At 41.5% G+C, this 71,738-nt stretch overlaps 4 protein-coding genes across 5 annotated transcripts; all 4 read right to left on the reverse strand.

The window, feature by feature from the left end:
- Nucleotides 1–7,769: 7,769 nt before the first annotated feature.
- Nucleotides 7,770–20,567, reverse strand: trim45 (tripartite motif containing 45). The gene is made up of 8 exons (XM_041950775.1): nt 19,933–20,567; nt 19,031–19,319; nt 18,539–18,684; nt 17,236–17,552; nt 12,940–13,069; nt 11,899–12,013; nt 11,344–11,470; nt 7,770–10,436 (listed from the first exon to the last, which is right to left on the reverse strand). The coding sequence occupies exons 1-8, from the start codon at nt 20,409–20,411 to the stop codon at nt 10,282–10,284; spliced, it is 1,758 nt and encodes a 585-aa protein (XP_041806709.1). The 5' UTR covers nt 20,412–20,567; the 3' UTR covers nt 7,770–10,281.
- A 713-nt stretch (nt 20,568–21,280) lies between these two features.
- Nucleotides 21,281–25,338, reverse strand: vtcn1 (V-set domain containing T cell activation inhibitor 1). 2 transcript variants are annotated; one of them, XM_041951283.1, is made up of 5 exons: nt 25,151–25,338; nt 24,380–24,444; nt 23,015–23,374; nt 22,445–22,696; nt 21,281–21,868 (listed from the first exon to the last, which is right to left on the reverse strand). In XM_041951283.1, exons 1-5 carry the CDS (start codon nt 25,180–25,182, stop codon nt 21,756–21,758), a joined length of 822 nt encoding a protein of 273 aa, XP_041807217.1. In that variant the 5' UTR covers nt 25,183–25,338; the 3' UTR covers nt 21,281–21,755. The 2 variants fall into 2 exon arrangements, with proteins under 2 accessions (XP_041807217.1, XP_041807218.1); XM_041951284.1 differs by lacking the exon at nt 24,380–24,444.
- Nucleotides 25,339–35,639: 10,301 nt separating this feature from the next.
- On the reverse strand, nt 35,640–38,696 carry LOC121616269 (CD209 antigen-like). The gene is made up of 5 exons (XM_041950985.1): nt 38,627–38,696; nt 38,439–38,540; nt 37,392–37,553; nt 36,370–36,509; nt 35,640–35,753 (listed from the first exon to the last, which is right to left on the reverse strand). Exons 1-5 carry the CDS (start codon nt 38,694–38,696, stop codon nt 35,640–35,642), a joined length of 588 nt encoding a protein of 195 aa, XP_041806919.1.
- Nucleotides 38,697–41,870: 3,174 nt separating this feature from the next.
- Nucleotides 41,871–45,794, reverse strand: LOC121616545 (C-type lectin domain family 4 member E-like). The gene is made up of 6 exons (XM_041951349.1): nt 45,671–45,794; nt 45,490–45,591; nt 44,999–45,163; nt 44,330–44,472; nt 43,543–43,652; nt 41,871–43,082 (listed from the first exon to the last, which is right to left on the reverse strand). Exons 1-6 carry the CDS (start codon nt 45,738–45,740, stop codon nt 42,926–42,928), a joined length of 747 nt encoding a protein of 248 aa, XP_041807283.1. The 5' UTR covers nt 45,741–45,794; the 3' UTR covers nt 41,871–42,925.
- Between the last annotated feature and the right edge of the window lie 25,944 nt (nt 45,795–71,738).

Genomic DNA, 71,738 nt, shown 5'->3' on the forward strand with positions numbered 1-71,738 from the left:
TGGTTCCACTCTAAAATCAGAAATGATAATACTACAACATTAACTTGAGGGGGAGGTAAAAACAAAACAAAGAAAATGCACATTTGCTGAAATGCTGCAGTTTTGTTAGCACAGAGCTCCAGAAAATTAGTGACTTAGTGAGTAAGGGAAACATCACCACCAACATACAACTGGAAAAGCACTCTGAGTGTCTAGACCGGTTATTCCATATATTACACTCTTTCTATGATATGCAAATCTGCAAGTGCAACCACTACAGGCCTATATGTTTGGATATTCCATATTTTATTGTTTATTGTTTAGTATAGTTTATTGCCTTAGTATATTTTCATTCTGGTATATTTTTAATTGCTTTTTTGAATATTTTTATTGCATGTTGGTTTATTTTATTGTAGTTATCTTAATTTTATTCTTTCTAATCTTTCTTATCTTTCTTATTATCTTGTTTCTAACATGGGGGTTGCAATGAAAATTTCCTTGACATGTAATGCTCAATGACAATAAAGACTCTTGAATCTTGAATCTTGAATATTTCCAAAACTATTACAATTTCACATTTGGATCTCAGATATAATTGGTTGTATGATATGTGTTCATGTAACCATAGCCACACTTTAGTCTGAGAAAAAGAAGCACTGTTACTATACAGCCACTTTCCTCACATGCTCCATAATGACTGCTTTCTGGATGAAGTTTACACAACTATAACTTGTAATGTTAACAAAACTAAATAATGATAATAATGATAAGTCCTTGGCCCACGCTGCACCCTTCCACCAAGTTTCATGAAAATGAGGCTGGCAGTTTTTCTGCAACCCTGCTGACAAACAGACAAACAGAGAGAGAGGAACCTAAAACACAACCTCCTGGGCGGAGGTAATAAAACTCCTCTAATGCAATCTGTGCAGATGACACGAGATGCAGAAACCTTGCTTGCAAACACACTTCACCCTGAGATAGAAAAGGAGAGAAAATTAAGGCGGCATGCGGAGAGCTGAGCTAAGGAAGCCAAAACATTTAAATGCGGCCTTAATCAGGAGGGTGAGAAAACAGCTGGGATGCATTTTACATACATTACAATATGTAACAGAGTAGTTGGAGTAGAGTGAATTCAAACAGCGACAGTGAGAGTGTGGCCCCCTCACCTTCACTGCTGCCACACAGGTTCAGCTGTGGCTCAGACTGAAGTTACACGTTTTATAGAAAGCAGTAGCTGTATGTAAGACACACTTGGTTACAGCCAGTGCTCATGTCATTGTCTGTCATATCAGGAGAGGCGTGCAGCATACTATAGGCTATTCTACCATTCAGTAACACAAACATCCTCTTCTCGAAGTTTGTATCCAACCTGTCTGTATTGAGCTTTGAGCTTTGAGCTGCATTACACTGATCAGTCTAACCATTAGACGTCTGCTACTCATCACATGCAACTGCTCTCGCTAGATTGTCACTATCCATTGTGTTTTTGAGTCTCATTAAAATGGTTCAGGTCTGTAGTTTTCTGCCTCCTGTTCTGCTGCTCCCACAGAGCGTGATCAATCATTTCTTGCTCAACTAGAGCTCTATTGGAAAACGATACATATCCATTTGAAAACACATCCTCAACCATAATATCATTAGCCGTTATCTTTCAAATATACAGGATCCACAGTGAGATAAGGTTATCATGCTGTCAGTGATTTATGGTTTTAGAGGCTGGCAAAGGTGGAATGACAAATTGCACTTAATCTCATTAGAATGAGTAGCTTTCTGTTTACTTCCACTTTTTTGGAGTTTTCACTTTGTGTTCAATGAAATATTTACTCACATTATTTTGGAGATTCTCCATTATTATTGCTGCAGATAGAAAATGGAATGGTCAAACTTATTCACCATTGCATCTTTAGACAAAAAGCCATGTATGCAGTTTCTACTATTACCCTGCTGTCTGGCTGAGTGTTGAGTAACTAATCACACAGGAAACATTGTTTATTACAGACTGAAAACTGTCATGAATTTGTGAGATGTTCGTATGGAGGCATTACAGTGTTGATATCCTCTTGGTGACATTGTGCACAGTCTGTTTAAGATTATTTTGGCTTAGCTCCTTCGTTCATTTCTGACTTTGTTTTTTACTCCATATTCTGTACCAGGACTCCTCAGGTCTGGAAACCTGGAAACTGAATGCTGCTAAATGTTTCATGGCTCAGGACAAAGGCGGATGATGACTGGAAGCTTCAGCACTGTGAAACCAGGTCAGTGCCACATTTCATAAAGCCTTATAAAAGCCCACCTGCACCGAATGGTGGTCTTAAAACTTTGTACTTACCTGGTTTAATGTTGTTTCTAGTTTTTTTTTTTTTGTTCATTCTTTTTGTCTGACTGTTCCTTATGATTATTTTGTTGCATTTTATTGTACCGTATGAGGCTCATTGTAAATGGGTAAGAAAGTTGTTACAGAACTGAAGTTTACTTTTAATCAATTGATGCAATTGTATCATTTGACACTCAAAATCCATACAAGAAATGATTCAAGGGCTTAAAAGCACAAACATTAAAATTACTAAATAATTCATAGAAAATCTCATCAATATCACTTATGCATTTCCAAAAAAGAAAAAGAGAGCAGCGTCCTCACAGCATCACTGTCAGAGGCTATATGTTTCTTTTCAACCTGCAGCATATGAGCAGTTTACCCTCAGCCACTTTTACAGCATTCTGTCAAATTGATTTGTCACAATCAGAATTTATAGTCATGGCCGAGGTGAGGGTTACGTCCGAGGTTGTATTTATTGGATTGCACTATGTTGCTGTTCCGTTATTCACTAAAAAACCCGTATTGATTCATGAAAAAAAAATATCACAAACAAAGACCACACTGATGAGATACAGATGTGGAATGGTTTGATAAGTGTTATGGATGGAAGACAGCAGAGACTGAATTCTTCAGTTTATTGAAGAAGTCAGTTTGTTAAAGTGACGTCATGTTAAAGGTCTTTTATTCAGTTCAGAAGATTCAGTCACTATCTGTTCAACTAGCATGGCTTCTTTATGTCGCCCTAATGTGCTCAGGTACGTCTCTCTCTGGCATGTTTTGATGATCAATTCTATCATTATTTCTAGAATCTGATTTCTGATGGAAGTATTTTGTACATCATTGTACCTGCTCTTTCTAAATCTTACAACATTTCACTGCTGTATATTTTTTAAAGCAAGTTAAAATCAGAAAAAAACTGATTTCTTGCAGAAAAATGATTTGTACCCATGGCTTGAATGCAAAAACCTACTGGAATACGTCAAAGGACAGTGTCGATGTCTATGCTGGACACTGTTATCCTGGTCTTTGAAAACATGTATTCCCACTGTGGACATGATCTGCTACCTGCAGAATACAAATTCACAAAATCAAGACAGAGTCTGAAGGGAGCAGCTTTAAATAAACTCTTCCCTCGACATAACATGACACACACTCACATGTCATACGCAGGATGACCAAGGTCTGAGTGCGTAAAGATTCTTCTTGCCCATACAGTCTATGAAGTGAGTGCTGTTAGACATGGAGGACCAGATCCACAGGCCCTGTTCACCTGAAGATGATATGAGGCTTCAGCAGACTGTGTTTGAAAATCATGTTGTATCCTCCAAAGCCATAGTTTTGGGTGTAATATCTTCTAAGTCTCCAAATCTTCTGAGGCATCTGGACTGGAGCGGATGGTGGTAATACACAGATTCAGCATTTATCTGAAAATGAGTAATGAGAACAGACGTAAGATTTCTGCACAACAGCAATTTAATAAGGCATGTGTCAAAAATATTGAACACCAAGCTGCCATACAAACAAAGTAAAATTGACAAATTGATTGGTAGAGCAGCCAAATAATTCCTAACTGATTGTCTCTTGTCTTTATTACTTGAATACTTTCTTTTCTTATATTAATTTCTGTTATTATTGTGCTTGTTTTGAATATCATTCACTGCTTTGAATTCTTTGTTTTGCTGCTGCAACATCCGATTTTAGCTCCAACCCACTGAACTCCCTCCTATTTCAGTTATCTAGACACTAACAAAATAAATGAAATGTTGAACATAATTTTATCTTTCCAACTTCTTGAAGCTTTTGATTACACTTCATGGATAGAAATGCAATAACGTTATTAAAGCGACGTGAATCCACTCACCACCACCACCACCACAGAGCCTCTGGAGGACTCAATGTAAAGTGCAAGTTAATCAGTGGCCATGGCTGAGTGAACACCACGTCTCCACACAACAACTAGATCAAATGGTATTTTTGGGTTGATATTATTGTGAAGCTTGATGTCCCTCCTGAGAGACAGGTGAAGTGTAAGATGTCTTTCACACACGTTTCATCAAACATTCATGTTAACAGATGAGGTTTTAAAAGCTACTTGAGGGCTAATGTTAGCGTGACTTCTGAATGGCTGCCAGTGTTGCATTAGCATGAACTGGGTCAAGTTGTTGACAGTCCTTGGCTGTTGTAGAGCCTGCTCTCAGGAGGCGGGGCTGAGTAGTGTAGTATACATTAACTGCATATTTGTCAGTCGAACAGTCCGCCATCTCTCCCTCCAGTGATCCACACCTTGGAGAGCATCTTTACTGATCTCATAGCTGTGATCTGTTAAAAATGGTGGATGTTCGATTTGAAAACCGAGGTCTTCATATTGTCAGCATCAGCAGCATCAGCACTGTGATCTTAGACAGCAGCAGCTCCAAACAGACAAGCTCCTTTGGCTTTTATCAACTCCATTGCTTTCCAATGGCAGCTGGTTAGGCTCCATTTAGAGCCCAGTAAGTATATTACTGTCATGACTGTGGCCTAACCTCTCTGTCTATAATCAGGTTACACAGTGTTCAACCTGAATGACCTGCAGTCTCCGGGCCTCTGCTCATCACACAGCCTTGGACTCAAACACAGGTATTTTTCTTTTTCGAAGCATTTCTGTCAGCAGCATCCGATGCGAGAGAACAGCAATAGGATGTCCTTTGTTATGTTTTGGTGAGCAAGTCTCAAGTGTTGGTGGGGTTTGCTTCATTTGTTACGTAACCTGCTCTGGAAACTAGATTCTGTGATGCCTATGAATTATTGACACCACACTAATTTTAACAAATCAAGATGAATTATTCACAACTCAACACACAGGGACTCTCCGACAGGGAATTCTCTAACACTGTGTTCATATTCTTAGAGCAGCTTATCCCTGAGTACATTTCACATGACCTTCAGCGTACAGTGTGTGTGTGTGTGTGTGTGTGTGTCTTCACGATGATAGAAGGCAGTGTATCTCTTGCAGCCCAGAGATGAAGTGTCTCTTAGAGAACCGTGTCAGGTGCTGTCACAACACTGGATTTGAGGTGACATGATGCTGTGGTAGGTTACCTGCACTTACCTGTGCAGTTTTTTACTCGTTCTGCTCTTCTCTTTACATGCATTGCGTCTTTGTCACAGTCTGAAAGTTACGCAAGTCATTTTTTTCACTTTATAACGAGATGACCAAGCTTTTGCTAACATTTTGACCTCATTTGGTCTATTTCAAGGAAAGTTTTACATACAGTATCAGCGACAGTGTTAAATATCTGCAATCAGTGACATCATCAACAAGGTAAAGGTGCACCTGACACATATTTCATATTTTGTCACTTGTATTTTCACCCTAACTCAAAATATCAAAACTGAGAGAGAAAAAACACATGCAGTCATCACTTTCCATCCTCTCACACACCTCAGTTCCTTGAATTTTACATAAGCCAAAAAATTTAATCCCCTGGAATTATATTGATCCCAGCCTGAGGTTTGCTTCATCCTACGAAAGGACGTTGAAAGAATCAGACTCTGAAGGTTTGGAGAAAGTCATCTGTGCTCATCACATGACACCTGGACCACTGCAGCATCGTGTTCACCTCCCTCAGCAGATCCTCTCCACCTCAGCTCCGGCCGGCCCTGAACTCTGTCTGTCTCTTTTCTTTCTCCTGTAAGGCAGCGCTGCAGAAATGATGTTTGCTTGCTTGCTAAGTTTTTAAAAATGAAGAAAAATAAATGAATAAATAACATTTTACATGTAGAATATCAAATTTCCAAATCATCCAAATGTGGATGTCCCTATATGTCAGAAAAACAAATGCCTCTATGCAATGTTTTCACATGTCAGCTAGTGTTGCACATGATAAATTCAAATGTGCTTCACATGGTTTGTATCTTGTTATCTTGGAACTTTCCATATCTCTAAGTGCAACAGACAAACCATAAAAAAAAACCATAAAAAGCAGCAAATGTAAAGGATTAAACATAAGAAAAGATGTCTCTCACCTGAGAGACAATATTGTATCTTCATCGTTGGTTCTCTCAATTACAAGGTACATTAGGTGAGAGCTCAATGGTGGGTGAAGGAGCTTTATTAGGTCTGGCATAAGTCCTTCTCCCTGGGGTTCACAGCCTCGGTGAGCATCCTGCCATTTACAGTGCACTGTCACTGTTCAGTTTGGTGTGTGTGTGTTAGCAGGCTTAGTTCCTACTGGATAGAGTTCATTGAAAGAGGGGAGGAATTGAAGAAGTGAGAAATCAATAATAAAGACAGGTTTTGAACCACTCCATCATCTTTAACCCACACCTGCCCTCACCTAATGGAAGTGTTTGAGTGTGTGTGTGTGTGTGTGTGTGAAGGTGTGTCTTTGGCCGCAGTGACCACTAATTTCCGGACACAGCCCCTTTCCCCCCGGCCTCAGCTGCCATTTGAATGCTCGTCAGTTAATCGCTCATTTCCAATTTGCTGTAGCTGAACAATTACTGTGTTTGATTAAGCAGTGTCACCGCTGACACTGCTGATGTAACTTCCTCTGTGATGGGCTTTAGTGGAACAGGTCCCCATTCATCAAACATTCATATTAGGAGAGTCAATCTAAAACCGCTTACGACATTTTTCATGATAATGCAGTATTCATCAGGAGCCTCTTAGCTGGGAATGGCTCCGGTAAAGACAGCTTTTGAGAACGCTGATTATGAATGATTTGTAGGAACAAGCGCGGAAAACTTCATGTCACGGGCACAGGGACATGATCGTTAGTTCTGGAAGAGCAGGCAGACAAAAGCAGCTCTCTCCTGTCACCTGGTGGTTTGGAGCGCAATGAACTGGAAAAAGCTCCTCTGAAGTCCTGAGGGTGTGCACAGCCCTGTCATTGTTGTCTGTCACCAAATTAGAGTTCAGGGTGTCATTTCTACCAGGGATGTGGGGGAAACCTTTTCAAAATTCCTCTTTTTGTTCCATTTAAATCTCTGCAAAGTTTAGATTTGCATATGTGGCACATTCTAAAAAATCATGATAGATGTAATTTCTTACTGACGGCACGGTCATACACATGGACACAAAGCGTTAGAATGGCCCTCTGTAAAAAAAAGATTGGCTTCAAACGATTAGAACTGAAAGGTTTATTTTGTATACACTTTTCTAAAATAATATGATTTTTAAAATGATTCATTTATAGAATTTCAGCTTCTCTCTGAAGAAATGTATGAATTTACAATGGTAGTTTTATGAAAGATGCTTCCAGCAGGACAAATGATTTTCACATGGGCTTCAGACCATGAGTGAAAGTGCTGTTTCCGTGAGGATATGATGCATGCACGTGGTTTTTGTCCTCATGTTGGTTGGATATTGCGAGACGCCAAACCTGATGTGACGATGAGAGAAAGATTTGTTTTTTGTTTGGCTGTCAGGCACCATTTAGTTTTAGAAAGTCTTACATGCAAATAAGCAAGATTCACCTCATACTGAGAAAGAAATGTGTTTATTTTGATTGTACAGGCGTACATGTTCCAGTATAAAGTTGTGAAGCAGAAAAAAGTACCGGGCACTACTCGGATAAATGTACACGATGGGACCAGCAGCAGCAACATACTCACAGTGTTAGAGAGGTTCCCTGCCATTCTGAAGCTCTTGGAGCCCAATCAAAGTGATTAGTCCTCATGTCGAGTCATTTGCATAGCTCTGTTCTCTGTTCATCTTTACAGTCAGTGAAAAAAACATCTATGTGCACTCACACTCAAGATACGTCATATTCAGAACACAGAAGAGAAGGCGTGAAGTGGCTCATTTTGAGTCCCACGTCTGTGGACTGAAGTCAGTGCTGCGATGCAGCCTCTGGAGAGGAACATCTTTGTATTCTAAGAGGAGGCTGACTGCACCTTCCAGGTCACAGTGTTTCCCAGATGAAGCCCTCTTCCCCTGAAGGCACGGTGGAGCTGGCTTGCTAATGAAGGAAAGACGCGATTCTGTGCAGATCTGATGAGCTTTCTCCTCATTAAAACAATAATAAGAACTCAGGATTTCTATGTTTCACAGCAGTCTGAGAATAATCCTGCGTGAAATGACACACTGGCACAGTGGACTCAGTGCTTCTGTCTCGATTCAGCTCTTATTCAGGATGAGCTGTTTGTCTGCACCTGTAATCAGGCATCAACCAAATCATTCAAAGTTATTAATACTTCTATATAACACAACGTCTTTCTAGTGGATATGCTGTGATTATTGTTCCAAAAAGTAATAATAATAATAATCATCATAGTACAGCAATCACTTGGCATCTATTGGGACAATCGACCCTTATTTGACCCAGTTTAACCTGTAGTAAGTATCATGAAATAACTAAGTAGTAAAGCCAATTTATTTCTTGATACTCAAAACAGATGTGCAGTCATGACTTGAGAATGACAGTAATTACTGTACTTTACCATCCAAAATACAGTCATCATTCATGAGAATGTAAATGTTACCTGCAGACTTGTCGGGGTCACAGCCCTTCTTCTGCCATCAGTGATCAGTGCAGATTAATAACAACCACTGCTCGTAGCTTTCAGCATCGTGATTGTTTCCAAGGCACCGTATTTCAAATTTTCTTTAGTTCAACTGTCTGGTGATTCTTGGTGTTCCCATATTAATTAGTTTTACATTTAAGATTAAAAAACACTGATTTCAGCACCTTTGAAATTGGCAGCAGCTTCAAGGGAAGAAAAAACTAAAAAAATCAGCTTGAGACCAGAGGAGGGCTGGCGAAGGAAAAGTGTAACGATGAGGAAGCAGAGCTATCTCTTCTCCAAGGTGCCCCTCAGCAAAGCTTTTAACACATTAGATGTAGGAGGAGACAGCGCTGCTGTGACTGGAGTATTTCATTTCCTCTCTTCTAGCCTGTCGTAGGTGACCAGAGCTTAGACTAAAAGGCACTTTGCAGCATAGATTCAGAGCTCAGAGCTTCAGCTCACGCTCTGTGTTTGTCTTATGAAAAGCAGATTCTTAAAAAAGTTGGGACGCTGTGTAAAAACAATAAAAACAGATTGCAAAACAGGTGTTTTTGGAGCATTTCACAACTTCTCCTGTCTTTGTTGCTCCTGTCCCAACTTGCAACTAGGCCTGGCAAAGGTGAGCATTCTCCAGACACAGTCATGTCCTGCCTCAGGCACGGGCTACATCCCGAGTCTCTTCAATTACAGCCATGCTTCCCTCACTTCCATCTCAGTCCGTCTCACCGAGGACGCATGAAGACACGCAAGGAAACCACGTGAGGAGAGACGAAATGAGACATCATTTCCTGAAGCGAAGTCTGTTTCTGACGACAGCTGCAGCTGGTCGCAGCCAGATCAGCTGTCCGTCAGCTTTAGAAGCTGTAAGGACCTTTGATGGATTTGTGTCTGCACACATGTGCTCAAACTAATAAAGGCACAGTTTGTCCCTCTGGAGCTCATTACCTGTTCAACAAACACCTGCATACTGTGAACTTTGTCCTGCTCAGAGGGAGAATGTGTTCATATAATTTGCATCTGTATTTATTGATATTTTGAACATGGAATCAGTGCCTAATAACCCAGAATATGATTATGGTGTCTTCTGAGCAATCATGTTTTAGGCCAAATGTTTTAGGGAAACTGAAATCATGTAACCTGAGCTCATCAGCCTCACGTGACTGAATGAAATGATGATAAATGATGTAAGTCTTTCTTGCTGACTGACAGACTCTCCTCCTTTCCCTCACTTTAACTGTATCCATAACAAAAGCTACCAGGGGAAAAGAAGAGATTGTGGAAGGAAAAATCAGTTTGTGCTCCTTTTGTTGTTTAGACCTATAATTAGAGACTTGGGATGTACCTGCTGTGTCTTCAGCACTTCGCTTTCCTTGCCTGACCTTATGAGGGATTTACAACGGCAACCTTGAGTTTACTCCCCCCGGCTGCTCTAACTTTTTGGGCGCTGCCATCCTGTATTGCATCATCTCGCCTGGTCTCGTCTCTGTGTCACCTCAGAGCTCCACGGTTCGCAGGTGGCCGCGGGAGGAAACTGCAGCCAACACGCTCGGAGGCAAACACTCAGACTGCTCCACGGTGCTGCCACAGCAGGACCAGTGGGGCTTCCCGGGGTGTCCTTTGTGACTGTGGCCGCAACCTTTAAATCCTCCTGCCATCAGAAAAGCGGGTAGGAAGACAGACAGACATGAGATCAGGCACAACTCTAGGTGTTCCTTCATCAAATTAACATTTTGATAGTTCATGCTTTCACGTTTTGCACTGTGTGTAGCATAATGACGTCATCAGCAGCTCACAATATGATAGACAGAAGCCTGAGCTTTCCACCGCTAAAAGACTGAATGTTCAGGCTGATCTGTTTTTTATTTTATACACACTGTATGGCTCCTATCCAGGGCACAGCACTGCACAGGTATGCACGCCGCATTTGTCACCCATTAGTGTCAGATTATCAAAAGAAATGTTCTAGTGGTGAACAGGTGGCAAAATGAAATGTGAACAGAGTCACTTCTACAGTCGAGAGATTACTCCTGAAGGGAAACATTTCCTTCAAATGTGTGTTGTATATCATCATGACTCTGTGGAGAACTCTGTAATCTAATCTACTAATCCATCCTTCCTTCTCCACTTATACCTCAAAATAAAATGTGTGATTTTGTGGCTTTAGAGTGAGAGAGAAATGTTGTTAGGCACGGTTTCTTTATGAGAAAACTGTGCCTCCTTTCCCAAAATACAACATGTCCTGTGGCAGCACGGTTCATAAATCATAGAAAAACTTGAGTGGTACGTTTTAAAAAAAGGTTTAACTGTTTCTTAAGCTCTGAAGTTTGCATAAATAAAATGAATGTAAATATGAGTGCACATGGACAGTAAGGAGATCACATCATTGAGTCCACTTTCCACTCAAAGGCACAGATGATAGTGCTGTCTAAGAGTCCTGGTTCCAAATTGTTCCTCTGTTCTCTCTCCATGTCCATCTTATAAACAAAATGCACCATTTTTGTTGGTTTTCTTCATTATGAAAAGCGAGTGACATGTTGATGATGTCTTCTGTGTACCTGGCATGGTTCCTGGGCAGCCACAGCGAGCCTCTTTGGCTCCTCCGCTGGAGCAGAAGGAACAACAGTGAAACGTCCCGCTGTGGCGCCTCAACTTCCTCTTCATGTTCAGAACGAACGGAGAGCCCTGCAGGGCGAGACGGGAAAGAGTCTGTGGGTCGGTACGCCTCCGTCAATGCAAGCCAAGAATAGATAGAAACATGAAGGAGAAAGCATTGTGATAACCGAGGATGTCAAACACTCTTTCACCTCCGTCCCAGCCGGTAAATGTATCATCGGAGCTGTGGGCCTGTTTAACTTGTTTTTGCCTGAAATGAACTTTGTCCACATTCATTAAATTTGTGCGGATGATGTTTGCAGCCCTGAGGTGGAACACTGTGAGCTGCTGGCAGCACCACAACTCTGTTCAACGTCATATTTAACTCTTCTACCATGCAATTCTCAGCTGCAACACATATCTAATAACAACTGTTTTGAGAAAAAAAAAGTGCTTTAAATAAATTCCTCAGCTTTCTCACATTTTGATGTGACAAACTCTGTGGGCTGGTTTTGTACCTTGACATGCTGGGCTTTGACACAAACCCACACTGAGTAGGCTCCGGGCTCTTTCGGCGTGTATGAAACACTGTAGGATCCGTCGCTGTTGTCGACCACCGTTGTCTCCACTGTGCTGAAGGAGAACAAAACAAATCATGGTGTTAATACAACAGAATATCACTGAGTTCTGATAGACAGAGACTAGAGTTAACCACATTGATTTCTTGCTTTTAAGCCCTCTCATCAAATTTCAGATCGATATACTCATGATGCCTGCACAGCAATTCAAACTCTGTTGTTTGACCGAGTGGGATTCTGCTCCACCACGTCATGCTGTTGAAAAGCCACATGCCGACTTATTCCACGCATCAACACGCCGTCGCCATCTCCAGCGCTGCTGATCAGTTTACTAGGAGGCTGTGTTGATGACTGAAGTGTAAAATTACAGACTGTGGGTGGACCACGCAGGCTGCTTTCACATGGCTGGTTAACAGACAGGCAGGCATTCATGTTGCAAGCTGTTGTGCATAAGAGATGATGGTAAGACTCAGATATTAATCACATACGAGTCTGTGACAGTGCCATGAACAAACGAGCAAAACTACTTCTTATGTTTGAAAATTGTTTCAGAGAAGCCAATCATGACGAACAGTTGTTTTGGGGATTTTGGAGAGGTCTGTCAAGGTGCTGCTCCTCCCACCGAAGCGCTAAAAATAGCCAGCACACAGGTGCAAAGTGCTCTGTGACCTGCTCGGAGCAGCTGGGTGGCAGACGCTGACGCCAAAACAGCAGCGTGTGTGCCGCTGGACTGTTAATGACACTCGTCTCGCTGAGAGGATAAAACCTCATTGTGCCCCATGAAAACGCCACCTCCCCAGCACAAAAATGTGAAAAAACAGAGGCATCATTACATCTGATCATTAGCACTCCAGGTTGTCCAGCTGCAGTAAATTTTTATCATCCACCCGGCCTGTTGCCTGCTCCCTCTCACTCTGTGAACCAGAAAGGTCTCAGGAACCTAAAACGTTGACACAGTCGGCCAGACTCTTTGACACTCACCACTTTTTCTTCTCCTTGTGGACGATGCTGACCAGGACGTGCTCTCCACCTTGTGCCATCTGCTCCCCGGCTGAGTCCCGGCATAACAGGGTGAAGTGGCCCTGCTGACCCTCCATGCCCCTCCGTAGACCTGTGACCAGGAGGTTAGAGGCCACAATTAACACACACACACACACACACACACACACACCAAACAACCCCCCGCTGGTTCTTCAGTCAGAAACACTCCTCCTGGACACATGGTGGCTGCAGCCAGTTGAAGTCTGCAGGCACAGCCGGGCGTCAGTACTGCTGAGCAGAGTTTTACACAGCCCCACATCATCATTCAGCGTTTATTAACCTGTTCTGCTCTGCGTTGGCTGGAGATATTCTGATATATTGTGTTAAAGCCAACACTATTTGTGTCGATAGCAGTGATTAATGCCGCTTTGCGTTTTCTTGTCAGACTCTATTAGCTGCTCGATGTGCATTCATCTGTTATCTTTCAGTGTTCAGTAGCTGCAGGGTGAGCTGTTTGGATGCTGCTGGAGTCGCTACTGCTGCTAATAAAACCTCCACCCACCACCTGCACTGATTCTGTTTCTACTCCGTCCATTACTACTACAATACTTCTACTGCTACAGATGCTACCCTTACTGTAACTGCTACTGCTAGCATCACTGCTACTATTGCCACATCTGCCAGTATGTGTTAAAAGAGACTTTCGAGATTGAGATGAGAAGATTTCTATCATTTTAATGTCTGCTTTACGTACAGAGCTGAGGTTGAATGTGTTTAGCCTAGGTTAGCACAAACACCAGAAGCAGCTAGCCTAGCTTAGCCCAAAGTTAGCAGATCTGCCTGAATAAGACACGCAAAGCTAACAGTTGAATGCAGATACTGTGGAGCAATGTCACTTTGTTTTATTTTACAATAATGGGCCAGTACAAAAGTCTCAGAGCCTCATCTTTCATGTCCTCTGCTGGCTAAATGTTCAGCGCATGCAGCCAAAGTTGTAGCTGGTGCTGTCACATATTGCTTTGAAACTCTTGTCCTTGCTATTGCACCTGTCTCTTCTCTTCCCATTGCAATCTTCGATGCAAAGTAAAATTACTTTAATTCCTAAAATGCTGAACTATTCCTCATTCGTCACTGTAGCTATAAGCTGTGTCATGAAGTGGATGTAGCCACTGAGACGTCATCCACTGAGCGCAGGACTGTTGTTTTGAAGCCTAGGGTTCAGCCTTTTAGCCATCACGTCTTGTTTTTTTTGTGTTTGCGTTTGTGAGGTGTTGGCCTCCCTCTTCTGTAATCTGACATGTCATGTTTTCTCAAATGTCGTCGTGTTTTGTGGAATGTCGTGTTTTCTGAAACGTGTTTTGTGAAATGCTGTTGTATTTTGACCCTCAGGGCCACTGTAATGTTATATTTACTATATAACAACCAATCAAGAAATAATCAACAGAAAATAAGAAACAATCTAAATCTGATGCTTATTATTTGCAGCCCTACATAAAATAATAAAAACTAAAGGTTATAGACTTCATGCATCAATACTTTAACACTGAGGAGGAGCCCATTGTCAATGCAGACTGGCATCGTCACTGAACAACAGAGGTGATTTTTATTAGCTGGCTGGTCAAAGCTCTTCTCAGGGCTTTGTGGGTGTGTACAGGCTGTGTTTGATTGACATTCCCACTTTTCTCCTGTTGAACCTGTTAGGATGGGCCACATGACACCTCTATCATTTAAATTGCTTTTATTCGACCTTCACCCACACACCACCTGAGCAACCTGAGACCTAGTAACTGGCAGCACCTGGGTGGGTGCGGAGGGCCTGTTAGATTTGGATTTAATAACTTTTAGTTATTAATGGAGACATTTCCTTTACATTCTGGTTACTTTTACTCATACAGGATTGAGTGCAGTAATTACCACTGCCATCACAACAAATCTCCTTCTATTACTGCAGTTTTTATCATTTGGACCATGAGTTCACTTCTGCTAATGGGGGTGAACTATCTGTGAATTTATATGTGTGCTTGCTAAGCCGAGTGCCCAGCAGCTGTCACCATTACTGATGCAGCTGTTCTGGCCCACATTTCACCTGTGCTATACAGCCTCGAGGTCTAAATCCACCACTTCAAACTCCCTTATCACACAGACAGGAGATAATCGTCCATAAGCCTCTGTGATTTCTGCTTTCTAACAGTCAACACAGAAATCTGGCCTTTATCTGCCCCCCTAAATGAAAGCATCACTGTGTGGCTGATGAAAGTTAGAGAGCTACAAACACCCTCAAGGTAGAAAAGCTGGTTTCACTGATGTGGCGATACTGTGGATTCATACGTAAAAAAGAAGCCCTGACAACATACATTAAGAAGCGAGCATGAAAGGGACATGTGGGTGAATGGAAAGGTCATCGCTTTATATGGCCCAGAAGCAAATCAAATGCACACAGTCTCAGGCAGACAAAAGCAAGCTCCCGAACAAATGCTTCACATTATACATGGGCTGACCTATGGGCAAACTTTACAGCAGCACACTGGTCTTTGACACCTATGGTGAGGACTCTGCATAGAAGTCCTTGTTTGCGGAGGTTTTCCATTTCCCACACAGGTAAACACTAAGTTAGGCTAAGCCTTTCATGGAGACCAGCTGCTACAAATCTCTGAGTGTGCCACTGTGTGTGCACGTACGGCTATCTCTGTGAGGACAGAGGGAGTTTTTGACCTTGACAGCGAGGACATTTTGGCTGGTTCTGACCTTCAAAAGGCTGTTTGAGGGTTAAGACTTGGTTTTTAGGGTTAGCTTAGAATTAGGTTTAGCTTAGGGTCGGGGCATTTAGTTGTGATGGTTAAGGTTAGGATAAGGTGCTACTATTGTGAGTGAATCCATAAGATCCAGATCATGTCTCAATGATAAACCAGTCAACCACTCTCCAGCTGATCCAGAACACTGTGGCACTTGTTCTGACCAGAACTAGGCAAAGAGATCATATTAGCCTCTCTGCACTGGCCTCCTGTAGAATCCAGAATAGAATTTAAAATCCTCCTCTTTACCTACGAAGCCCTAAATGGTCAGGAAACATCTTGTCTTAACCATGTCTTATCACCTCACTACAACTCTGTGCTACCAGAATGCAGGCTTACTGGTGGTTCCTGAAGTCTTCAAAACCAGAACGGGAGCCGGAGCCTTCAGCTATCAAGCTCCTCCCCAGTGAAACCATCTTCCAGTCCCGGTCCGGGGGGCAGATCCCCTTTCTACATTTAAGAGTGAGCCTAAAACTTTCCTTTTTGATAAAGCTTACAGTTAGGGCTGGCTCAAGCTTGCCTTGGACCAGCCCCTAGTTATGCTGCTGTGCAACTGTTGCTGTAATTGAAATAAAATTTTATTGAATTGAAAAACAAATTTAACAAACCTGTTATTTTTTAATAATCAACTTATGCCATCACAGTTTCCTACAGTACAACACTGCATCTTCAAATTGCCTGTTTGTTTAACCAACTGTTTTACAGTTATATGATAGAGGAGTATAGACTCACCTTAGAGAAACTGGATTTAGCAAATGTTTAAATATTAATCAATTACCAAAATTGCTGTCGATGACAGCTCTACTAACTAAAGTATTTCAGCACGATATTAACTCATTGTGTTATTGGTTTTCTCTACATTTGACTATGTTATATGAATGAGTGTCACCTTAGTGCAAACTTCTGTATGATTCATCTTATCTCACTGTTTTTGTGTACAATGACTGCACATAGAAGGAGTGGTGTAGGTGTAGGAGGTGTAGTGTAGCTGGTCATGTTGCCCACTGAGGAAGTGAGTGTGTGTGGGTGTGTGTGTGTTTGTTCCATCATGAATGCCCAGCTGTTGAACTACATGTCTCCAGTCTTTAAAAGCAGTGATTCTGTCACTTGTAGCCACTTGCAATGTAAGGTTTTGCTTCTCTTCCCTTTTTACAGTGTGTGTGTGTGTGTGTGTGTGTGTGTGTGTGTGTGTCTGTGCTGTGTTTGTGTGTAAACACCCCCTCAGTGCACTGCCTGAGTCACCTCCACATTCCTTTAGTCCCACAGGAATGTCTGTCTTTGAGCCAAAGCATCCAGGAAGGTAACAACAGTGTTTAACTGCTCCAGGTGAGCTCAGTGTACACTGACCCCACCCCCTCCCACAAATTTTTACCCACATTCCCACCAGCCTGCCTGCATCTACTCCCACAAAACAAAAACATAACTGAATACATGAAACAACTATTAAACACATCACTCTTACATATTATTCTTAACAAAACAGAATATGTTAGGAGGGGTTTACCTTCCCCTTCGATGGTGCACTTGCTGAGGTCCACCGTCCTAGAGTTGATGACCCCGACCACCGGGTAGCCGTCCACCTCCCCTGCTGGCTCCCTGGGCATGAAACTGATGCCGCTGCCGTCGTCGGGGTCCACGGTTGCCGGGTGGGGGTCGTAGCTGCTCTCTGCCAGGCTGGTCAGTCTTCTCAGGGTCACGCCTTTGGCGCTGAGGATCTCAGCGTCTGAGCCGCAGCTCAGCAGCCTCTCTGCAAACTCCACACCGCCTCCGACATCCAGCAGAGCCTGCTGCAGCTGCGCCCTCTGCAGGTGGAGCTGGTTCCTGATGGACAAAGACAGTGTGAATAACAAGAAGCGTGTCCCATGATGAAAGATGCTCCAGGCCGTAAACCATGGTGGCCTATTTATATCTATTAACATGAAATATGCAGGACCTTTTTCAGTGGAAATACAGACTGCCTAATGTTCCTTGAAATACTAACAGCAGGTGGTGTGGTTATTGTCTCACCATGCACCTCTCACACCACTCAGCCGACAATAAATAAGCACTGCCGATTATTAACATGCTGCTTGCGCAATATTTCCCCTCTCAAAAAGGAATTTTTCTTCTTCCCAAAAAATAATAAATTTCTGGACTGATTCATTAATGTTCTGATACGCTCATAGTGTCCAGCTAATGTGGCTTTCAGCTCATATTGTTTTATGGTTAATTCACAACAGCTCATTTTCAAATTAATGATGAAAGCCAATGTTTTAGCAACATCGCACATTCGTCTTCAGCAAATAGTTTGCTCAGCTGTCATGGACTCTATCCGCTGATGACCCTCAGATGGGGTTTAAAAGGCTTGGGGAAAAACTAGTAAGTGGACTGATAGTGAAGATTATTTTGTTAAATTTCAGACTCTCTGAGCTGGCAGTTAGTCAGCAGTTTCACAAAGTTGCCCCGCGAGGAAAAGCTTCGTCTTTGACTCAGCTGTTAACAGGAAATTAAAACAGGCTTGTGGACTTCAGACAATATATGAGAGTGCAAAACAACAAATAACAACATCAAACATGTTGACAGCGCATCCAGTGCTCAGCTTCCTGCTGTACCTACAATATCACAAATTACCACAGACTGCTGATACAGTGGGTGGCTGGAGGTAGTAAATGTTAAGAAAAAATTACAATAGCTTACCACAGCTTCTGTGACTCTATCTGCTGAAGAGGACACGAGTCCTCATACTTTTCTCATACTTCATTCATTTCCCAAAACCATGTTCCTGGTACTCTTTGGCCTGCTCAATGAGACCTGTGTTGGTGCCATACCTGCGCTGGACACGCAGCTCCTCCAGGCGACGCAGCAGAGACAGGCAGTGGGCTTCCACAGCACTGGCGTAGCCTCGCGCAAATGCCCTCACCTCGTTCGCTGCTGCATCCACCCGTGCCTGCAAAGCCTCCTGGGATACATCCACCTGTAACAGAGTGGAAAGAATTTTGTTGTAAAATAAGATGCTCAATATTTGAAAAAAAGTCATGCATGGCAAATGATTTATGTTGCAACAAACAACAACAGAGAGGCAATGTTGAATCCACCCTGATGTATTATGACATGGACATAGTGGTAGGTCTCTTACGGCAGTTATGTAGCCTTGGTTGGAGCTCAAGCAGGTGAGCTGAGTGTGATCTTCAGTCTTCCAAGTAAAATATGTAAAACGTCTACATTAACTGTCTAAAAACAATTAGACCTATGTTGTACATTTTGTTGAGTTGTGTGCTTAGATTATACCAAATGTTTCAAACCCAGACAAATCGTGGCACCTTCTGCAGTGAGTCCTTCAGACGCTCCAGGCGAGGACGCAGGCGCACCGTGACCAGCTCTCGGATGCGGTCCCCATGACGATCAATAACATCACGGGTGGGGCAGCAGCGGTGGTCGCGGTGCAGCGTGGCGGCACACTCCAGGCAGACGGGCAGGTCGCAGGGCTGGCAGAAGAGGCGGAGCTCCTGAGCAGGGTGGAGGGAGCAGAGGACGGGGCGGCAGAGACGACCACGAGACTTCAGCTCCTCCAGACTCTGAACAGAGTGAGATGCTGTTCGCTTCTGGCGCCTGCAGATGGAGAGAGAGCAGATGTGTTACTTACCTGTTACTCTACCCGAAGAATAAAAAAGAATAGATTCTACCTGTTACTTTACCCAACAGAATAGAATAGAATAGAATACACTCTACCTGTTACTCTACCCGCAGAATATAATAGAATAGATTCTACATGTTACTTTACCCAATAGAATAGAATAGAAAAGAATAGAATACACGCTCCCTTTTACTCTACCCGCAGAATATAACAGAATAGATTCTACCTGTTTCTTTACCAGCAGAATGTAGTAGAATAGAAGAGAATAGAAAAGAAAAGACTCTACCTGTTACTTTAACAGCAGAATAGAAGAGAAAAGAAAAGAATATAATAGAATAGACTCTACTTGCTACTTTACCAGCAGAATAGAAGAGAATAGAATAGAAAAGAATAGAATATACTCTACCTGTTACTTTACAGCAGAATAGAATAGAATGGAACAGAATAGAATATACTCTACTTGCTACTTTACCAGCAGAACAGAAGAGAAGAGAATAGAATGGACTCTACCTGTACATTACGGCAGAATAGAATAGAATAGAATAGAATAGAATAGAATAGAATAGAATAGAATAGAATAGAATCTACCTGTGCGCCTGGCAGCAGAACTCGCACAGGTTGACGCAGCAGACCTCGCAGCGACTCTCGGCGCCTCCTTCGCCGCACAGGTCGCATCCCAGCGGTCCGTCCGTCACCAGCATCTCCAGGAATACCTCGTCCAGAGCCAGGTGGTCCGTGCTCAGCCCTTCCGGTCCCGACGGAGGCATGTCCACCTCGGAATCACAGTCGGGACAGAGCACCGTGACGGCGGGTCGGTCCTCCTCCACCGCTTTGCCCCGGCTGTCCTCTGGACCGTCCCGGGGGCAGCGCGACGACCCGGAGAACGGCTCCAGCTGGCCGATGCAGTCGGAGCAGAAGGTGTGCAGACAGGGGAGGATTTTAGGGTCCCGGTACAAGCGCTTGCACACGCTACAAACCGCTCTCGGGTTCACCAGGGTTCCGTTTGGTTCCTGCTCCGCGCTGAGCTTCGGCCGCTCCGCGCGGTCTCTCTGCGCACTCTGCGACATTGTGGATGTTTTGGTGACTTCTGGCCCCAAACACAAAGCAGCGAGTAACTTAGTGGCCCGACACCCACCGAGCTCCACGACCCCGTCAGAGCTCAAAGGAGCCTTCTCTTATACCTTTTTCTGCATAAAAACACTCATATGAAACTAAAGCATCACGTATCCTCACTGTGATCATAAAAACATCGTAGTTCAACCTATCTGGATTAAACTCCGCACAAAGTCCCACTTTTCTCCGGTGAAGTAGGCAGCGTTCACTGCTGCCTGGGACATACGACACCTCACTCATACCAAACCAATAGGAAAGCTCACGCGGACTATCAGGGGTGGTCCAAGCACTTTCCACAGCCCCTCAACACCAGGCTGGACTCTGACTGTCGCCACCTACTGGCAAGACAGAAGAACATGCCTTCAGCACGGCGCACAGGCAGATCCTTGTTGGGACTGTCATGTGCAACAGATGTAACAACGTGTTTTGGCTCACAAGAAACACAGCTGTCCTAATGCCACAAATACTCGAACGAATGCTTAAACTGAAGATTTTTTGCTTCTTTTTCTAAAAAAAAAAAAAAGAGAAAAAACATTCACACAAATACATTAGCGGTCAACATTATTAACCGGACAGTGTGTGTGTGGTTACAACCAACTGAACACCCCTCACCAGTGACCTACAGTGAACAGAAAACATACAAAAACAAAACAACAAAAACTCTCACTGACTCTCTAGAGCCAGTGTTTGGTTTGTCCAATCTGGGCTACCGTAGAAACATGGCGTGCCACATGGCCGCCTCCCCACTCCCTCTGTATATAACACGCTCATTCTAACTTAACAAAGACACAGCAATTCTTATTTTCAGGTGATTGTACTCTAATTGTATTTATTAATTAACTCAGTAATACAATAAACGGTCATTGCAATGCAAATTTGATAAAATACACCCTCTCTATGGGTCTCAGTCATTATATGCTTAAATTTCATAGAGTTTCATTCCTTCTCATTTAATTTCTTTTTTTTCTACATTCAATTTTGTGTAATATAGACAGACAAAAAACAAAAACAAAACAAACTCTAAGATAAGGAATTTAAATATGTTTATTGACGAATAATCTAGATGGAGCCTTCACTAAAAACATGACACATAGATTTCAGAAAGTAAAAGTGAAGTGCAAAAGTTAACTAAGAAAATGCAATATTTGCACCAGTTAAATGCTGTTACACCCACTGCAGTAAGCAATGTACAAAAACAAATAAATACTGCTTGTATGTACTGTCAAACTTTTTTTTTAAAAGTACACACACAAAAAAAAACAAAGTCAGGTGGACTATGTGTGTGTGTGTGTGTGTAATTAGGACAGATAATAGATGCAGACCACACTGGTAATGATGCTCAGGTAAGCTGATGCCAGCAGGGATGATGCAGTGCTGTAGATGAAGTATGTTTTTCCCAAAACTTCAGAGCCTGGAAAATATGAAAGGAGATTCATTCAATCTTCAGATTCATTCTTCTTGTAGCACAATGTGTTTTACTTCAGTTTTTTAATTTACAAAGTTATGGATACTTTTTATGCAGAAGTGTCTGCTAGATATCAGACTCAGTAAAACAATCAAAGCTGAGATATTCTGTCCTTCAGCCCAATATATGGGTCATACAAGGGACTTTTAGTCCCATTATAAATTTCCCAGGATGCAACTCAGTAGCGTCTTTAATTATACCCTTCCTGCTTGGTAAATGCCCATGTCTTTCAAACTCCACACTCCAGTAAGTAAATCAAGCTTGATGAGACAATCTGAGATGACAAACTAATCATTAAAAATCAGAAAATGACCGTCACAGTGTCATCATGGCTACTTTCTCAGATTTCAGAAAGCTCCTTCAGAGGCACAGAAGATGTGCCTCACCTGTTTAGGACTTCCTAACTTCCTGTATAAGGTGCCTCTTTTCTTTAACATACCCTGGTTTGTATAGTGGCAGTCATTCATGACACACCAACAGAGAGATCCACAGATATCCTTGAAAAAACTTAAACAAGACTACCTGTTATGGTTGCCTTAGAGATGGCGGCCACCAGGTTATTTTCAATCCTGCAGGTGTAGGCGTCACTGACGTTGACTGACTGCAGCATGCTGACTACACTGAAGATCCCTGCAGAGTTTTGGTTGAAGTTGGTGCTTCCCTGCAGGACGGTCCCGTTGTAGTTCGACCATGTCACGTTGGGTTTAGGGAACCACCTGCTTGCCTCAGCAGACAGGCTGCCATTGGAGAATTTAAACATGGGGGCTGAAAAGGCTGAAAAAATAAAGGTGGGAAGTAAAAATCCTCAATCCATGCTGCAAGGCAGTTTTCCAAGGACAACTACAGTCAGCCGTCACACAGTGCAGAACTACCTTTGTAAAGTCCCAAAAAGGAAAGAAATTAAATGATTACTCTACATTTAAAGAGAATGAGAACACCTTTCTTCCCTCAGCCTGTGTCTCAACAATTTATTAAATGTTTCTTTACTGCTTTGAAATGCTAAGCAAGTTAATTAATTTTTTGATGAAGGTTTAATGCTCTCAGGGAGATTCAGTTTCAATGCAAACACATTTGACAGTCGAGTGTTCCTACCTGCTGTCCGGAGCTGAATGTTGAGCTTTCCTCCGCCTGCAGAGGAGCTGATGCTGCAGGTGTACTCCCCCGCATCACTACCTCTCACATCCCTCAGCAGCAGGGAGGCGTTCCCTACGGCTACAGCATCAGGGAAGAGCTCAGCTCTCCCTTTGAACTGTGAGTTCTGCTCCCCGATATCCGGAGCTCCGTTCTCATACTGGTAAACAAGTCCACTCAGCCCCGTCTTCGTCCAGGTGACCGACACCTGTCCGATCGAGCCTTGTTCACTTGACGTGGGGAGATAGCAGCTGAGAAACTCATCGTCACCAAGGTTGGCAATGGGCAATGTGTTGCTGCTCATCAGCCCAGGCAAGGAGTCTTTGGGACGAGGACACAGGTACGGACGCATCGTGGAGAATAAATACTGATTATTAATCCTATTTGCTTGAGATTGAACAAACTTATTAAAAGATTTCTGTGATGTTTCTGGAGATTTTTAAAGATTTTCTTAAAGAATAGGTTCACATTTTTTCCAAAACCTCAAAACAACACTCACTGTAAAGCACATAGTTATTAGTCACTGTGATTGCTCCCCAGTGCAGACTGTAAAGAGACCCTTTCCAAAGTGAATCTGATGTAAGAGTTCAGGTCTTTCCAAAGTTAAAAGTATGATGAAATTCCCTCTTTTTGTTACCTTGCCCCCCGTGTGGCTCAACAAGGAAACACTGTTGACCCAAAACCACTTTAACTGACTGTGAAGCAAATAGTAAAGGAATTACTATTTGCTTATCAGATATTACAGTTGTGGTACAACTTAAGTAGATACTAAAGCAGATCTGAGTCAGATACAAATGACAGATAATTCTCTGGCTGTAGTTGAAGAATGTCCTCTGAACGTTTTTTCCAGCTGTTACTGACTGTCACTTTAATGTGGGAAAAGCTGCATATTGCAGCTCACTTTGTTCTCCCAGAGGCACTCACATATCCTGAAATTCACTGCAGCTGCTGAGTAGTAAACGTCTGCTCTGAAAGATTCAGAAATACATCAACACTGCTTTTTCATTCCCAGATCTTTCCTTTCTACTCTAAATATGATTGACAACCCAACCATTTATAACATGATTAATAGTCTTCTGCAGGAGTATCCTAACCCTCCCAACTCCACCTGAACCCTGAACCTACCCTACCATCAAATGCACAAAGAAACACCACACATAACACTGCACATGGAGAGGGTTTTAAACACGTGTGTGTTTTCACAAGTAGTAACCGCTTTGTGTTTAGACAAACACAGCATGTGCTCAACACGCCCATGTATCCCCTCAGGCCTGACAGAGTCATCACTGACAACTACAGGATCTCACAAGGATCCGCGGGCCTTACTTGAGAAGGTCAAGGCTAAGATGAGGATGATGATGGCCGAGAATAAGATGATGAGGGCAATCATGCTGCACACAAAGAGGAGCACAAACACAGCAAAGTGTAAGGACACAGACACACCGCCAACTTAGGTCAACAGTAACTTGCAGATCAACTTCACAGCACACAAGAGCAGAAGCTCCTGATGTACAAATCTGTGGCGGAGGAAGATGCACAAATATCTGTCATTCAAGTAAAAGTGTCAGTGTAATCAAAAAATACTCTTTTGGAACTAGAAGTTTTGCATTAAAGAAGTATTATCAGCAAAATCACTTTAAGCATCAAAAGTAAAAGTAGTTGTTCTGCAGTGACCAGTTCATTTTTACATCATTTTTACATTATTGTTTTATTTGTAAATAGCATTTTATTGTTGCAGCTGGTCAAGGTGAAGGTACTTTTAACTATTTCATAACAACTTACAGACATCAGAAATGTGACAGTGGTCCCCTACTGGACCCTGCTTTTCTCCAAGGAGTCACAGGGCTAAACAGTTGCGAACCTCTGGTTTAATATTTAACAATGCATGTATACTGTCACATACAACAACCAGTAACTACAGCTGGCAAATAAAGTGAGGTGTAAAAGTACAGTATTCTTCTCTGAAATGTAATGTAGTACAAGTATAAAGCAAGATAAAATAGAAGTAGAAGTTACTGAAAATTGCACTTAAGTACAGTACTTGTGTAAATGTTCTACGTTTCACCACAGTCGACACCTAAACGCTTAAGGCCACACCTGTAGAAGATGATCTGTCCGAGGGACGCCATGGCTGCTGACAAAACCTCTTGAGAAGAACGAACGATCTGATCCTGTTGCTTAAATCAAAGTCCAGTCATGCCATTCCTCCTAAATATGCCCCGTTCCACTAAAAAACATCTATACACACGCTGTACTGCCCGACAGGCTTTGCTGACTCTCACACAATGACAGTCTGCTGTTTTGCCTACTCGGTGTCCCTCACAGCACTTTTAACACAACACCATAAGTAAATATTGCCACAAAGGCGTGTACTGCGTACTGGTTGACATGTCATCACAGTAGCTCATTGATCTTATCAAACTAAATGTGCAAGCTACTTATTTGAAGACAAAGGGGCTCGAATTCAGCATGAAGTTCACTATGCTTTAATACACTGTAAAAATGTGTAATGCATATATATATGTATGTATGTATATATGTATGTATATATATGTATGTAACCTTAGCATATATACATATCATTGGCTGCTGCTGGCTAACGTAAATGCAGAAGAATGATAGGCACCCCAGGTTTCCTCCAACAATTTACCCAAGGTGGAGTAAATGTCGGTTTGTTGAGGTGGAGAAGCCTCAAAAATGAGCAGAAAAATCATGCATTTTACACTCCAAGTCTTTTGTTTTTTTTTGTTGGAAAATGTCCTATGAGATAGAGTACATATCCAGTGGCACAAGAAAATAAAAATGCCAGGGGTAAAAGTACTATAAACACACTGTAAAAAAACTCTGTTACAAGAGAAAGTGCTGAATAGAAAATGTGACGTAAGTTTAATTATGTATTTATGTATGTATGGTCAGTGTACGTATGAAATTTACTTAAAGTATTAAAAGTGTAGCGTCAATCTGAGGGCAAGATTGCGCATGTCTGTCCTCTGCTCGAGAGCGTGGGAAACAGGTGCATGAAGAGGACACTTTGGAAACAGAGTCTACTGGAAAAAAATGGAAACACTTATGTTTGTTTCAGGGGGTCACTTGTCCCTGGACTGAACTTTTCTGGACTCCAGCTCCCATTTCAGACATTTTTCTGAAGAAAGGCTGACTTGGTCTGGGACTAAGAATTTTTAAGATTAAAGTGATACAGTTAAGACTTGAGAATAAGGCAGTGACACATAATTTGAACCTGATCCAGTGAGAATCTGGTCCAAGACGGGGCATCAGAAAATCCATGTCAAAAGCAGAAGAACTAAATGCAAAAAAATGTCCCCTATGACTGTTATGATATCATATGACAGTATATCATTAGATTAGTATTACTCATGCATTAGTGTAAAGGCAGGTATAGTGACAAAAACGAACCTAAGTGACTGAGGGGCTGCTGCTACCTGCTGGAATTAGTAATTGACGCGTCTGTCGTCTTCCAGGCCCAATGAATCCAACACTCGTTTGCAATCATCAACATTTATTTATAGATTTACGTTCTTGACACTATGCGCCGGTACTGAACTGTGCATACAAACAAATAGGCTCACATAATTTGTCACAACGCATAAACAAAGTGGACGACCACGATTCGACGTGACGTGACGTGACGGTTAAAAAACTGTTTGCTCTCATTCAGCAGCACACCACCTGAGTAATTACCTCTTACTCTATTTAATCATTTCTGCCCCCACAGTGCAGAGCGCCCCCTACTGTGGCTTCCAGACAATAAACAAAAAATAAACACAAATACACATAACCCAAAAAATGGCTCTAACTGCAGGATTTTACTGTTGTAGTTGGTTGAGGTGGAGCTAATTTTCAGTTATTTTGTATATAGGACTGCTAATGATTGCTTTGATAATAGGATTAATCTGATAGGTAGGTAGTTTCATTTATAACAAATATCATATTTCACAAGCTCATACTTTACATGCAGAAATCTTAAATTGTAAAGTAACTAAAGCTGTTAGTAAAAAGTATAAGTACCTTAAACCTGTACTACCTGTACCGTACTCGATCAACGATACAGTTAATGGTTGCTATTTGCACTATTTTTCAAGCCATTTGAGAGAGCGCCTAAAGACCTTTACATCATTATCATTATCAATATTTGTATTCATGAAATCTAAATTTTTGTCATCTTTATTCATATTCAGGGTATCTGTACCTATTGGCTATATATCTTTATATTGAGGCAATTTATCACTGGAAATAGTGTGTAACATGGCTATTATGACTAAAATCCTTGATGTGAGTTGCCGGAGCTGTGAATCAGCCATTGAAGTGGTACATTGACATGTCCAGAATTTCACAGCAAAGGAGGCCTGAGACTGTCACTGGCTTCTCTGGTTGCTGGGCTTCATATGGCAGGTTGTGATTGGTCAAGCCAGGCGCCGTTGACCTCCACACAGTACCTGGAGGAAAGATGGTGCCCGTCTGCGTATGTTTCCAGAAGTTGTGACGGGGAAAACACAGAAAAGCTGAAGACGAACACATCGTCTGTTAATTTGAAAGGAGAAAACATCTTTCTGTGGATTATTATCATGTTTGGGACTAAATATTTTTACTACACATTAGTTGCAACCTTATTGCACTAGATCCTCTTAGATCAGACCAGATTAGATCAGGTGAATGAAAAAAAAAAGTTCAGCATTAAGCAATACTTGTGTACTGTGGAGGACGTGTCTCAAAAAAATCTCTCTGGTCCTCTGGGTTCTTTTAATGAAGCAATTATTGGAGGAGATGTTGGCTCCCAAAAAATCAGTTTTATTCTAACATCAATAGAATGTGCAAGATTACAGAGCTCTGGGTCTCGACTTAGCCTTTCCCTGATCCACAACAGAGTTGGGTCAGTTCACGAAGTCTGACCCTCTACCTCTCCCTGACCCAGTATTTTATGGATAGAACATGAGGAAATGCTGAAACAGTCGTCGGCTCCTCCTCGTTGTCGTTGGGCGCTCTCTCTCCTCTGCTTGGTCATCTCTGAGAATCCAACGTCACCGCAGCAACCTGTTTGCAAGGACAAATCTAGAGAGACAACCTTATCCCTGACGCCAACCTGTTCTATCTTAGGTCGCGGGCCCCAAGATGTCTCCCATGCCAGGCCTCTATCTCAAAACCTCCTGTTCTAGGTCACACTGGCCTTAGATATATTTTGCACACAAAGAATCACTCCTCGTCTAAATCACTTCTATGAATAATAAAGGAAAAACTTAACCGGGAGAAGTAGAATTTCTGTTGATTATTCAGTCACACAATCCATCAGCAGAAAATATGAATCAGATCGACATATCAGGATCATTAATGTAAGCATATGCATGTAATCTAACTATTAGCAGAATATATGTGTGTAATCAAACTTACCAAAGTACAGGAATATGACCCAAATATCCATCAGTACAGAAATCAGTTATATATATTATGTATAATAATATGCTGCCAAGTTTTTTGTTTTAGCCATATGAAATAGATTATTTGCAATTATGCTAAAAAGTTTAGTACAACCTGCTGTGACGACAAATACACTGACAATGTACCAAGAGAGAAACAGGACGTCATCATGAGGAAGCACAAAGCGGCGACATGCTGCCCTTCATGACTGAAAAATTCTGCCAACCTCAAGTCTGCATGTGACACATGTTAAGATATATGCACAAGCACAGTGAAGTCACAGAATCCAACCAAAAATAAGAAGTAGGATCTATTTCAGTTTCCACATTCTGACCAGACACATGAGAAAAATTAAAATCAGAGCATTTCCAGTAAGACCCTGCTGACATTCAGCAGTGCTCATGGCTGTGTGACTTTATCAGCTTCATCAACCTTTAAATCTCACAGTCCTTTGATTCTGCTGTTTGTTTCATAGCATGGTGACACCTACTCTTGTGCAAGTGTGCAGCAGTGAAATCACTCTCAGTTACATGTGTGAAACAGTGAATCGACAATTTCAAGTATCTTTTTAAAATACACACCAGACGCAGCATTGCAAGCTCAGCTTTTGATGCCCTGCATGAACACGGCCCATTTCTCCTGACATTATGTATTAAACAGCTTACTTAAAACAAAACAAGTATCACATGGAGCCCAATGCAGTGTTGTTGCTGTGATAATAAGCATTTTGTGTTTTTCAAACACAACAACACATTAGTCCATGCATGATTTGTATTCTCTTGTACATCTTTCTATTATGTGTTTGGTCCTTCTTCAGTGTTACTCTCCTTCCATGGGTTTTACCATGTTGTCTATGTGAGATCAGTTGATATATTTTTATCTCAAATGTGCACATCCAACTCTGTCATGGGGTCAGTAACTTTATTGAAAAAATGTCAGTAGCATGCAAAGTGTAACAAAATGATAGGCTTATTCTACATATACGGAAAAACATTCAATGAAATTAATATTTTCTTATTTTTTATTTTCTCTGGTATTTGTGTCCAAGCCCGTCGACAGGGGGGGGCAACCGGGTATGTTGTCCCGGTCCTCAGGACCATAGGGGGCCCTGAATGACCCTTAATTTTTTTTAATTTTACATTTACATATTTCTTCTTAATTAAATCATTGCCTGATGAATTAAGTATTATTTTCTAATCATTTTCTAATTTCAAATATATATATTTTCCTTTTTTTGCACAACACCCCTACCCCCCGTCTTACCAGAGAATGGTTTGACCCCGCTCTGGCGCACTTAAGGCTACGCTACATACGTGCCCTGAAGCGGGAAATTTAAATCTGTCATTTAATTTACGTAAATTTGCGCGATCACCGTGACCAAAGCCCGATTCGAATCTGTCACTTGTAGCCTAATGAGCTGCGGTATGACAAGACATGCTGCCCGCGTTGAGCGGAGGAGAGAGGAGGTGATGGGAGATCAGGGAGGTGATGTTAGTCAGTGGGGAGCAGGTGCGCAAGGGTGACCAGACTCGGGTCCGGCGGCTGGATTTATCTTGGGTTTACAACCCACTGTGTATTATAGTAAACGCTAATACGAATCCATCACCGAAACAGCACAAACGAGCAGCAGTGGAACAGCAGAGGAGCCTGTCAGGAGTCCTGTGAGGAGGGGGCGTGTCCCGGGTCCCACCCAGCGCAGCAGCCACAGATCAGCAGGGAGCGTGTGTCAGTCAGTCTGCATTCATCATGAATGCGGTTGTTGATGTTGTTGTTGTATTAGTAGTAATGAAGGCCTATCTTTTACCACTGAAAGCTGGCTTTCTGACTTTTCAGAGTCACTTGAAGACCAGGTTTGTCACCTGAAAAAAATATGCTGCAACATTTGAGGATGACCTGGGACCACTAGACCTGCTCAATGACATCTATGGCATGGGTCTACAAAGTATTTATGTTGATCTCTGCACAATGCTTTGCATTTTCTTGTCTTTGCCAGTGACTGTAGCTGAAGGAGAGCGAGCCTTCAGCAAAATGAAAATAATAAAAAACTACCTACGCTCCACCATGTCACAGGGCAGGCTTAACAACCTAGCCATGCTCTCCATTGAGCGTGAGCTTGCTCAAATACTGGATTTCACTGATGTTATAAATGACTTTGCTGTCAAAAAATCTAGGCGCATCACTGTTTGAGGGCTTCATAACCCCAGGGATGTGGAGGGGGCAGGCATAGGATGTTTAGTTATACAGTTTTGTTGCTTAGCAGGCAGGCATAGCACTCTCAGTTGTATTGTATTGTAGCCTACATGGGACAATAGATGGAAATGGTTTGTTTATATTGTGTCACATCACATTACTGTCTGTTAACTGTCCATCTCCAATTAAATAATTTGAAAATCGACAGTCATTGCTTGCAAAGCGTTAAAAGTACTGCGTATGTTGTCGTGACAAGCCGATGGGGGGGCCCTATGATGGTCTGTTGTCCCCAGGCCCCAGCAAGTCTGTTGACAGCCCTGTTTGTGTCATATGCAGATACAGTGATGATTGCTGGGTAATATGTCGTTGTCCACACTCACAAACATGCTGCTGCAGCTGTGAAGTTCACTGTCCTCTGCTGATGCTGCTCAGATCCTGAAACTGTCAACTCCATTCTTTTTCTACACAGTGCAGCCAAGCAGCAGCTAAAAACAGACAGCACAGACCTCCACATGTGGACAGATGTTGTGTTCAAATTCACTGTTACAGACTTCAATGTCTCTGATGAAGGAAACTGGTTCTGCTGTTGTTCAACGATGAAGAGCAAATTTGTTCCAATATGTGTGGTAATTAAATGTAAACCTTCCCATCAGTGTGTGTGTGGGGGGGAAACAGCAGCACTCTGACAGGATCTGCTCCAGCAGCAGGATCAGCCTGTTGGAGAGCAGGAAGCAGATCCTGACAGTCCTGCTGATATTTATGCTGCTGTAATGCATAAAGTTGGTGATTTGCAGGTCAGATTGGCTGCAGGTGTTGATTACCATATATTTTTGTTGGTCAGGCAGGTGGGTTGGCTCTCATGATGGGTCTGGTGAATGCTGTAAAAAAATCTAAGTGTGTGCGTATGTGAGTAAGTGAAGAGCTTGTCATAATAGCCTGCACTGGGGCCCGTCGTTACTAACTGGTTTTTACTTGCTAAAGTACTGCAGATGAAAATGAGCGTAAGCTCTCTGGTAGTAAGCTTATACTCGAGTGCAATATTTACAGTAAAAGGCAACACTTATGTTTATTATTGGAGTATTTTGGGAAGCGCTTTCTTTGAGTGTTAGAAGACTGATAAGTGATGTAAATACAGACAATGCAGTCAGTGCGGTCGCACTGGGGCCCAGCGTGGGTGGAGCTGAGGTGGGCTGAATGAAGCCTGTTTGCTAGCAGTGACTCAAAGCCGTAATGCTAATAATTATGCATAGATTTAAGTAATATAATTAATGTAATGTAATTAATTTAATTAATTAATTTCAATGAGTGAGTTATATAAAAATTCACCCCCTTTGCAGTTGTCCTGAATGGGGAAATTAGCTACAGAAACCAGAACCGTTTTTAGTACCAGTCTGTAAACATATCTATTTCTGCTGTAAAGTTGGCAATTTTAATATGGACCAACAATAATAACAAATAATATGGAGACTGATTGGCTTTTTTCATTCTTCAGCACCAGAGGTTGGCATTTGGGTCATATGTTGTTGATGTTGTCCAGCGTCAAGTGTCTTTTTGATCTCGTGCTGAGACGATACATGTGCGCTTTATAGCTACTAACTGTTGTCACTACCTCACACCACTGCACATCAGCCTGCGGAGTGCAGAGCAGGAGCTGGGAGGCGGTTATCTTAGACCGGAAGTGGAAGGAACAGTATGGTACCTCTCAAATGATGTAAATTACAGATACTGTCACCTGTATTACTTTTCTTCCTGAACCATTTTGATTTATTTGAGAAAATGATTAGTGGTCAAAATGAGGATCTCTTTCTTTTCATTTGCACAATAAAAGTTTCATGGGAAAGCCCTCCTCAGTTATTCGAGAAGTGAAAGCATACGGTGCCATCATTGTGAAAGTGCTGGCACATCGTGGTTAGCCGCCGCAGCACACGGCTCGCTGTCTGGATGCATTATAAGCAGAACATCTTCACTGTTCATGTGTGTTGACGCCTTCTCACTCAGCTAGAGAGAACATCACACTCACCTGTTCGATCATCAACCGGAGCGGCCTCGCAACAGAACATCTTCCACTTCGCCCATTGTTCTTCAGTCTGACCCTCTGCTCAGGCAGCATGACCACGACTCACCTTGGTCATGATTTTCCTCAGAGACTCAAACTCATAAATGCAGTGAGCGTGTTCCTGCTGATAGTCATCTTCTACCTCCTGCAGTACATATTTGACATGGATTTTGTGTGCTCGTGCAGACCAGGTATACACCTGAATGGCTTTGTGTACCTGGCCATCCCTCCTGTGATCCTCACCTGGGTGGTCAACATCACTGAGCCTCTCTACCAAAAGGGGATGTTTTCCATGTACCGCAGTCGTAGGTGCATCAGTGGCTGCTACTATTTTGTGAAGCTGTTGGTGACTTATCTGAGCCTGAGTGCTGTGTGGATTTCATCTGTTCTCTTGGAGATTGGTACGTTTGCCTGATGACAAACCTCGGCGCCTCTCAGACTGGAATTCCTTGCAAAGACAATCTGACCTATGAGGAGAAACAGATCAAAGCTGATTATAAGACTGCGTCACTTGTAAGTAACATCTTTAATGAGTCCGATTAAAGAAGCACAGTGATGTCTTTCGAGTTTCAGACTTAGACTCTTATAAAAACTAAGGAAGTTTTCTTCTTCCGTTTCTTCTAATTATTAAATATTTTTCCATTGCCTCCAAAAGCAGTATGATGGATATGAGGTTTTTTTCTGATCTTAAAGCGTAGGTAACTTCAGCCCACTCAAACTAATTCACAAAAGTTGTTGAAAGATTGCAGCCACGGCAGAAAAGTTCAGGGTCAAAGGAACAGTTCAGCATTTTGAGAATATGTATGTTTATTTACTTGTTTGCTGAGAGTAAGACAAGAAGATTGATCCCACTGTCTGTCGTTGTTGCATGGTGAATATTCACATGTAGCACGTCTGGGCTCTGTTCAGAGGTACCTGCTGTTGCTGTTGCAGTCAAGATGGACAGTTTCCACAGCCCGTACAGGAAGTCAAACCCACATCCTGCTAGATCTGAAACCCACTTAGTTCAAGTGTCAAATTTACAGTATCATAAACAGTATTCTGACTTGACTTTTCCAGCGAGTTGCTTTATTTCTAAATACTTTGTGTTTTCCAGCCCTGCTGCTCACTGTCCTGGACGGTTCCTGTTTGGAACTAGAAACAGCTGTTTTCCAGTCTTTGTAGTTAAGCTAACTGGCTGCTAACTCTAACTAACATCTAACTCTCTGCCAGAAAGCTAATAAAAACATCTCTGCAAGGGTTTCTTTACAGTTTTATTAAAGTGGTCACACTTCACTTTACAATTAAAGTTAAGCAACTAAAAAAGTTACTATTGGCAAAAGATTACTTTTATAGTGAAAGGGAATCAGCATTTACAGTTGCTAAGAGACCAGATAGAAGGATGTGTGAAATACTTGATACAGTCGTCCCTCACCTTACCTGGTTTGATACTGAGTACAATCAAAAATTAGTTACGTTACATAAGAACAAACGAGAGAAAGAGAGGTTGTTACATGTGTTTAAAGTTTGCCTTCTTCTTGTTTTTTTCTCCAGGATTTTGGCCTGTACCTAATCTGTTCTCTCATTATTATTTGGAGCATTGCTGAAAGTGTAACAGCGTATTGTACCAGAAAGAAGACGTGGAAAAAGGGCCAGGGGTCCAAACTGGAGCTGTTGCACCCTCCTTACTACAGAGTGGTTTATGAGGGTCTTCTGGCCGAGCAGGTGAAGAGCCACCTGAAAAACGAGCTCACAAAAATAGCAACAGAAAGAGCGAGAGCTATCTGTAAGCCCTACCTTCGAGCTATCGGGGATGTTGAGCAGCCACTTCAGAATGCACGTGATAGCAAAGACGACAACGCAGTTTTGAAGGCCTGGCGGACAATTTCAGCCCCAGATTTCCCCTTCGTTTAATGTAAGAGGACTCACAGGCAGGAGCAGGGACGTTCATCTGGGAGGATGGAGGAGCCAGAAGTTTCATGAAGAGGAAACACGCCATCTTTTTGTTTGATTATTTTATTGTAAATGATTTTCTTTATTTTCTGCTGAGCCATGAGCTGTATGTAAAGGACAGTCCTGCTGTCTGTTTGCACCAGTTCTAAATCATTTTCTCACAGATCCATCTCAGTCTGCTATTACAAGACAAATCATTCCAGTTGTTTAACTTGTTCTCTCCACTGATGATATGAGCGCAGTCCTCCTCCCCGAGTTTTCGATGTCCACCACCATTATCAGGCTGTGCTTTCCGCCAGTACCTGAACAGGTCCATAAACAAGACAGGAATGACTGTTAATGTTTGGCAGTCTATAGTTCATGTTATTCAGCAGGAACTGCTCCCTGAGCCTAAGCAGTGTGGGCCAGTGTGCTGCACAGAGAGTGATCACCCAACTCTGCTCAGAGTGTTTTAGCATGATTTAGCTCGTTGTTTCCTCAACTCCACTCTCATCAGCATCATTTCCAGCCACTGCAGGCAGCTCTCATCAGTCCTCTCTCTCTCTCTCTCTCTCTCTCTATGTATGTATGTATGTATATACACACACACACATACACACACACATACACACACACACACACACACACACACACACATATATATATATATGTTCAAAAATTCCACTAAAAATTCTCCCAATTATGTAAATTCGTGAAGATCACAGCCTCCTGACTGAAGTGGACTGATAGCACCACCTGGTGGTTTTACTGGGTAAACTATAGTTCAACAAAGTGGTCAAATTATTACATTGTGTATGTTATTCATGAAATTTTGCTCACATGCTGATTTTGTGGTGTTGATTACTCTAAATATTTGTGTTTCCAGAGTTTACTGAGGCAGACCAAAAACAAATACATGGCACTAACAGAAACACAACAGTTTATGTGTTTTTGTTTGATATATTTTTATACATAACCAAGATGATGCTCATCTCTGCCTTACTTTAGAGTCAGTGGAGCTCCATCAATCCATGTCCAGGTCCCCTCTTTGACTCTGTCAGTCAGCCCAATCCAAGCCAGAGTTCCCTCCGCAGTGAAGTTAGAGAGGAACCTCTGTTCAATAAGTGTTTATATTTTAGTTTTAATGATCTCACATATAAATATATAGCATTCAATATAAAGAGTGATAACTGAACTTATTCATCCAAACATGATTATTTGTTATGGTAAAAAAAAAAAAAAAAAAAAAAAAACCTTTTGGTTATTCTATTTGTGCTTTTACACCTGTTTTGTTTTTTTTTTTAATTAAAAAGTGTAATTCAGCCTTTTTGTCAAGGTCTTGCTTTGCGATCAGGTTTTAGACATGCAGTCAATTCACCACTTTGATCTCGGCTAATTTATCTCAACAACTATTAAATGGGTTGCTATGGAATTTTGCCAAAATTGATCATAGCCAGAGGGTCAATCCCTGCCTCCTTCCTCTGCTGCCACCATCACATGTCATTTACACTAGAGTATTTGAACATGTATTAAATGTCCGGTGTGTAGGATTTAGTGGCATCCAGTGGTGAGTTTGCAGATTTCAACCAACTCAACATCCCTCACCCCACCCACACTGGCTATGGACTCTTGGAAATCGGGCAGAAAGAAGTATATCTACATGAAACATTTAGAAAGCTATCAACATGTGTTCATGTATAAATGTCAGACACAGACACATACGCAGTACCTGCTCTTCAGTACTGTCTACGACCACCAGATCTGCTCCTCTGGCGCTGCAGTCCTCTCTGCCCGTCTCCCAGGATCCAGACTCATTAGAGAGGAGGTAACAGGCACACCTGAACTTCGTCCATCCTGCAGGACACGGACCTTATGTAAGAGACAATCAAGCTTTAAAAACACGACAGCAGCAAGGTCGCAAACATGCATATGTGATATCCAGCCTGAAAGGTTGTCTCTAGTTTCTACATTAGTTAGTTAGTGTTTTTGTTCTTTATAGTCCTATTTCACAAATGTTCACTTTTTCACTGTGTGTAATGCTTACAGTCACTTTATTTTCTACACACTGCCATTTGCTGTAGATATTTTTTTTGTGCAATACTTTTCATTACTACTGTTTGCTTTTTTGCTATTTTATTATTGTGTATATAATTTTTTACTGCTCGCTATTGTGACATTTTATTATGTATAGTTTGTTCTTTATAGTTTTATTTCACAATTTTTCACTTATTTCACTGTGAGTAATGCTGCTGCTGCACTGCAATTTCCCAGAAAGTCTAAATAAAGTCTATCTATCTATCTATCTATCTATCTATCTATCTATCTATCTATCTATCTATCTATCTATCTATCTATCTATCTATCTATCTATCTACATGCACATATCTACAGTATGTATTACTAATAGCTGCAACATGGCGCAGCGAGAATCTCTCCCTGCTCTCTCGCTTTGTTTCTGTCTCACACTTAGTTAGAGTGCCAAGATTGAGATTGCCGATAGCAAATGATGGTAAGATGGGGCCTAGTGACACATTTTTCTTTCTAACTTTGAACTTTGGTTGTGTTCTTGACCCCTTCAAAGCACAGGCTGAGTGGTCAAAATGTGTGCTGTGAGCTGTCTGTTAGGGTCCACATATTAGACCACACACCTGTTGACTGCAGCTGTTTTTTGCAGAAGTGAGATGACAGATTGTGGTTTTCACCATGTTGCTCCTGTAGAGGAGAATGTGTGTGCACAGTGCTCACACTCACTCAGTCTGTTCAGCTCCTGAGTGATTTTAACGAGGCTGGCGTTCAGCAGGTCTCTCTCTTCAGTCAGGGATGAAAACTCGCCGTCGCTGGCCTGGAGACGCTCAGTCAGGTCGGCTCTCATAGCGGAGAGCTCTGCGGCTGAATGCTGCACTGAGTCATAGTCTAAAATAAAGAGAATAAGAGAAACCACGTGTCTGTGTTCAACACAGGACCTCACAGACAGACACCAAGTGGTTAGAAGTGTGTGGTGGATGAACCAGTGCTGAAGTGCATTCAGTCTTAAGACTAATGTGTCTGATTGGACTTGCTGCTGTGAGTCTTCTGCTGTATATTATTTCTGTCTCTGTATGAACTGGACCGCCTTCTTTTCTACTCATTATACAGTATATATAACACACCTTGTCTTTCATGTGATGCCACTCTTTTAAAACAGAAGTATCTACATGTACAGTATGGATGGATACAGTTTGTTGCTTTTTCTTTCTTTCTTTAAAAGTCAGTAAAAGCTTTTCCTTAACACAAAACACATTTTGTATCCACATGATACAGAAACAGTTCCCTTATTAAAGTTAAAATGTTGTTGAGTTAAATCACTCTCAGCTAAGCGACTGTATGGAATATGTAGCTGTCAGCAGTAGAGAGATGAATACGAGCACTTTTGGACGTGTTTCTTAACAGTTGCACACTTTTTTTCAGAAATTAGGACATCATGTTGTCCCAGCAAATATGCTGATGTTGAATAAATGTTGACAAGACGACCGGACCCAGTAACCAAACATGATGCTTGTGTTTATCCTAAACTCTGCTTACACAGCGTCGCTGCTTTAGATGCTTGAATATGCATATTTACCTTGGTAAAGGCAAAAAAAAAAATGAGGGAAAGTCATGCAGGAAGACCAGCAGCAATCAAGAGTACATGAAGGGGACAGTAAGTGCAAGACAGGACAGCTGAACATGAATTAAAGGAAGGTTAAAATACACACCTCAATAAAATATGAGAAGAATTGCTACTAAAATCATTACTTTGACTTCTGAATTTGGACTCACAGTGGACACCGAGGCCGATGAGTCCAGCCAGCAGGAAGACATTGAGCAGCCCCAGAAAGAGAACAACAGCTCCATGAAACCTCCTCCCTGAGCTCCTGGGACCTGAACACAGAGCAGAGCAGGTGATACAGGACATGATACAACAGCAGTCAGTCTGTCCACCTGTCTCTCTGACTGAACATCCTTACCTGTCTGATTTGCTGAAGCTCTTGGTTTGGCAGACTTGTCGTGTTTAACATTGACGTAGATTTCGTCCATCTTGGAAGGGGCCAACTCTGTACTGAAGGGTCAACCCTGTAACGCAGCTACAAGGCAGAGTGCTTTCGTTCTCTTAAGATCTTCGTTTATGAGGAAGTTACAAGTTTCAGAGGTGCTGAAAGCGTTTTGTGTGCTGCTCGCTTTGAAACAAGATTAATTTCAGACGCACCGTCTATTATGACATGCAGTTTAGGACATTATTGATGAGAAAACTGGGAATATGGAATGAGGTGACAGCTCTGATGACAACACCACACTGACACATCTTTTATTTCAAACATACAGTGTAATTATAGCCTGCTACAAAACTGACAGGAACCCACAGTGTGTCTGAATAAGTGCTTCAACTAGCAAAATGACATGTGATGAAGGATGGTCCTGAACTACGGTCTCATATTCTCCATATGCAACTATTCTGCAATAGGAAAAGACAGCGTGGACGAGTGGTTTCACAGAATAATTAGCTATAATGTTGTATTTTTATTGTAGTTTTTTTTTTACTTTATTTTATTGCTATTATTTAGTGGTTTTACTTCTTTTTTAATGTTATCATCAAGCGTGTTTTATTCTCCATCTTTAATGTTCTTATGTTCATTCTGTGTCTTTTAAGAAGACTTTATAAGATAGACTTTATTCATCCTCAGCTGGGGGATATTCATGCGAAGCATGTGATTTTTTGTTGTAAATCACTTTGAGCTGTGTTTCTTGTATGTAAGGTGCTATACAAATAAAGTTCATTATTATTTTATTGATTTATTTTTCAAAATCTCTCGGCTGCACTGTGCCTCTATGCAGACTCATCTGAGGTTGCAGTAATGAAGCCGCGGTCATGCAGCTGCAGCAGATATGCAGCTGGGGGCGATGTGGTCACTTGTTTTTCTGTGTGATTTACACATGGCTGCTCCAATCAGCAGCGTGGAAATACTTTCACCACAGCAGACACAGCTCGTTTCATTTTCTCCCTTCTGCCATGTTACATAAAGAGAATTTAAGGTGTATAGAGAAGGATCCCACTTAGGCAAAACTCTTTTTATAATCTTTTTGGATATAAAGTTCATATATATAGTTGATTTTATTTGTCTATCAAGTTTTGTCTTATCTTATCTTTAGGAAAGACTCCCATTGCTCCTGCAGTGGTATTATTACTGCAGTCAAACACTAGCTTCAGCTCAGGTGAAGTTGCTGAAACTTTTTCTCCAATCAGACTGGGGCTCATTGGTAAAAAGCCAGGGCCAATCGGGGACTGTATTTCACTTACCCCACCTACATGAATTAACCCTTAACTGGTTTGACTTTCATCATTGTGGGAATAACTGATCATTTACCGAAACGTAGTGGCTGTGAATGCTCCAGTGTGGGAGGACCATAGTACTTGGAGGCTTGAATAAATTCATCATCAGAGACTCTTATTTCCAACCAGGGCTGTCAACAGACTTGCTGGGGCCTGGGGACAACAGACCATCATAGGGCCCCCCCATCGGCTTGTCACGACAACATACGCAGTACTTTTAACGCTTTGCAAGCAATGACTGTCGATTTTCAAATTATTTAATTGGAGATGGACAGTTAACAGACAGTAATGTGATGTGACACAATATAAACAAACCATTTCCATCAATTGTCCCATGTAGGCTACAATACAATACAACTGAGAGTGCTATGCCTGCCTGCTAAGCAACAAAACTGTATAACTAAACATCCTATGCCTGCCCCCTCCACATCCCTGGGGTTATGAAGCCCTCAAACAGTGATGCGCCTAGATTTTTTGACAGCAAAGTCATTTATAACATCAGTGAAATCCAGTATTTGAGCAAGCTCACGCTCAATGGAGAGCATGGCTAGGTTGTTAAGCCTGCCCTGTGACATGGTGGAGCGTAGGTAGTTTTTTATTATTTTCATTTTGCTGAAGGCTCGCTCTCTTTCAGCTACAGTCACTGGCAAAGACAAGAAAATGCAAAGCATCGTGCAGAGATCAACATAAATACTTTGTAGACCCATGCCATAGATGTCATTGAGCAGGTCTAGTGGTCCCAGGTCATCCTCAAATGTTGCAGCATATTTTTTTCAGGTGACAAACCTGGTCTTCAAGTGACTCTGAAAAGTCAGAAAGCCAGCTTTCAGTGGTAAAAGATAGGCCTTCATTACTACTAATACAACAACAACATCAACAACCGCATTCATGATGAATGCAGGCTGACTGACACACGCTCCCTGCTGATCTGTGGCTGCTGCGCTGGGTGGGACCCGGGACACGCCCCCTCCTCACAGGACTCCAGACAGGCTCCTCTGCTGTTCCACTGCTGCTCGTTTGTGCTGTTTCGGTGATGGATTCGTATTAGCGTTTGCTATAATACACAGTGGGTTGTAAACCCAAGATAAATCCAGCCGCCGGACCCGAGTCTGGTCACCCTTGCGCACCTGCTCCCCACAGACTAACATCACCTCCCTGATCTCCCATCACCTCCTCTCTCCTCCGCTCAACGCGGGCAGCATGTCTTGTCATACCGCAGCTCATTAGGCTACAAGTGACAGATTCGAATCGGGCTTTGGTCACGGTGATCGCGCAAATTTACGTAAATTTAATGACAGATTTAAATTTCCCGCTTCAGGGCACGTATGCAGCGTAGCCTTAAGTGCGCCAGAGCGGGGTCAAACCATTCTCTGGTAAGACGGGGGGTAGGGGTGTTGTGCAAAAAAAGGAAAATATATATATTTGAAATTAGACATTCCAAGTTGCCCCCCCCCTGTCGACGGGCTTGTTTCCAACCAGCAATCAACACTGGTTCCTGTTGACCATGAAGACAGTCTTTCCTCAGCCTTAACTGAGGCGTTTGGACTGTCTTAATGGGAACAGAACAGCGGGCTGTCTTGTCTGAGTCACTCTCTGTCATCCCTGACCTCCCCAACAAGAGGATTTTGTGGCACCGTCATAAGGCCTCTGTTGGCCACATGTAAACCTACAGGAATATTGTTGTGCCCTGGACTTAAAAGCAGGAGGCTGCAGTGAAAAGATGGATCATTTATAACTGCTGGACCAGAGTTTAGGTTTGAGTGTATCTTCAAGCAAAACACCGAACACCTCTGACCTCCCTGTTAGAGACACGATAAGGGATGAAAGAAGAGACATAAAGACAGTCAAGGACATTTTTTCAAAGCTTTTAATTCTGCTCACGATTACGTTAAAAGACACAACAACACAGATTCAGCGCCGGCCATCACAAAGAACATCACCACAACTGACAAAACACATGAACGTTATGTTAGCTAAAAGAAATTCATTCTAAATGACAATAAATTCTTTCTTTCATTTTTCTGAGACTCACGCTGACAATTGAATATCATTACTACTTATTCATTTTTATTATATTTTATATATTTCTATTCTATTTAATTCATTTACCAAATGACTTGTTTAAGATCAGATTTTCATGTCATCTTCACCCATTTTATTCTTCTATTCATTAAACTCTTTGTTATACTGTGTGTGATTGTATAAGTGATAAACTAAAATAAAACTTGATTTGATTTTTTATACACAATGAAGCAAAATTTTTATCACAATGTTTAATTATGATTTGAAGTTTGGCCGTCACAAAGTTTACAGACTCACACACTCACTCATCAAACTATTTATTGGTTGTGCTAAAAGCTTCATTGGATCTTTGATGTGCTATCATTGTACAGGAGTTTATTGCAGTTTCAAGTCAAACTTTGATGCTATAAGAAGTGGCTCCAGCCTAGATTTCTTTGATAGTTTTCAACTATATGAATAAAGTCTTTTTATGAGCATGTTTATCCTCTAGTTGTTGTTTGGAGTTTCATGTATGACCAGAGACAAAAAGGAAAAAAGCTCTGGATCAAGGCACAGATATGTTGATGAAGCTGAAAGGGTGAGTAACAAAAATGTCTTTAAAAAAGGCTGAGCAGAAACATCTCTAAGTCAGTCACAGTCATCAAAGATCATGAGCACTGACTGAGGGGAGCAGGACACACTATAATATTGGCAGATATAACACAGCTGTGGTCTGGCAGGAGCTTTGAGCCTTGACTTTCTACTTGCTGGAAGAGAATGATGATCAGAATACTTCATCAATAATCACTCAGATATACCTAATGCAGGCATAATTAAACAGATAGAACATCCTCAGCCTGATGCAGAGATGTTTACACAGAATAAAGAATGAACAGGACTGCCTTCTCTGTTCAGACACACTTATTGTCCACCAACACTAAATCTTTTTCTCACAGATCCATCGCAGAGAAGCATCACACGACCGATCGTTCCAGTTTTCGGCAGTTTTCTTGCCGGTTCTGATGTGTGCACAGTCCTCCTCACCCCACTTTGCGTGTCCACCACCGTTATCAGGCTGCTCGGCCTCCCAGTACCTTATAGGTCAGTCAACAAGGGAATCATGAGATACAAATCAGAGGTCAGTTCTCCTCAACTGCCACCAAATACCAAAGTAAAACCCATGTTTAGAGTGTTTTCATGCTTGGGTCAATTGGTTTTTGTTGGATGCCAGGCTGTTTCCATTGAGAATTTTGGATGTTTGGGAGAGTGAAACTTGGGTTTGGACCAGGAAGTCAGGCTCAGATGCAGCATGAAATGATGGTGAGTGTGCTTGAAGCATTCATGTGTGCTCCATGGAGTCCACGAACAAATGTGAAAGCCCAACCCGCCATGACACGATTGTCGTACATTAACGTCATATTAACGTCCTCTGTCACTGCAGTACAATTTCCACCAAATTCACCATGTCACCACATGATATAAAATGTAAGAGAAGATTTTACACACCTAACATACAGCAGCAAACAACCAAGTAGAAACACATTAAAACCTAACCTAAGAGTCAGTGGACTTCCATCAACCCACATCCAGGTCCCCTCCGTGTCCTTGTCAATCAAACCAATCCAACTCCAAGTTTCAGCCTCAGTGAAGTTAGAGAGGAACATCTGTCTCAATACAAAAAACAAACAAAAAAAACACATGTTAGGCCTTTTTCTGATGCTCTACCTTTTAATGTGATTTGACCTTGTTTACTTTAGTCTTACTTTATTTAGTCATTGCTAAGGCGTCCATTAAGTACAGCATATACCTCATTCACCAGGTCTACACACAAAAATGGTAATTGATGGTTCACAAAAAGGAATCAGGACACAAGGAATTTCATTCAATTGTGCATGAAATCCTAAAAAAATGCCTGTAGCCAGATTTTGATATGATTAAGTTTCAACAAGTCAGTCATGTTGACTGACGTCCAGATCTGGATATTTCCACAAACAGTTTTTAACTGATAGACAGATCTTTTATTGATCAAATGGATGCAATATTACAAACTGCATGAAAACAAAGAAAAGGTTAAAGGAGTGTTTGCTTGCTCGGAGCAGAGCCTAAAGGACAGCAGTGTGAAAATTCTTTGAAACATGGCACACGCGTATGCTAAAACTAAGAATATCAGCCGAAGCACATTCAGAAAGTGTGAAGGTCATCAAGGTGTGAAATATAACGTGTGCAGCACGAGCTGAACATCGCGTGTTTCTAAAATGTGTAGCGCGACTCTTCCAAGGTGTTACAACAGTGCAATGAGGGATCAACACCCACCCACACCCACAGGATGGACACACAGTACCTGCTCTTCAGTGCTGTCTATGATGACCAGATGTGCTCCTCTGTTTGTGCAGTCCTGTCCACCTCTTGTCCATGAACCAGACTCACTGGAGAGGAGATAACAGGAGCACATGAACCTCCTCCATCCTGCAGGACAAGCTTTCTCTGGAACACACAACATAAAAAAATAGTTGCAAGTCTGCTTTTGCCAACATCAGATGACAAGGGTTAAAAACATGCACATTCAGCGTGTGACTCCTATTGTGAAATACATAGAGAGTGGCCATTTATTCTGCCTGGAAGTATGCTCAGCAATACATTTAGCTGTTTAGATTTCATGTTCCACAGCCTCACATGTTCAGTTGTGTGCAAACTGGTGCTGCATACCTTTTCAAGAAATTCAGAGGGACAAGTTCTCATCCCCTCTTCCTAGGTTGAATGGCTGTGTCAGAGCTGGTTTTAACATTTTACTGATCACATTTAAAGCACTTGATCGGGTTGGCCTCTCTTTTGATGAATTACTTCTTCCCCAGAAGCAAGAGAGCAGTCTGAGATTTTCAGACACAGCTTTCTCTAACATTTCAGTCTGACTGAGCTTTAGTGCTTCAGTGCTCTGGCAGGCAGGTTGTAAACCCTGAGACACTCTTTGAGTTCATTATTACATGCAGTAGTAGCTTCCATGGATAGTTACTTTGGCAACAAATCAGCCTTTTGGTCACTTCAGTGAGGCTGGCGTTCAGCAGGTCTCTCTCTTCAAAGACGGAGGAAAGCTTGTTGTTACTGGCCTGGAGACGCTCTGTCAGGTTTTCCTTCATAATGGAGAAATCTGCAGCTGAACCATGAGCTGAGACATGGTCTGAAATACATCAAAGACAATGTCACATCTATGTTTATTAAGCGAAAGATCTCCAATACTGTTTCAAACATCCAGATGTAGAAAAACTGAAGCAAATCCATGTAGTTATCCAAAGTAGAAAAGACATGACAAATAAAACCTGCACCAGCGTGTTAGCACACACCCACACACCATATCAAAATGTGGAACTTTTATGCTTGGTAGGAAAAAATAACTGAGAAGATAAGGACAAGCAAGAAGAAAAGACAAAAACAGCTTAAGAATATATGAGAGAGAAAGAAGCCTGTGCAACACGGCAAACTTCTGAATGTGATTCCTGAACTCACAGTGGACACCGAGGCCGATGAGTCCAGCCAGCAGGAAAACACTGAGCAGCCCCAGAAAGAGAACAACAGCTCCATGAAACCTCCTCCCTGAGCTCCTGGGACCTGAACACAGAACAGAGCAGTGGATACAGGACATGATACAACAGCATTAATGCCAGTCTGTCTCACTCCTTCTTCTTACCTCTCTGATGCTGTGATGCCTTTGGGTCAACAGAGTCGTCATATTTAACATTTGCATAGATTCCCTCCATCGCTCAGAAGTGTGTCAGGTATTTGGTGGAGGGTCTGCTCTGCAGCAGAAGTTTCTCTGAATGAGTTCACTTTTCTACTTGATGAGGAAGTCACATCTCAAAGTCGCTAAAAATAGTTTGTGAGAATCACCTCCATCTCACTCGAAACAGGAACAAGAATGAAGTTTGTGAAGTTGAAGGGAATAAAGTCATTTTCAAGAATATTTGACTTTACGGGTTCTTAAAAAATCAACGTATGAATGTTTTTCTGAGGAAGCTTCTTGGCTTTTCATTTGCTGCTCACAGGTTCATACTGCTAATGTTGACACTACAGGTCAGTTTGAGGAGAAAATCTTAAGCCAGTGTCCACAAGACTCGATTCTTCTGACTGCTGATATACTTCAGTCAACAAAAAAATCACAAGTAGGTCAAAAGAATATTGTTATAGTCAAAACACTGTGCAGTTCTCAAATCCACAGCACAGCTCAATTTCTCACATCAGCATATTCATTTCCTGTTGCTTTCACTGAGTTTTTAAGTGCAAATGCAGGATCTGTAGTTGACTGAGGGATGCACTGACTTCATCTTGATGGTCATAATGGATTACACTGCTTCTCTAATGAGCTCTACCTGTTATTCAAGGGTTTTAAATACTTCATTGTCAGTAATAAAACAGCACAATAATACAATGACAATACGCTCGTTGTTTTAATCCTCACATGCAACAGTTTTGCTGTAAAGCCAGCTGTCTTTATCATTTCTGACACCACAGAGCTTCAGACTGAGTGAACATTAACCTGGCAGACATCAGAGAGCCTTCTCAGACAGAAGGGAAGTATTCATAAGCAGATGAGAGCGTGCTGTGTGTGATGTGATTGATGGCATCACAGCACAAACATGGAGGTCCCAACTGCACCGTGACAACATGTGTGAGCAGAGAGACAGGAACCTGACTGCCAACAAGGGCTTTGGACTGATTTATATTTAGTTTTAACCTCTAAATAGTTCCTACTTAAATAAAAGTGTTGTATCAATGTCATTTGTTGTTTGTGTATTCACTGTGAACGGGAGACAGAATGGACAGCTGAACAGTTAAAGAGTTGAAAGTGGTGTTAAGTGACATAACGATGATGAATTTATTTCATTTGGAGTCTTGACTCACATGTTTTGAGTCTTGAGTGGCAGCGTCTTGCAGGACAAATGAAGTGTATAGAGTATCTAATATAAAACAGTATAAAACAACATGGTGATTGTGCTTCATGTGCTGACAGCTGCGACAAACACGGCATTAAACAAGCAACACAATACACATGGCATGCAGTATGTACAGCAGCCTGGATCACAACAGCCAATGATCAAAGCCCTTTCAATCACAGCATCATTTCATCAGGCATTACTTCAATCAATCAGTAATTATGTGCAAATGATGTCTATGAAGCAGGGGCGTCACCAGGTGTCTAATCATTTCTCTCTTATTCACCTCTACAGTAGAGGTCTCTCCCCTCTTACTCCCTGTGCTCCTCTGCCCTGACTCCTACACGTCAATAGAGGTGGTGGAGTGATTATTATGAGTGTATTATTATTATCCACTGATGGTAATCATATGTGAATGAGCCCAGCTCCATGCGTGAAGTGAGAAACACGGCTGATGGCTGATGCTCCAGAAGGAAGTCACCCCAACGATAGTGGTAAAAAAGAGTGCATACTTAACTCTATAAACAACCAGGACCTTCACAATGCATTTCAGACTAACTAGCTGGCAGCAGCTAAGTAGCAGCATTCTTTCAGAGCTGGGATGTAACTTTTGACCGCAAAACAACAAAGGTAAGACGTGCGCAGATTGTCTGTAGTGTGTGCGCAAGCCAGGTTTTTGTTTGTCAAACACGGAGCATTTGGTTTATTAACTACATGGGACTTTGTGCTGTCAGCTGGTGGCTTGAGCTAACTAACTGTTGCTACCAGCAGTGATGAATGTTTACTTTCTTGAAAAACCTTCTTATGTCCATCCTTCACCCCTCCGTTCACGCTCTGCTCCTGCAGCTGTGCGCTTCGGAGGGACACACACAGGCTGCAGTTACCGACAGCGAGCAAGGTCACAGGGAAAACGTGGACTGGATTTTCAGTGATGGGGCGTTCTCTATATGAAAAAGTGGAATGGATTGGATAACGACGCACTGAAGGGGCTCTCTCTGCCTTACGTAATGAAATGAGATTTATGATCATATTTAAGTGAATAGTGACAGGTTATATGATTATTGATTTAAACTCTTATTCTAACCACTTTGTATTGAATATGTGGGCATTTTTTGGTAAAAATTATTATTATTATTATTACTATTTTTAATAAAAGTGCTATGAAGTATTAAAGGTTTGGCTGACAGCAGACACTTGCACTTGGGCTACGAACTCTCCACCTGTGGCACCGAACGAGTTGGATGATGAAATGACTTCTAGAAATGTGGAGAGGCTTAGCAGTGTTGTAGCAGACTGCAGTAATTCCTCACATGAAGGTGTTGGTGTTCTGAAAGCCAACATGTGCAGACGCTGAGTTAACCTTTCACATTAGCCGATTTCACTCCATCATCAGTTTGAAGTCACATGTAAAAGGTCACATCAGGTTGGTCATCAGCTGTAGAGGAAAAAATGAAAGCACAGCAGGAAATTCAGCTCTCTCTCTCTCTCTGTGTAGATTTGTTCCTCAAAGTTTTATTTAGTTACAGTAAGTGAGGAAAAGATTTGTGAGCCAAACCTCAAAACTTCATAGAAGTGATGCCTGATAAAATGATGCTGTGATTGAAAGGGCTTTGATCATTGGCTGTTGTGATCCAGGCTGCTGTACATACTGCATGCCATGTGTATTGTGTTGCTTGTTTAATGCCGTGTTTGACGCAGCTGTCAGCACATGAAGCACAATCACCATGTTGTTTTATACTGTTTTATATTAGATACTCTATACACTTCATTTGTCCTGCAAGACGCTGCCACTCAAGACTCAAAACATGTGAGTCAAGACTCCAAATGAAATAAATTCATCATCGTTATGTCACTTCACACCACTTTCAACTCTTTAACTGTTCAGCTGTCCATTCTGTCTCCCGTTCACAGTGAATACAAAAACAACAAATGACATTGATACAACACTTTTATTTAAGTAGGAACTATTGAGAGGTTAAAACTATATATAAATCAGTCCAAAGCCCTTGTTGGCAGTCAGGTTCCTGTCTCTCTGCTCACACATGTTGTCACGGTGCAGTTGGGACCTCCATGTTTGTGCTGTGATGCCATCAATCACATCACACACAGCACGCTCTCATCTGCTTATGAATACTTCCCTTCTGTCTGAGAAGGCTCTCTGATGTCTGCCAGGTTAATGTTCACTCAGTCTGAAGCTCTGTGGTGTCAGAAATGATAAAGACAGCTGGCTTTACAGCAAAACTGTTGCATGTGAGGATTAAAACAACGAGCGTATTGTCATTGTATTATTGTGCTGTTTTATTACTGACAATGAAGTATTTAAAACCCTTGAATAACAGGTAGAGCTCATTAGAGAAGCAGTGTAATCCATTATGACCATCAAGATGAAATCAGTGCATCCCTCAGTCAACTACAGATCCTGCATTTGCACTTAAAAACTCAGTGAAAGCAACAGGAAATGAATATGCTGATGTGAGAAATTGAGCTGTGCTGTGGATTTGAGAACTGCACAGTGTTTTGACTATAACAATATTCTTTTGAATTTGAATGAATTGTGAAAAATGTGAGAACCTTATCGGTGCTGTCAGCATGTGGGAACGAATCACTTCCTTTAGTAGGTGCCTGGTCTAACCCAAGGTTTGGCTCACTGACCACAGAGCCTTTTGGTTTCCTGAACTAATCTACACATCAGTCATACTTGTGCTGCCTTTCCTTTTTTCCTTTGCTCAGTTGAAAACTGATTTTTGCAGATGGAATATTAAATATGAACATTTAGTCTCAGAATAAGAAGAAAAACAAGCAGGACTGTGGTTCCCTCTAAACATCTTTCATTAAAGTTAAGATCGAGCATTTATAAGAAAACTGCTTCATCACTTCTTCTTTTATGGTTTGAGTGACATTTTTTTCAGTCTTTCCACTGCAGTCAGCTAAAGGACCCACCTATGATTTTTTTGTTGACTGAAGTATATCAGCAGTCAGAAGAATTGAGTCTTGTGGACACTGGCTTAAGATTTTCCCCTCAAACTGACCTGTAGTGTCAACATTAGCAGGATGAACCTGTGAGCAGCAAATGAAAAGCCAAGAAGCTTCCTCAGAAAAACATTCATACGTTGATTTGGGTCATTTGGTTTTGTTCCATATTCAAGTTGAATTCAGTGTGGCTCATCTTTTCAGCATTTATCCAGCGTCAGCTGAATTGTGTGTTTTTTACAGGAATAACATTTTCAAGGCAGAACAGCAGTGACGTGTTTTATCTCCACTGCTGAAAGCTACCCTGACTTCTCATCAGGTTTTTCCATCCATCATATCTCTCTGTTTCAGAGACGCATCTCTTGATCCTTTCAGACCACGACTCCGTTCAGCGTTCAGCTGCACAACTGTCCACCATCACAGCCAACCTGACGGAGCGTCTCCAGGCCACGAACAAGGTCTCTTCCCTGACTGAAGAGAGACCTGCTGAATGCCAGCCTCAGTGAAATGACTCAAGAGCTGCAAAGACTTCAGAGTTTGGTCAAACAGAGTGAGCACTTGCATGTTGTATTTCCATTTACTTGCTGTGTATCTTAGCATTTTTTACTCAGAAGTTCAATAATTCAGTCACCCTGCATTGTGAGAAGATCTTTTTAGGAGCTGATTTAGAATTTTGTGGCCAGTTTTAGGCCAAAATTAGACATTTTATGAATCAAACGTGAATTTATGAAAACAGTAACTGGCAAGTAACTGTCCAAACCGTGGCCTGTATTTCATTGTAGCAGTACTTCCCCACTGTGAGTGCGCTTTTCATTCGTCACTGTTGTGTTGAGCTTGAGTTCTCTGAAAGAACAGAGGACCGGTCCTCCATATGAAAGATGCACGAGTTTCACCTCAATGTGAAAAGAGGTGATGTTGGGCTTTCTGTTCTGCTTCTTTCTCAACTTTTGTCACGATTTTCCTTTTCACGATTCAGCCGTGGAGCTCTCCTCCAGATAAGGTAGAGTGGGCTGAGTGAACAAAATAAATAAATGGGAAAATAAATGAATTCAGAGATATTATTCTGGTTGTGATGATGGTTATTTCATTATATCCTGAGTTAGGGAGGTTTTGATTCATCGTCCACTGTTTAAGTGCAACACAAGGCCAGCGGAGCAGCGCAAAATGACGCCCCCAGGTAAACCTACTCTATATGCCTTAGAAACACAAATAATAGGAACTATTGACAAGTGGGAACGGACTTTTGAGGAAGTTCACCACTATCTAGAAGAACACAAACTTCAGACAGTACAGGCCTACACATGTGGACCGATGTTCTGTTCAAATTCACTGTTACGATATGAAGGGAGGGGGGGCCGAACGAGAGGAAGAAGAGGCAACATACAGACTTAGTGTCTCTGATGAAGGATTACTTGTTTTGCTGTTGTTCAACAATGAAGATTTGTAACAATGTGTGTGGTTATTAAATGTAAACCTTCCCATCAGTGTGTGCGGGGAGGAAACAGCAGCACTGACAGGATCTGCTCCAGGAGCAGGATCAGCCTGTTGGAGAGCAGGAAGCAGATCACAGCACCATCCTGACAGTCGTGCTGATATTTGTGCTTCTGTAATGCATAACGTTGGTGATTTACAGGTCGGATTGGGTGCAGGTGTTGAGTGCTGTATATTCAATGTGTGGGTTGTGGATCTTGAGCCAAGGTTAGCCAAGAACTAGTGGTGTGCGGGGGATAGACATGACACACAGCTGCATTAAGTCAGTGTGGTTACCGGGAGAGTGAGATTGACAGCTGAGGGTGGCAGGTAACAATATCTTGACGTTGGATGAGGAGTTAGCTGTTGTCACACTCACCAGGACCCTCACCGCTACTGGCAAGCCCAATGTTTTGGCCGCACCAGACAATGTTTCTGCGATGTCCTGCATCACCAAAGTATACACATAAGCCACCTTGTATGCGACGTTTCCTCTCCTCAGATGATAGGGCTTCCTAGCTGTATAGTTTCTTTTTTTTCTTTTTATTCATTTATCATGACAATACAATAGGAACATAGAAGACGTACATCTTCTTGTAAGGATTTGAACATTTAGTCCAATAACATGTCGCCAACCCAAGGAAGAAAGGAAAAGATTAGAGACCAAAACAAACGACAAATGATGCAAGGAACAACCAGAAAACACAGTACACATTTTTTCACAAAGGGCAATCCTTTATTATTTATTATTTATTCCTATTTCATGAATTTAAAGATACTGCCTGATTGAATTTCTGCCTATTACCCTGGTAAATTGTATATTGCATAAATAACCAGTAGTATGCGCGCTGGTCATGAAGAGCCGAGTTGGGGCATGTGTAGGGGGGTGTTCACTGTTCTTCAAACACTTTTTCGTTTGTTTATGTGTATATGTGATTGCTCACATATGCATATTTTTATAGAAAAAAGGATAACTGTATCCCTGTAATTGAAAGTGTTTTATTGTATTTTTCAATTAAAAATAAGAAAAAATGTAAACCTTCCCATCAGTGTGTGCGGGGATGAAACAGCAGCACTGACAGGATCTGCTCCAGGAGCAGGATCAGCCTGTTGGAGAGCAGGATGCAGGTCTAAGGTATCCTGTCACTTCTCCAAATTTGACATGATTCATTAATGATTAATTTAACTAGGCTAAATAACTGTAAAGACACGAGTTATCCTGCCTGCCGCCCTGCACACAGTCACAGGTGGTTGCTACGCAACGTACGTGTTTCCTTTCAGAGCGGCTGCGCAGCGAGAGCGGTGACAGACGAGAGTCGGCTCATTTGAAATCAATAAAATATGTTTTGTCATTATTTTCTGTCACATTATTGAATGCTGTGGTAGCTAGCGGGATAATGTGCAGTGAGCAGGTTCCTATGGAGAAACAAACCGCGACAGGATGACATAGAAGCCCGTCGCTCACTATCACTTCCTTAACTGTGAGCTCCGCGTCCAGCATTACTGCCGTCAATGCGGACATGCAATGCCGCGCACGCGCAGTGCAAGCTTCGTGCAGCGTTTGACGTCATTGGGCCAAGAGCGCGGCCTTCGGCGAGGCGGGGCCAATGCTTGCGTCATACATCAAAGCACATCAAGACACATGAAAGGACTCTTCCTGCTCTGCTCTTTAGATCATTTCTAAACACAGATCAGGTTAGCACACTTTCACTGCGTAGGTAGATAAGACTTTTATAGCATAATAGTAGCATATTATCTCATTGACACTGGTGAAACAGCTAGCGTTATAGACCATATTGTATTAAAGCGGTATACAGAAGCAGAGAAAAACTGATGGATTGGTGGCTTGAACGCAAACGGGGCCTAACAAGTGCTCTCGACAGCATTTGCTTAGATACTATGGAAACAGAAGCCATGGAGATGAGCAAAAAAGAAGTAATAAAAACATTGAAGAATAATTATGCGATGCTTAGAGCTCGTAAAATGAGCTTGTACATGGAAAGGATGTCGCTGTTGGACACAATCGAGGAGCTAAAAGTGGTCGTCGATAGGAAAGAACACGTAGAAGAGAAATGTCAACCAAAGAAGGACCAGAATCGAACCTTGAGCTACATTGTCGAGGGCCAACTACAACAGGAACAAACCTTGAGATGCCTCATCGAGAGCCAACGTCAACAGTGTTCGGATTTGACCAAAAACTGTAGTGATTTAACAGAGATGGGGGTCAAGTATGCATCACTGATAGCTGAAAGAGGGGAACTGATGAAACGCAATTCCGCATACCATTCTTTAATCCGCAATTTGAAAAAAAAACATGAACGTTTGAAACCTTGGTTTGTTCAGTATCATCAGATGAAAGCTGAGGTGGATAGGCTTAACCTAAAGAACACAAACCATTTAGAGGAATTACAGGAAATGCAGAATGTACTCAGTCAGCGACAAACTATTGACAGGGAGAATGAAGACATCATAGCTGCTGTTGATAAGCTCCGCGCAGACAATTCTGTTCTTGGCGACAAACTTCAGAAGCTCCGCCAAGAGCTCCAGAAAAGCGAGGAGGGCAGATACGAGGAGTGTCTCCAAACGGCTGTCCTGAGAGAAGACGCTGGAGAGCCGGACAACGAGCTGCAAAACGAGACAGTTGGGGCTGTAAACACTGAAGCCGAGGAAAGGAAGGAAACGGAAGCCATGGAGATGAACAATATCCACGGGAATCAAAGCCAAGATTACCTTGTCAGACAGCCTAATAGTCAAGACCCAGGAAGGAGTCCTACGTGGCTAAAGTCTCTCAGAAAAGCAGCCAGGAATTTAAGGGAATTTCCTCGTAATACAGTGCGCAACTTGAGAATGAAATATGGTTGTCAGGCAACAATGGAAAGACAATGTAGGAATTCAGAAAAAGAATTAGAGAACATCACCAAAGACAACTACATTCTCCAGCAAGATATTGAAGGAATGCACTGGCAATTAAAGGACTATGCAGCCTTGGAGAGTGAATATAGCCACACAAAGATTCAAAACAAGAAGTTGGTCTGGCAAAGGATGAAACTGTCGAGCATAAATTACAATCTAGAGAAGGAAGCCCGGCAGAGATATGAAATGGAAGAGAAAATTCAAAAACAGGAGGAGGAGAATCGAATCTTGAGGCACTTCATCGATTGCCAACAACAAGTGCATCAGGATTTGACCCAAAAACTTGGTGATGAACGACAGATGAGGGTCGAGTATGCGTCACTGAAGGCTCAGAAAAAACAGAAGTTAAAAGACAATTACAGATGTCAGTGTTTAATCCGGGATTTTAAAGACGAATATAAAAGTGCGAAAACTTGGCTTAATCAATATCATCACAACACAGCTGAGGTGGAGAGAATTCACCTCGAGAACACTGGCCTCATAAAGGAAATACAGGTAATTACAAATATACTCAGTCAGCGACAGTCTATTGAAAGGGAGAATAAAGACATCAGCGCTGCTGCTGACGCCCTTAGCAGAGACAATTCTGCTGTTGGCGACCAAATTCAGTGAGGAGGGCAGACACAAGGAGTGTCTCCAAACGCCTGTCACGAGACAAGTCGCTTGAGAGCCGGACGACAAGCAGCAAAACGAGACGGTGGCTGAAAATATCGAAGCCGAGGAAAGGAAGGAGCAGGATGCGAGCTTAAATAGTGCACTATGGACGACAGGAGGTGTGCTGAGGGCTGCATTGTAGTTTTACTTGAACAAAGTAAGGCTTCAGCTCCCAGCCCTGCTTCCTTCGCTGTCCTTCCTTCAGATGTGGGGTTTTCTCCGGGTGCTCCGGTTCGCCCATCTAAAAATTCAGTCCAAAAAATTTAGCAGTCCACACGACTTGTTTCCAAAATGCATCAGGCTTGTTCAGATGTTCCGTTGCAAACTTCTGACACAGAACAGTGCACCACTGCTCCAGAGTCGAAAAAACTTTACATCTTTCCAAAGATCTTTTCTCTTTCAAACAGGAGTTTGGATTTCCCTTTCCAGCAATCCAGCGAGCAGTTCTCTCTTCTCTCCACATTCAGCTCCCAGGGCAATTTTAACTGCCACTGGGTTCACTTCCACCAATACCAGTCTTACTTCATCAACCGCAGTAAGGCAGTAAACAAATAGTATTGGCATATATTATCAATTGTTGACCATTCAATTCCACATTTTATCTCTGATACATTCATAAAATAAAATAAACAATAATAAATAATAACAGAACAGGCATACCTTTTATTTTAAGCAGAAAGACACAGGAAGTCATTCAATTATTACAGTGACTAGTACAGATCACATTACACAGCGTTTTGTTCATAGCCAAAATACACAACTGAGGCTAGCATGACCATGAGAGCTCCCATAAAACCAATAAGCCACCAAAACATTCTTGACATTATTCATATACACACATACAGAAAAGGCTGGCACAGCTAATCCAAAACTAGCAAGCCAGTCAAATAACTTAAAAATCACATTCCAAGTCAGCTAACCAGCAGAGAGTAAACGGACATGTCCACAGGCACATCACATCTCAGTATAAATCACCATGTGGCGTTGATTCATTTAATAGAACGAATATTAAAATGAGGGAGAGAGCACACGTAACGTCATTTACCAGCTTCGAGGGCAATTCCTTATATGATGTTTGTTTTCAAGTTTAGGTATGTAAAAAGTACCATTTGCTTTTTTGTAGTGGAACGAGGCTTCATCTAATCCTCAGACACAACTAGTTTAATGCAACAAAATTAATTTTCACCATTTTAGTAAATTCTAAAGGTCTAAAAAAAAAAAAAAAAGAAGTGACATTTGTGGTGTTATGGGTCAATTTTGACCCAGCAGAGAATACTGGCTGTTGTATGCATCACTTAAAAGCTGTGGGGTCAAATATGGCTCAATGTGCCCCACAACACACACACACACACACGCGCACGCACGCACACACTTCACCCCACGTGAACTCAAACTTCCTCGCAGAATCGATATACACACACACAGACACACGCATGTACGCATGCAGACGCACACACACATACACCCCCTTCACCCTACATGAACTCAAACGTTTTTTGATACACACACACGCACAAAGGCTCAAACTTTCTTGCAGCATATTGACACATTTTCAATAAAAAAATAAACATTGGCATATATAAACAGGGTTTGAGTGAGATATTATCAGTTGCATTCTGTTGGAGCATCAGTCAACATGAGAAGAGGTAAACTGTTTATGAGGCGCTGGATCATATCTACACACATACCAGCATCCTGCAATAGGAACCAGGCAGGGGATTCAGGGGAGCAAGAGAAAAAGGTGCCAGTCCTGCCCCTCCAACAAGGACAGGAAAACCAGCACCACTTGTCACACATGCAAGAAATACATTTGCAAGGAGCACACTAAAACCATCACATACTGTGATTCATGCATGTAAACAACACACACATACACACTCACACACCACACACAAAATATTATCTCTCTACGTCCAATTTATGGTTCAGACACAACACATTGTTTTTCAATATTCAGTTTATGGTTCACACACATCTGCCTGACACCATATTGTTTTTCAATGTTCAGTTTATGGTTCAAACACACACACGCACACCCACACACACACACACACACTGTACCTCTTCTCCATAGCTGTCTACAACCACCAGATCTGCTCCTTTGTCTCTGCAGTCCTGTCTGCCTCTCTCCCAGGAGCCAGACTCATTAGAGAGGAAATAACAGGCATGACTGAACATCGTCCATCCTGCAGGACACGTTTTCACTGTAAGAGAAGACACATACAAGAAACAAGAGTCACTACAAATCAAGACTCATGTCAGCGTATTTGTGAAGTTTGATCTGTGCTGTAGATGTCAACCCTTTCCATGAAAAAGCCTTTAATGGCCCTATAAAAAGGCTCATTTGGTTGGTGTGGCCTTGTTGGATAGTTTAAGACGGCGCTCCAAAGTGTCATATTTGTGCTGCTGCTACAATGCAGCAATGTAGCAACATGCAGAAATACAGGCCACGGTTTGGACAGTTACTTGCCAGTCACTGTTTTCATTAATTCACGTTTGATTCATAAAATGTCTAATTTTGGCCTAAAACTGGCCACAAAATTCTAAATCAGCTCCTAAAAAGATCTTCTCACAATGCAGGGTGACTGAATTATTGAACTTCTGAGTAAAAAATGCTAAGATACACAGCAAGTAAATGGAAATACAACATGCAAGTGCTCACTCTGTTTGACCAAACTCTGAAGTCTTTGCAGCTCTTGAGTCATTTCACTGAGGCTGGCATTCAGCAGGTCTCTCTTCAGTCAGGGAAGAGACCTTGTTCGTGGCCTGGAGACGCTCCGTCAGGTTGGCTGTGATGGTGGACAGTTGTGCAGCTGAACGCTGAACGGAGTCGTGGTCTGAAAGGATCAAGAGATGCGTCTCTGAAACAGAGAGATATGATGGATGGAAAAACCTGATGAGAAGTCAGGGTAGCTTTCAGCAGTGGAGATAAAACACGTCACTGCTGTTCTGCCTTGAAAATGTTATTCCTGTAAAAAACACACAATTCAGCTGACGCTGGATAAATGCTGAAAAGATGAGCCACACTGAATTCAACTTGAATATGGAACAATACCAAATGACCCAAATCAACGTATGAATGTTTTTCTGAGGAAGCTTCTTGGCTTTTCATTTGCTGCTCACAGGTTCATCCTGCTAATGTTGACACTACAGGTCAGTTTGAGGGGAAAATCTTAAGCCAGTGTCCACAAGACTCGATTCTTCTGACTGCTGATATACTTCAGTCAACAAAAAAATCATAGGTGGATCCTTTAACTGACTGCAGTGGAAAGACTGAAAAAAATGTCACTCAAACCATAAAAGAAGAAGTGATGAAGCAGTTTTCTTATAAATGCTCGATCTTAACTTTAATGAAAGATGTTTAGAGGGAACCACAGTCCTGCTTGTTTTTCTTCTTATTCTGAGACTAAATGTTCATATTTAATATTCCATCTGCAAAAATCAGTTTTCAACTGAGCAAAGGAAAAAAGGAAAGGCAGCACAAGTATGACTGATGTGTAGATTAGTTCAGGAAACCAAAAGGCTCTGTGGTCAGTGAGCCAAACCTTGGGTTAGACCAGGCACCTACTAAAGGAAGTGATTCGTTCCCACATGCTGACAGCACCGATAAGGTTCTCACATTTTTCACAATTCATTCAAATTCAAAAGAATATTGTTATAGTCAAAACACTGTGCAGTTCTCAAATCCACAGCACAGCTCAATTTCTCACATCAGCATATTCATTTCCTGTTGCTTTCACTGAGTTTTTAAGTGCAAATGCAGGATCTGTAGTTGACTGAGGGATGCACTGACTTCATCTTGATGGTCATAATGGATTACACTGCTTCTCTAATGAGCTCTACCTGTTATTCAAGGGTTTTAAATACTTCATTGTCAGTAATAAAACAGCACAATAATACAATGACAATACGCTCGTTGTTTTAATCCTCACATGCAACAGTTTTGCTGTAAAGCCAGCTGTCTTTATCATTTCTGACACCACAGAGCTTCAGACTGAGTGAACATTAACCTGGCAGACATCAGAAAGCCTTCTCAGACAGAAGGGAAGTCTCGGCGACTGTCCTGATCCACTTAGCCGTCAAGAGGCTGAATTAGGGGAAAAAAAAACATACCATGGACGCGCTGGCTGAAGTTTGTGTTTAAAGAATAACCTGCCCCCAAAGTTCTGCTTCCTGCATTTATTGGTGATTAAAACAGAGCACTTACATCAGAAAGGCAGGATTCCATCAATGACAAAATGAAGCGGTCAGCAAAAAGTAGCCCTTCCGTTCACCCCCTTTCAGTTCAAAACCCCAATAAAAGGTGAACAGCTGACTATACCACCTCTGGTGCTTACGTACCACCACCACGTGACCCGCCTACCCCGATGTGACAATACAATAATAACAATAAATTATTGCGGCTATAGCTGCCACAAAGAGCTGGCCTCTACATTCCGGCCCCTAATTATCACCATCACTACATAGCAATGAGTAATAATTACAGAATATTAACCATATCAAAATTCATATAATAAACAAAATAATAAATAGTGCAATGTAATTCCCTCTTTCTTGCAATATTTGCTCTTTTCAACACAAGGCAATTTTCTTCTTAATCCAAATTGTCCATCATCTATTGTGTGAGTTCTTTGATTCATTCCTCCTTTAAGTCAAGAAAAGTCATGTCAGGACAGAGGTTACTAGCACTTGTCCTTTCTTCAGAGTGAATAACCACTCAAGTCAAGTCAAACAAGCAAAAACAAACTAAGGTGAAGCCAAAAAACAAAAACAAAAACCAGACTTCACAATTCAGACTCCAAATCTTGGTCACAGGCCTGCAGAGAGAGTGGTGGTCCGGGTCTTGATGCATACCTGCTGTACAAATCCTTTTTGATCTGGCACTACCTCTGTAATCCTTCCGATAATCCAGGAATTCCGAGGTGCAGAATCATCCACTATAAGCACTATGTCCCCAGGGATGAAGTTATGCTTGACCGTTGCCCATTTCTGTCGCTCCTGTAGCTGTGGCAAATATTCCTTAGTCCACCTTTTCCAAAACAGGTCAGAAATGTATTGTACCTGCCTCCATCACTGGCGTGCATAACTGTCATCCTTGTGAAACACACCAGGTCGAAGACTGGGCTTAGATTTGAGAGGAAGAAGGTGGTTGGGGGTTAACGCTTCCAAGTCGTTTGGATCTGTGGATTAGTGCCATTGTCGGAACGTAGCTCTTTTGACCTATTGCCTGTCTGGCAATAAAGCGCCGTAAGGTGTTGATGGATGAATCTGTGTCCAGAGATGAAGCAACTTCAATGTGCACTGCTCTTACTGCCACACATGTGAAGATGACTCCATATCTTTTCACCAGGCTCCTACCACACTTGACTCACTATGCAGCTTTCTCTCCAATAGAGTGCACGAATCCAGCGTGTGTTTACTGTTCTTACAGTAGAGACAAGTCTTCTCAGTTTCATCTTTGACCCTGCTCTTCTCTGAATGAGGCCCTTTCTCGAGTGTCCTAACAGTCGTGGCAAAACTACTCCCTCAAGACTTTGGTCGATGAACAGGTTTTACTTTGCCGCTGTCTTCACTTGCACCAACTGTCGGAGCATCCTGTATATCTCCAAATATGGGGTCGATGGCCACCTTCACTTGCCGTTCAACAAAGAATGCAATATCAGAAAACATGGCCCTTCTGCTGTACTTCTCCTGAATATCATATGCCACTGTTCGCCACTTGTCCCTCAACTTGTAGGGCAGTTTCTTTTTTTTTTTATTATTATTATTTTTATTAACGAATTTATTATTAAAAAAAAGAAAACAGTCATATCTCCACCCATCCATCACTGACTTTCCATTTATCACATTTAAGAGAAACAGAGGGGTAAAACTTATGAAGCTTATCTTTATAATAGTAAAAACGATGAATGACTTTAAACTGTATCACCACCAGTAGACGGTAACTGGTGGTGTTCTTGTGGACAATGTTCATCGATGACAACAGAGGAGGATGTGTCAATAAACGTCTGTATCACAACACTGGAGGATTTCCGCGCAATGACAAACCGGGCTGTGGTGGAGACGTTTTTTCGTGTCCCTAAAATGAACTGGAAGACCCAGCCAAAGCCTGCAGGACCAAATGGGCAACTTTCGATTGAGTAAGTAGCTTACACACATGTGTAGATTGTTTATTTGCCTTGGTTTTGTTTGCCAGAAGTTTATCATTGCGCGGAAATCCTCCAGTGTTGTGATACAGACATTTATTGACACATCCAGACGCGTATCTCCTGGCCGCAAGTCCAACTCTGAGCAACAGAGGCATTCCTCCTCTGTTGTCATCGATGAACATTGTTCACAAGAACACCACCAGTTACCGTCTACTCGTGGACGCGCAGCCGTTTGTTGTTGTTTGGCCAGCTGTTCCTCTCTCTGCCTCCGCGTCCTCCTTTCAACGAGCTCCTCGTCCGTGTACTCTGGCTCAAACGGTGAGGACGTTCATCGTAAACAAAGTCATCGTCCACCTCCTCAGAGTCGGAAAAATATTCATCCATTTTGTGGAAAATAACAGTCGCGAACTACAGCTAAACTAGCCGACCGCCGCAGAGTTAGCCGTGTTGTGGCTGGTTGCTCGCAGCGAGCGGCGCTCGAAAATGACGTCATCACGTCAGAGGTAGTTGTCTGGAGACGCTAGATGTTGACAATATGCCACCACGGGCTCAGAGGGGAATAGCACCAGCATATCATAACAAAATATTGGAATATGAACGAGTTTCGCCGCAGATTATGGGTTTATAGAGGCTACGCACGGGTGCCCCAATTACTGGCATTATACGGATATACGCGCCGCTCCTCTGGGGCTAATTTCTTCAAAACGACTCCAAATGCCACCAAAGTTGTCTGGGTGTCTAAATGGTCGTAATTAATGCTACAAATAAAGTCCAGGTTGTAAAAAACGAAAGTTATTCTTTAATACTGTCGACAGATAGTGAGTCTTCTGAAAAATATTTTACGAATTTGGTTATGAGCTTCTTACTGTTAGGTAAAAGAGAAAACAGTTCAAGGAGAGCATGTCTCTCACAGTTTGACTCAAAGTGAAGATTGTTTTCTCGCACAAAATGCCTCATTCTGATCCACCGGCTGCTATACCCTTTATGTGCGGGTGATTTCTCATCCCAATTGCCAAAGGCTCCAACGCTATATTGAATAATAAGGGAGACAGGCAATCCCCCTGTCTCACACCCCGATATAAGTTGAACGGCTCTGATGAGACATTATTAGTTAAAACAGAGGATTCGGGAGAACAGTAAATCATTTTAATCCAATCCACGAAAGTGTTTCCAAAACCAAACCTCTGTAAAGTTTCAAATAAGTACGGCCATTCAATGGAGTCAAATGCTTTCTGGGCATCCAATGTTATGACAGCTGCTTTAGTATTGTCACATGTATCAGAGTACAATATATTCATCACTCGACGCACATTAAAAAAAGAAAGCCTACCTGGGATAAAGCCTACTTGACCCGGATGAATAATAGTTTCAATTAGTTTATTTAATCTGGTAGCAAGAACTTTAGTTAGAATTTTATGGTCTAGATTAAGCAGAGAGATAGGCCTGTAATTAGCAGGATCTGTGAGATCTTTTCCACTTTTTGGTAACAGACATATGTTTGCTTTGTACAAAGACTGTGGAAGTCTCTTTTTAGCTACTGAATCATTTATCATCCTGAGTAAGTAAGGAGTTAGAATGTCCTTAAATGCTTGGTAAAATTCAGCTCCAAGCCCGTCTGGTCCGGGACATTTACCAGTAGGGAATGCCTTGATTGCCTCATTTAACTCATCAACGGAAAAATCCCTTTCCAGAATTTTCATTTAACTGTGGCAAGTTCAAAAAATCGAAAAATTGAAAGTAATCTCTATTTATTGCTGTGGAAGTAAGAATAAAACTCTCTAAAATGTTGATTAATGTCTTTCTGGTCTGTCAGTATTTGGCCATCTTTCGACTGTATTTTGTAAATAGCTGATTTTGCCTGTTCACCTTTAAGTTGTCTTGAAAGTAATTTGTGAGGTTTATCATTTAATTCAAAATATTTCTGGCAGGTTTTAAGTAGAAGGTTATGAATTTCCCTTCTTATTAGAGAGTTATACTCAGATTTTAATCTCAGGATTTTATTATAGTCAGACTGTAGCAAAGAGGTCTTATGTATTTGCTCGATTTGAGTAATTTCTTGTTCTATTTCTTTACGTCTCTTAATTTTTTCCCTGTTTCTGTAGGCTTCAAAAGAAATAATGTATCCCCTCATAGTAACTTTAAGTGCTTCCCAAAGCAAAGAGTCTGAAACTTCTTTATTATCATTAATCTCAAGAAAATCAATTAGCTTTTTAGTCATGTACTCCTTAAACCCAGGTTCTGTCAGAAGTAGAGGATTAAATTTCCAGTTGGATTTTGGTCTAGAGAGAGACAAAACAGTGTAACAGGGCAATGATCTGAAATTAATATATTATCATACGATGCATTTCAACCAATCAAACCAGCATCAACTATAAAATAATCAATTCTAGTATAGGTTTGGTGAACATTTGAGTAAAATGAATATTCTCTAACGTGTTGTATTCTCCAGATGTCTACCAAATTTCTTGATTTAATTAAATGATTAAGGGTCTGGACAGTATTAATGGTTGGAGGAGGTTTAGTAGATAATCTGTCTAGAGATACATCCATATAGCAGTTAAAGTCCCCTCCAATTACAATATTGGATGATCCATCTTCTGGGAGTAAATCAAAAACTTTACGAAAAAAGGTAGGGTCATCAGAATTAGGCCCATAAATATTCAACAGGGTAATGGGAAATAAATTAATACATCCAGAGATTAAAATGAATCTCCCATTTGGATCAATAGTTTTAGATTTCAATTCAAAAGGGATGCTATTTCGAAAAAGAACTGCAACCCCCCTTGCTTGGGATGTAAAAGGAGCATGGTACACCTGTGAGATCCAGTTTGGTTTTAATTTGTTTTCAGTAGCTTTAACAGTATGAGTCTCTTGTAAAAACAAAATATCCCCCTTCAATGAATTCAAATGAGAAAAAACCTTCCTGCATTCCCGCCAAGGCCCCTTACATTCCTTGATAGAAACGAAATTGTTCCGTTTAAATTCATTTTGTAGGGCAGTTTCTTGATGACAACAAGCATAATAGCTGGTGTGCTCAAGTCACATAGATTATATACATCCTTCATGGCAGTACGACATCCACACAGGAACAAACTATATGCTTGTAGAGCCTTCGTATCCTCTGACTTAATTTGTGGCAATGAAAATATCTTATTCATGTAAGCAGTTGCTATATGATGCTCATTTCCAACTTGTTCACACACATCTTCATGTTGAGACACAGGGGGACTGCAGTTTCTGGTTTTAGGAGCACCGGGGGCCCCTGGTGGAGATAACTAACTCTGTTTCTGACAGGTGACTTTTGCCTTGCACCTCCAAAGTGTGGATTTAACTTTCCAGTTACAGGCAGCAAAGCACAAAGGGCTCTGCAGAACTTTTGAGACCTTTTTAAAAATATGACTCCATGCCATCCTTTCTCTGATCCGTACAACTGTGAACACTTCAGCTAGAGGATTCGAAAACCTTTACTTTTGATGCTGCTATCTCAGCCTCCAGCTCAAGTTGCTCTTTCCGCTTTCTTAATTGCTCTTCCTGTTCATCAAGAGCATGCTTTTCTTTGAGCAACCTTTGCGGAGCCAACAAGGCAGCCATTTCAGCCTCGGCTTTGAGACGCGCAGAAGCAGCAGATGAAACCTTAGGTCTTGAACCACTCAACTTGCTGCTCAGATATGATATGCTGTCTGTGGGTGCTACTGTATCCTGGTAATCAGTTTGAGGATGTTGGTAAAGCTGTATCATTTCTTCCTGGACATCATTTTGGCAATTTTGCTGCAGAGAAGCCATTTCCTCTTGATCATCAATTTGAGGATTCAGGTTTTGGTGAAGCTGATGCTCTCCTCCACCTTCCATATCCAGCTGTGTTTCCTTTTCCAAGGCCTTCTCCTGCTGGAGCGTTCCAGCTACCTGGGTCTCTGACGGAGCTTTGCTTAGCCATTCAGTGTTCAGTTTAAACAAATCCTTCTTTCCATTTGTAAATTCTTGAAAACCATTCATTTTGCCTTTTTTTGTTCATCATTTGAATTTTTATGCTCTCATGAGGTGGTTTTTCGGACGTGTCGATATAAAAGTGTATCGCAAAAGTGTAATGGAAACACTTTTTTCGCATTTACACGTCAACGAGGTGAACTTTAAAAACACACAGATGTACAGCACGGTGTTTGCGATTGTGATGAGTGTGTGCACCTCACCTATGTGGGAGACACGGGTGCACGCCATTAACTTTAATATTTAGGCTACACATAATTGCTGATAGCAAATATGTTGAAGGACACTTCAGTAATTCGGCCATAAATCAGTGATCACTCTAAGTTAACAGATTATTTCTTTATTTCACCTTCAGCATTTGTGCATTAGAGTATGCGCAATCCTACAAGGCCAGGAGCATGCATGTATTTTTTAATTGTAGGGCTTTGTGTTAAGTTTTACAGATGCACAGCACGCACACACATATCTGCTGCATGTTTTATGACAGTAAACTGTTGCCTTACATTTTTCAGAATATATATTGTTCTGTGTATAAAAAAGATAAATAAAACATCTTCCCGTTTCCCGTAACGGGAAAGGGTTTCACCTTTGAGCAACTACACGGCGCCACCGCCTTCTGTTCGTAATAAATACAGCAACAGCCGTAGCAGCTCCCGAAATCAGTGTCCCGAGGGGAGCGACTAAACTGCCTCAAGCGGTGTGTATCCCAGCATAACCTGCGCGGTATGAAGTCTTCCGAAGATTCTCCCGTGAGATTGCGCGGACCCTATTTGATGTAAGCTAAGTAATTAGCTAATGTAAGCAATCAAAGTAAGAAATCATGTAAGATATCCTAAACTGTACAAGTGGCCCAACACTGGATGCTCTGACAGTAGGGCTGGAAGCATTGCAGCTAACCTTTAAAGAATCCCTTGATGCATCGCCTGAAGGGCTGATACTGCTGCCACACAACGACCCACACTCACGCAGGAACAAACACAAACATAATGACATGGAAACACACCTAGCAGCTTTGCCACTTAATACAGCAAAGTTAATATCCCAGCAGAAAAGCAAAGCAAAGCACCTGTGACAGTTTGGATGACACAACACCACACCTATTCACTTACACACACATAGAGTTAGGTCCACAACTGTTTGGACAGCAACACAATACATACACACACACACACACACACCTGTTTAGTGTTTTATTTACAGATTAATATTTTTTATTTATTTATTATTAACGTTTAATTACAGATTAATGTTATTTTAGGTATTGTTTTAATGTTATTTATTTATTATTATGGTTTTATTTACAGATTCGTGTTTTTTATTTATTATTATTTATTGATTATTACAGTTTCATTTACAGATCTGCTGTTTTCGTTTTTGTTTTTGAAAAAAATAAACATATGGCCAAAACCCAAACACAATGCATCGTGGTTACTTCATGCCATCTGTATTTTTGTTCAGTTTGTTCCAGTTTTATTCTAGTTTTCGAAGCGAAATGTGGTGTTCTAGTCAGTTGAAGAGGTACTTATATTCAGACATTAGAGAAAAGGAGGGACTGAAGACTAAAAAGTTGAGTGACTGTTCATACTGTTTCGTTTTGTTTTGTTTTTTTAACCAATACAGATAACTTGATTAATTTACTGGTAGAAAGTGTGCCTTGTGATTATCTGCCTTGTTATCCTGTGGGGTACATTGTTTTGTTATTAGGCTGTAACTCTGTCTGATAGATCAATATCATAGCCACTGATCAGAACACATGGGCTGTTTTTAAGATTAACATAAACCTTTATATCCATGTGTGTGAATTCCATATATCAGAATCAGGTTTTTACTCATACTAGGAACATGTTTTCGACTGTTGGTGTTTAAAACTAAATAGTAGATCTGTGAAAAATTGACACTTTAACTCGGATTAACGTGTCGTGTTTTTAATCTGATTAAAATCTTTAATCACACTAATCACAAGCCCCAACTTTATTAAGAACTCGATTATTTGTAGTGAGAGGGACGGGAGAGTCTTCGGAAGACTCCGGACCGCGCAAGGTATGCTGGGATACACGCCGCTTGAGGCAGGTTTTTTTTTTTTTTTCCCAACTTTATTTAACAAAATATGCAAACAATCATGTACAAACAACATGGCTTACTTTTTTAACGTTTCAGAGGCACAGGTGCATAGAATGAGTGCAAAAAAGAGAATTTACAAGTAAAAGGGGTAAAATAAAATAAAAATAAAATAGAAAGTTAGCTAGGGCTTTTGTCGTAGATCATATTTTTCAAATAAACTGTAAAGTTTCATTGCATATTTACCTTTCATTATGTTAAGAGCTTTGGTGAAAGAAAAAAAAATCGTTATGAAATATAATGAATCTAGGTTTCACTTTAATAAATTTATATTTGTGTATGTAAAATTTTCCAAAGATAACTACTTTGTTGACCAGAAAGTCCCATTCATTGTTGTCCATAACAACACCATAAATAACGTCCTTGTGAGTGAAGGGTTCAAGTTGGATTTTTGTGTGCAACCAGTCATGTATATCAGTCCAAAGTGCTTCAGAAAACATACATTGAAAAAATATCTGAGCAGAGGTTTCAATATCATCACAAAATACACATTTATTTGATTCAATACCAAATCTCTGTCGTAACAGCTCCCCAGATGGATATCCACCATTTAAAATTTTAAAATGAATTTCTTTTGCTTTTGGATTTATTGGAAATTTTAAGTATTTAGAACGTAGAGAATATATAATATCTTTGGAGAAGATTTGTTTGATGGAATTTCGAAAGGACAATATAGGGTGTGTGATGTTGTCAAACATCTTTCTAATTGTTTTAGTAGGAATTTCGATGCTCTCAAAGTCACAGCTTCCAATTAGGAGATGTGGAAGATTAGGAGAGATGTGAGTCGGATTTGAAACAATTCCTTGAATTAAATTTAGAGTAGGATTAGGGATGGCTTTCATTATGGATGCAAAGGACTTACGATCAACTAATATATCATATTTCAGGCAAAAATGTTCATATGTCATCACACACCCGTCTTTGTCAACCAAATGAATTAAGGACCAGATACCTTTGTCCATCCAGACCTTGTTATACAGCAATTTGTTTTTAACTGTAATGTATCTATTGTTCTATACTGGTGTGTTGTGCGGAGTGAAATTATGATTGTATAAAAGTTTCCAATACAAAAGGACTTGCTGGTGAAACAGGGATAATTTAACAGGGAGCTTATGAATATTGAAATCACATTTTAATAAAAAGTCGATACCTCCAAGTTTCTTGAAGATTTCTCTGGGGATATGATACCAGAAGCTCTTATTGTTAAGGAAGGATTTCAACCAGTTAATTTTCAGCGTCCCATTGATAGAATCAAAATCAATAGCCTGTAGGCCCCCATCTTTGTATTCTTTGGTCATCTCTGTTCTCTTAATATAGTGCACCTTTTTTTCCAAATATAATCAAAATTAATTTGGTTGACCTTCCTAATGGCTTTGTTGGGAATGGCTAACAAATACGCTGGATAGATACATCTCGATATGCTTCACATCTTAAGTAAGAAAGACCCGACCCAGTAGACTGACTCTGACTCTCTCAATAACCAGGAGTTAAGTTTAGTTTGGCATTCAGCTATTACTCTCCACACATATTTATATTTTCTCTTTCAGTTGGGTTTTTGGATATATGTATTCCTAAGTATTTGACATTTGATTTCACATGGATGTTGTATGCCTCTGTTAAATCACTTTGATGAATTGGCATCAACTCACATTTGTTCAAATGAAGTTTAAGCCCAGAGGCACTGGAAAATGTATTAATTGCTTGAACTATCTTGGGGACCTCATTTAAGTGTTTCATAAAAATGGCTGTGTCATCTGCAAGCTGAGTGATGACAACAGGTAAACCAATGACATTTAAGGGAGCAATATCTGAGTTTTTAATAAAAATTGAGAGCATTTCCGTGGCAATAATGAAGAGAAATGGGGAGATGGGGCAACCTTGTTCGCCCCCACGTTTGATAGCAAATCTTGGTGATGTACCACTTGGTAACGAAATAGAGCAGTTTGCATGAGAATAAAGAGATTTTTATAGTGGCACAAAATTTATTCCCAAAGCCTAAAAATTTTAAGCTCTGGAAAATAAAGGGATGTTCAATTGAATCGAAGGCTTTATACAAGTCAAGAAACAGAATAAATCCATCATCTTCTATTAAGTGTTTATAATCTAGGAGATCGATCACCAGACTGATGTTGTTGTGGATGGATCTATTTTTCATGAATCCAGATTGGGAGTCATTTATGATTTTGTCTAGATTACATTTTAGTCTATTGGCATAAACAAGGGTTACAATCTTATAATCTGTGTTTAATAATGTGATAGGTCTAAGATTATCCAATATTTTGGAGTCTTTCCCTGGTTTGGGAATTAAAGTGATTACACCTTGTTTCATGGTGGGAGGGAATGACAGGTTATCCATTGCTTCCTTCAACATTAGAATAAAAGGATCTTTTAAAAGATTCCAAAAGTGGTGGTAGAAATTAGATGTAAGGCCATCACAGCCAGGAGATTTATTTAAAGACAGGCTGTCTACAGCTTTGTCCAGCTCAGAAATAGTAATATCAGCATCACATAACTTTGCAAAATCGTCATCAATAAAGGGGATAAGATCCACATCAAAAGCCACACCAAGCCGCAGCCTTCCAGCGAAATGGCACTACATCACTCAAGCCAATTAAGCGTCGCACCCCAACACACCTCGGCCACAACGCTGATTTCCACGCGGCAATAACTCGTTCAAACTGTTCCAACAAGCAACATCACAGCCAAACAGAGCGGGTTACATACCGCCGGACACAGCGAAGGATGTCGGCCTGTTGCGTTCTCGTGGCCATGGGTGCGATGGGATCAATAAATCCAACTATCCACTTGCTCCATGAGGTGCGTCCAAAGCGATCCTTAACTTGTGTGATCCTGGGGCTCCAATCCGTCGTTTTGTCTTACTTTTTTGCTGACAAATATAGGCGACTATCCTGATCCACTTAGCCGCCAAGAGGCTGAATGCTTCGTGCATTTATTGGTGATTAAAACAGAGCACTTACATCAGAAAGGCAGGATTCCATCAACAACAAAATCAAACGGTCAGCAAAAAGTGTCCCTTCCCGTTCACCCCCTCTCAGTTCAAAACCCCAATACAAGGTGAACAGCTGACTATACCACCTCTGATGCTTACGTACCACCACCACGTGACCCGCCTATAATAATAACAATAAATTATTGCGGCTATAGCTGCCACAAAGACCTGGCCTCTACAGGAAGTTTTCATAAGCAGATGAGAGCGTGCTGTGTGAGATGTGATTGATGGCATCACAGCACAAACATGGAGGTCTCAGCTGCACCGTGACAACATGTGTGAGCAGAGAGACAGGAACCTGACTGCCAACAAGGGCTTTGGACTGATTTATATTTAGTTTTAACCTCTAAATAGTTCCTACTTAAACAAAAGTGTTATATCAATGTCATTTGTTGCTTATGTATTCACTGTGTGGTGCTTACATAACTTGAGTGGATTGGTCTTCTCCATGAAGCCTGGGGCGCTGGCTGGAATCCAAACATTCATTCACAAACAAACACAGACGGATGGAAATGAGATTCTCTCACGTTCATGCCAAAATATTCTTTAGTCTTCATTAAAACGCAGAGCGCGCTCAATGTTCTGCTTTAATAAAGCCAAACAGCAGCACAGCAGTGTGTAATGTGAGCAATAATAATCATGTCAGACTTTCAGGTCAGCAGAGCAGCAGTAAGATGATCAATGTCTGCATAGAATTAATGGTCCTGGTTGCACGCTAGGATTGCAAGGATTTGCATCAGTAGCTTATATAGAATAATACATGAATAATGAATAAAAAGACATTTTGAGCTGTTAGATTGTGAGTCCACATAACATCAAAGCACACAAACTCTAAAATAAACAATTCAGCCTGCCGTTGTTTTAAATATTAAAATAATAGAACATTATGTAAGCGATTCATGACAATACAGTGTGTTTACGGCAATGAATGCCATAAAAACACTGTATTGGGGATGAGGATGAGTGGTTGGCTTTGATAGTTAGAGAGGTGGCTGACACAAGCATTAATATGACTAACTGTTGAGCCTGAGACAAAAGAGTGTTTCACACTTTGGACACGTTCATGTTTAAATCAAACATTCAGTGTGAAATATTTTTTCTTACATTCTGCATCCTGACAAATCCTCTCTAAACTCACATTCAGATACATTCATACATATCAGAGTGAATGGCAGAAAGCCTGGTCAGGAACAGGGATGGCAGATAAAGAGCCAAACAGTCCTGCCATGAGGGCAGAGGCCAGCAGCCAGGGTCACGATGAAGCAGGCTTCTTCCTCCTGTACAGGACAGTATTGATGAGAGTGTGGTGGGTGTTCACTCAGCACCGTGTGAACTACTGTTGATGAATCTGAGTCCAGACCAGGCTTGTCATCAGGGCCAGTAAAGATGCTTGAGATTGATCTGGTCAAGCTGTGATAGCTCAATCTTGTGCTGATTGCCTGATTTGTTGGGCCTCAGGCATTAAAAAGCCCACGGTAGATGAAGCCAATCACCATTTGGTTCATCTGTTGATATTTTCTGTCGGCAAACAGGGAATCAATGACAAGAGGTGGGGGC

This window comes from Chelmon rostratus, chromosome 13 (genome assembly GCF_017976325.1).
Source record: "Chelmon rostratus isolate fCheRos1 chromosome 13, fCheRos1.pri, whole genome shotgun sequence".
NCBI lineage: Eukaryota > Metazoa > Chordata > Actinopteri > Chaetodontiformes > Chaetodontidae > Chelmon > Chelmon rostratus.

Bases quoted from the DNA above. Each gene is read 5' to 3' on its own strand.
- trim45 (XM_041950775.1), bottom strand. From the start codon at position 20,411: ATGTCGCAGAGTGCGCAGAGAGACCGCGCGGAGCGGCCGAAGCTCAGC. The intron at 17,553-18,538 runs GTATGGCACCAA...TTTGTCCATCAG, and splicing joins GAGCTGCGTGTCCAGCGCAG to GAACCAGCTCCACCTGCAGA. The intron at 12,014-12,939 runs GTGAGTGTCAAA...GTTCTCCTTCAG, and splicing joins CACAAGGAGAAGAAAAAGTG to CACAGTGGAGACAACGGTGG.
- LOC121616545 (XM_041951349.1), bottom strand. From the start codon at position 45,740: ATGGAGGGAATCTATGCAAATGTTAAATATGACGACTCTGTTGACCCA. The intron at 45,592-45,670 runs GTAAGAAGAAGG...TTCTGTGTTCAG, and splicing joins GGCATCACAGCATCAGAGAG to GTCCCAGGAGCTCAGGGAGG. The intron at 44,473-44,998 runs GTAACTATCCAT...TGTGTGTTCCAG, and splicing joins AAGGCTGATTTGTTGCCAAA to AGAAAGCTTGTCCTGCAGGA.
- LOC121616269 (XM_041950985.1), bottom strand. From the start codon at position 38,696: ATGGACGAAATCTACGTCAATGTTAAACACGACAAGTCTGCCAAACCA. The intron at 38,541-38,626 runs GTAAGGATGTTC...CTCTGTGTTCAG, and splicing joins AGCTTCAGCAAATCAGACAG to GTCCCAGGAGCTCAGGGAGG. The intron at 35,754-36,369 runs GTACTGCGTATG...CTTATTGAACAG, and splicing joins TAGACAGTACTGAAGAGCAG to AGGTTCCTCTCTAACTTCAC.
- vtcn1 (XM_041951283.1), bottom strand. From the start codon at position 25,182: ATGGCGTCCCTCGGACAGATCATCTTCTACAG. The intron at 23,375-24,379 runs GTAAGGCCCGCG...CTCGTCCCAAAG, and splicing joins CTTAGCCTTGACCTTCTCAA to ACTCCTTGCCTGGGCTGATG. The intron at 22,697-23,014 runs GTAGGAACACTC...TTATTTTTTCAG, and splicing joins CATTCAGCTCCGGACAGCAG to CCTTTTCAGCCCCCATGTTT.